The sequence below is a fragment of the Silene latifolia genome, chromosome 9, assembly GCF_048544455.1.
Source record: "Silene latifolia isolate original U9 population chromosome 9, ASM4854445v1, whole genome shotgun sequence".
NCBI classification, from domain to species: domain Eukaryota; kingdom Viridiplantae; phylum Streptophyta; class Magnoliopsida; order Caryophyllales; family Caryophyllaceae; genus Silene; species Silene latifolia.
The window spans coordinates 75325185-75397273 of NC_133534.1; the positions used below are offsets into that span (position 1 = coordinate 75325185).

The window sequence follows — 72089 nt, forward strand, 5'->3', positions numbered from 1 at the left end:
GCTTGGTGTTGCTACCACCATTGCCAAAGCTTTCTTTGTTTGGAGAGCTTTTTGTCTTTGAGAGAGAGCCTTTGCCTTTGGTGCCTTTGTTGCCTTTGTTGCTCCCTTTGTTCTTGCCATTTGATGAACCAAGTAAAGAGTCAAAAATCTTCAATTTGTAGAATGCCCAAATCGATTTGAAGGTGAAAGGCTTTGCCTTTATGAAATCAAAAATCGACTCAAAGGTTGAAAATTTTGTTCTTGGTTTTGATTGTTATTGAAGATGGAGTGATTGATTTGTTGTTTGAAGGATGGTTTGATTTGATTTTGGTGAGTTTTGTTGAGGGTTTTTGTTTTTGAGATGGAGAGGATGAGGGTTTTGATGTTATGGGTAGTGTTTATGAATGAATGAATGAATGAATGAATGAAGGTGGGATGGGTATTTAAAGAACTCGGCATTTTCAAAACGCAGGGACAATCCGTGCGGATTGGGCGCAATCCGTGCGGATTCTACAGCTTCAAAATTTTCAAAATCCCGCCTAGAGACGGGCGGATTCTGGGGAATCCGCTCGGATTCTTTTTGAGGGACGGGCGGATTTCGTGCAGGACGGACGGATTCTAGTCCAGAGATTTTTCTTTGTTTTTCTCAGCTGCAAGACGGGCGTCTTGTTCACAAGACGGACGGATTCTGTGAGACGGGCGTCTTTCCAGAAATCCGCTCGGATTCTTTGACAGTCAAGAATTTTGCAATTTCAGCTCAGCCCAAGACAGGCGTCTTCTCAGCAGGACGCTCGGATCTTCTTCAGACGGGCGGATTCTCAGGAATCCGCTCGGATTGATCCTTGTGTACACGGATTCAGTTCCATCCGTGCACAAACGCATTCCCTTATCATTCTTTATTTCTTTCTTTCAAATCTTGTGTTCTTCATTGTGGGGGCACTACTAAGGCATGAATAGCCTAGGCAATTGCCATCCCCACACTAAGGTAAAGCACTACACATCAATTAAAATTGTTAATCCCTCCCTCACTTCTCTCTTTTCATGACAATTATTTTGATCAAAGTAAATAAAATCCAAAAATGACAAAAATGCAATACAAAAATTGAAAAGTAAGTGAGGGAGTTAGAAATATTTACAAGTGGTGGTTTAGGGAGGACTCCACCAAACTCTCATTCTTGATGAGATGTCAAGGGGGCATGTTCAAGGTGTTGTTGATGTTGCTCAACACCTTGAAGAAGTAATCAAAAGCTTGTTCATTGTTATGGTAGAGGTCCTCAATAGACCGTGGCCCTTGTTGTTGATCATGATCGTTAGCATGCCCAATGTAGGGATTAAAGATCCCTTCAAATTCGTCGTCCCAAAGACCACAAACTTCATTGAGTTGATCATTGAAAATCTCTTGCTTAGATGGAGACAACTCTCCCAATTTCTTCTCTTGGCCAATGAGGCCATCATCTTCTTCCTTGGTTGATTTTGATGAGCTTTGCAAGCTCTCCTTGTCACAATTCACTTGCTCTTTGAATGGAGCATCTTCAATTTTCTTCCTCCATTGGAGTTCCGATTTCTTCTTTTCATCTTTTAGGCTATAATGATCAATCATGAAACATGGCTCATGCAAACGAGGAGCTCTCATGGTCTTGTCAAGATTAAAAGTTATGCTTTCATCTCCCACTTCTAGAGTGAGCTCTCCATGTTTCACATCAATCACCGCACCCGCGGTGTGTAGGAAAGGTCTTCCTAAGATGATTGGAATGTTGGAATCTTCCTCCATATCAACAATGACAAAGTCTACCGGGATGAAAAACTTCCCAATTCGCACGGGGACATCTTCCCATATCCCTAATGGTGTCTTCGTCGATCTATCGGCCATTTGAAGAGTGATATTGGTGCATTTAAGCTCTCCCATTCCCAACCTTTTACTCACCGAGTACGGCATGACACTCACACTAGCCCCTAGATCACATAAGGCTTTGTTGATCGTCGTGTCGCCAATGGTACACGGTATTGAGAAGCTTCCCGGATCTTTTAACTTTGGAGGTGAACTCCCTTGAAGTATTGCACTACTCACCTTAGTGAAGGCGATAGTCTCAAGTTTCCGGATCGACTTCTTCTTTGTGAGGATATCTTTCATGTACTTTGCATAGGCCGGAACGTGATTGATTAATTCCGTGAAAGGAATTGAGACTTCTAAATTCTTCAAAATTTCCATGAACTTTCCAAGTTGATCATCAAATTTGGGCTTGGCTTGACGACTTGGAAAAGGAAGTCTAATCACAAGGGCTCCTTCTCTTTGGCTTTGTCTTCATTTTTCTTTGAACTTTCTTCTTTTGATGATTCCCCTTCTTTGGGACTTTGCACAACAACTTCATTCTCACTAGCTTTCACAACTTCATTCTCAACTTGCTCCTTCGGTGCTTCATATCTTGTACCACTTCTCAAGTGAATGGCACTAACCGTTTCATGTCTAGGGGGATTACTTTGTGGTGGTAATTGCCCCTTTTGTCTTTGTGAGCTTGAAGATGCTAGTTGGGTCAATTGTGTTTCCAACATCTTGGTGTGAGCTAGAATTTTGTTGATGGTGGTATCTTTTGCTTGGCTATCTTTTTGCATTTGAGTGAAAAATTCTTGTTGATTCTTTTGCATTTGGAGGACCGCTTTTTGGACATCAAAACCTTGGTCATTTTGGTGATTGTATGGATTTTGATTTTGGTAACCTTGGTTTTGATTGTAAAAGGGTCTTTGATTTTGATTTCTCATGGGTGGTGGAGTGTATGTTGTTTGAGGGTTTTGAACATTTTGGCTTTTGTATGAGAGATTTGGATGGAACTTGGTGTTTTCATTGTAAAAATTTGAATAAGGGGTACCACTTTTGTAAGCTTGGAAAGCATTGACTTGTTCGGTTGTTCCCCTACACTCACTTGAGTCATGACCCAAAGTTCCACAATTCTCACATATCCCACTTGGGATTGATGAGGATGCCGTCATGGCATTGACATGATGTTTTGATGTTTTTGAGTTTTCCTCAAGTCTAGCCATAGCTTGTTCAAACTTCAAGTTGATTGTGTCAATGTGAGCACTAAGTTGAGCACCCAATTGAGTAACGGAGTCCACTTCATACTTTCCTCCTCTAGTAGCCTTGCGAGGTCTACTATATTGTGAATTATGGACCGCCATTTCCTCAATCTTGTTCCATGTTTGATTGTCATCAACTTCGGTGAACATTCCATTTGATCCCATATTGAGAATGTTCCTTGAATCTTCATATAAACCATTCCAAAATTGTTGCACTAAAAACCATTCGCTAAGTCCATGGTGAGGACATGAGCGACAAATACCTTTGAACCGCTCCCAAGCTTCATACAAAGATTCTTCATCCCTTTGCTTAAAACCCGTAATTTGAGCTCTTAGCATGTTAGTCTTTTCCGGTGGGTAGAATTTTTTGTAGAAAGCTAGAGCTAACTTCTTCCAAGAATCTATTCCAAGGGTGGCCTTATCAAGGCCCTTCAACCATTGCTTTGCGGTGCCGATTAACGAAAAAGGAAATAAGACCCATCTTATTTGGTCTTGAGTCACGCCCGTTTGAGAGATAGCTTCACAATAATCGCAAAAGGTTTCCATATGAGAATGAGGGTCCTCACTAGGCATTCCCCCGAATTGGCTCCTCTCAACTAGTTGGATGAAGGCGGACTTGGCAATAAAATTACCGGTGAGATGTTGTGGTGTAGGAGTACCATTTGGTAGATCCTCCTCGGTGGGTATAGAGTGTGACGAGAATTTAGGCATTGTAGGTGGATTTTGTGGGATATTGTTTAATGGGTTTTCTTCTCCTTCTATTGCGAAAGGATTGACAAACTCACTAGTGGGTTGAACAACTTCACCAACACCTCCCAAATTCCTCCTAACAAGTCTCCTATTATTCGTCAAGGTTCTTTCGATTTCACGGTCAAAAGGTAACAAATTTCTTTGTAACCTTCTAGACATGCAAAATATCAAACAACTCGGAAACAATTAGAACAAACCTTGAGGAGTTTTACTTCCCCAAGGTGAAAAAGACACAACTAAAAACAATAAAAGAAATCTTAAATCAATTAAACACCGTCCCCGGCAACGGCGCCATTTTTGATCGAGTCCATTTGGTTTCACAAATTAAGCATATGTGGTCGTTGGTCAATGGTCGATACAAAACACAATTTATACTCCACAAACAACTCTACAATTAGTAAAGAGGCAAGTAAAGGTCGGATCCCAAGGGACGGGTATTGAAATGAGAATTCTATTGTAACTAGTAGTGTCTAAGGGGTGTCACAAATTGGGTTGATGTAGAAGGTTACTAAACTAAAATAACAATGAAAATAAACTAGCAAGATGAATAAAATAAGGGGTGTAAACAATTGATTAAAAGCACTAGGGTGTCATGGGTTCATAGGGGAATCATGGGATATGATCATACAAACATGTTCTCAAATTATAAACAAGCAATTATTGTTGTGATGGATTGAGTTGGGTTATATCTTACAATCCTAGGAAAGTTTGGGTCCCGGAGCCGAATCGATTAGATTGTACAACACCTACAAGTCGACTTAATCTTTCCTACTCAACACATGCATGGTCTAACAAGACTCGAGTTGGGTTATGTCTTACAAGTCAAGTTGAAAGGATAGAAGATGATAGTAAATGCAAGGATTCATAGGCTTAGCATTTCATCAAACATAACATGTGCATGTATTAAGATCAAAACAAGCAAGCAAATAAGATATGAAAGCATATTAATTTAAGCATGAATCATTCCCCATTTTGGTTTCCCCTAATCACCCATTAAACCCTAGCTAAGAGACTACTCACTCATTATCATATTGATCATGCTAGAAAGGTTGTCAATCATACTAACATAATGAAACATGATGAATAAATGAAAGTAATTAACAATAATTAAAAAGGGATTAAGAGATTATACCTACTAATGATTCCAAAATAATGATGCAAAGAATAATAGAAGAACTTGATGATTGATGGAAGGTTGTCAATCTCCCAATAAACCCAATAATCTTCTAATTACCCAAAATAAAGTAAGAACAAGAGAGAGATTAAAGAACTAAAACTTGGATTAAAACTTGATTAATACTTGATTACAATATTGAAGAGAGATTTGATTAATATTAACTACCCTAATTATTGATAAGAAGAACATGCTCCTCTAATTAGACTAATGGGGTATTTATAGTGAAAATTAGGGAGGATGCATTAGGGTTAACTAAGGGCTAAACTAGTAATTACACTTTTTAAGTTGAGCAAGGAGACTCCGGTATTCTCCGAGAGAAGGGCTTCTCTTATCGTGGCTTGAAGAATGAAAACGTCTTTGTCATCAAATCCGTGCGGATGGGAGTCGGGACGGCCGGATCTGGGCTGGAGAATCCGAGCGGATCCTTGGGCAAGACGCTCGGATTGGCGAGGTGGAATCCGAGCGGATTCCCAGGTGGGACGCTCGGATTGGGCTTGGGCGGACGGACGGATTGTGTACAATCCGTTCGGATTGTCTGGCAGCATCTTTTCTTCTTCTTTTCTTCCCTTTTATTCATGAATTCCTTGGGGATTTCCTTGGGGACTCAAGGATCCTTTTCTCAACATTGCTCTTCTACTATAATATGTACAAAGGCCTTCTAGTCTTGTCTCTCCTTGATGCTTGGTCATTGAATATGATCAATTTAGTCTCGTTTTGCCATGAAAATGCAAGATTCTTACTCCTTTCCTACCAAGGGATCAAAATCTCAAAGAATATGCAAAACAAAGAACTAAAGATAAGAAATGACCCAAATAGGCACTAAAAAGCATGGAAACAATGGTAATTCGGGGGCTAAATATACGCCAATTATGGTCACATCACATGTGTGACCCGATTCCCCTAGGCTCTTTTATTATTATTGATTTTAGAGAAAATTGTTGATTACAGCGTTTTATAAACCACTTTTTGTAAATTAGAGCCTTATATACTTTTTTTGTAAATTACATCCAAAATATTACTTCTGATGAGAAATTACAGCCAAAAGATTTACTCCGGTGGAAAATTGATGGAAATTTGAATTTTTGTCACTTAAGTTCATGTTTTTTGATGCAAATACCCTTACCTTCATTTTTTATGTTCATCCCTTATGTTCATCATATTTCACAACTCCATCATCTCTCCTAATTCTTCATTTCTTCAACATTCTTACCTAATCCAATTCGCCCATTTTCTTCAAATTCTACCCTAATCAATTTAATTGAATTCTATTATTTCCATTTTCTCTTAAAAATAATTAGTGTTCTTCATATCTCTTTTCTATACGTTGTAGATCAATTTTCCCCAAATTGAAAATAACTAGGGTTTTTCAATTTTGGTAATATGTCTTTATTTCTTTTCTATATTGATATACTTGGGCTTCTTGATGCTGCAACAATCGTTGATTTTGTTTCTGTTTTTGTTGTTGTTGTTGTAATTTGTGTGATTCATTGATTTGGAAATGTTGGATTGATTTCTGGGTAATTAGATTTTAGGGTTTTAGCAGAGACATTGAGATTAACGTAGTAGTATTGTGTTATGTAATTCTAGGGAGATGGATAGATGGGAGCATATCAATATGGAGAGGTAAGAAATCTATAAGATATTTGTGTTGTGTAATTGTCTGGGAATTTTTTTTGAGAGAGCTGGTAAGGAGAGGTAAAAAAATATGAGTAAGCTTTAAAATAGGACAGCGGTATATCGATCATATTTTTAAAAAATTCATTGAAATCGTCAATTTGGCTCAATTTTAGATGAAAAGTGATATTCTGGATGTAATTTACAAAAAAAATTATATAAGGCTGTAATTTACAAAAAGCGGTTTATAAAAGCCTGTAATCAACTATTTTCTCTTGATTTTACGTTATTTTATCATAGTTTCACCAATCAAACCAAACACCAATCGTAACCGACCTTGATAAAATTCTATCTATAGCATTTCACTACACAACTCCCGTCTCCTTGTGTTCGACCCCTACTTTACTACATTCATTTGTTAGCCAAGTCTAGGGTATTTTTGCTAGGTGTGCGATAGCTTATCAACCCCAGAGGAAGTACAAGAGGGGGTGGTTCAGATAGGGCCATTGCAGCACAGTTAGAGGCTTTGACAGCCCAAATTGTCGAACTGAAGACGTCCCAGTCCTTGGGCAAGCAACAGATGGTTCAGGCCATGATCCAGAAGGAAGTGCCTTGTGAAAGATGTGGAATTGATGGTCATAGTGCAGCAAAGTGTATGAGTACCATAGAGCAAGTTCATGCCTTTCAGTCTCTCAAGCAAGGTACTCCTTATTCTAATTTCTTCCCTGAAATAAGCCAGAATGTGAACAACGCATATGTAATTCCTCAGAATATAGGAAATCAGCCGGGTAACTTTGTTAGATAAAACCAAGGAGGTCAAAATTTTCAATAAATATAATCTCCTCTTCAAGCTCCAAATAATGACATGTTTGAAATTAAGGCAATCCTGCAATAACAGATGATGGCTTCACAAAAGCAAGAAGCTTTGATTACTCAATTGTTGGCTCATAATAAGATCTTGGATAATCAAGTTGCTCAACTTTCAAGCCAAAATTCGAGTAGGCAACCCGACGTTCCTCCTCAAGATAAACAAGCTCATGAGCAAGTTAATGCTATTTCATTGAGGAGTGGTACTACTTATCAAAGTCCGGCAATGCCTGTTGATGAAGGTGATGTGCCTTACATACACCCTAAGGGATTGGGTAATCTAGAGATGAGTGACGATGAAAGTAATAAATCAAGAAAAGAAGTGTCGCGTACTACGAAGAAAAATGTGACAACTGCTGAAAAGTTGGACATGAGTGCCTCAATACTCGATCAAGTGTCGGTTCCAGAGAAAAGATCTGCTAGTGTTTCTAGGTCACTCGGTCGAGTGAACCCATAACTTGATCGAGTGACCCAAGCACCTGATGGCGATGATTTTAGTGCTGAGAAAAAGAAGAAAGAAGCTGAGCCCATTAAAATTACTCTACCTTTTCGACACCGACAACACAAATTCAAGCTAGATCAGCAGTTTGGGAGATTCATGGAGGTAGTGAAGAATCTTCAAGTTAGCGTACCATTTACTGAATTGGTCACTCAAGTGTCGGCTTATTCAAAGTTTTTAAAGGAGATATTAACAAAGAAGAGGCCTTTCAATGAAGTGGAGATAATTACATTTATTGAAGAATGCAGTGCTGTGCTATAATCCCGTTCTCCACCTAAGCTTAAGGATCCAGGGAGTTTTTATATTCCTTGTAATATTGGTCCTTTAGCTATAGACAATGCCTTAGGTGACTTAGGGGTAAGTGTTAGTGTTATGCCATATAAAATCTGCAAACAACTTAACATGAGTAAGCTAAAATGTACTAATATGACCTTGTAAATGACTGACAGATCTGTCAAGTGCCCTTGATTCGGTCCAAAATTAAGTAAAGGTCGGATCCCAAAGGATGGGTATTGAATTAAGTTATCGGTTGTAGAAAGTTATGTCTTAGGGTGTCACAAATTGGGTTGAGTTTTGAGGTAACAAACTACACTACTTAACAATGAAATTTAAAGAAATGAAAGTAAAACAAGAAAGTAAAGTAGGGGTTTGTAAACAATAGATTAAGGCACTAGGGTGTCATGGGTTCATAGGGGATTCATGGTGGTGATCATACGAGATTTGGGTCCCGGAGCCGAGTCGGTCAAGACTGTACAACACCTACAAGTCGACTTAGTTTCTTCCTAGTCACTTTTATGCATGGTCTAACAAGACTCGAGTTAGTTTATATCTTACAAGTCTTGTTGAATAGATAAGAGATGTATGCATGCAAGGTTTTCAATCAAGCAATTTATCAAGCATAATATGTGCATAAGTTGACACTACAACAAGCAAGAAATCTTATGAAAACATATTAGATTAAGTATGAATCTACCCCCATGTTATAGTTACCCTAATCCCCATTAACCCTAGCTAGAAGACTACTCACTCATGACAATGGTAAACATGCTAATAAAGGTGTCAATCATATTAGCAAGGTTAAACATGGTAAATGAGTAAAGTAATAACTAATTAAGCAAGGGAAAAAAAGGATTATACCAACTTTAAGGATGGTCCAATTAATAAGCAAAGAATAATAGAAGAACACAATGATGAAGAGTGGTCAAGTCTTCAATAAACCCCAAATAGTCTTCAAACTACCAAACTAAATCTAAGAACACTTGAATGATTAAAGAGGAATTAAGATATGATTAATATTGAATTGAGTAATACAACTTGATTAATAATGTATAAACTTGATTAATGCTAAATTCTAACTTGGTGATTAATCCCCTAACACAATGGGGTATATATACTAATTAGTACAAGTATTAGGGTAACTAAGGGCTTAAATGACGATTAAGTCTCTAAGAAAAAGATTAGTGCTTTGCAAGTCCTAGAGAGAGCCGTCCGGATTGACATTGAAGCAAACTCGTGCTGCCCAGAGATCCGCTCGACCTGAAGGCGAGACGCCCGGATTGAGTCTTGAGACGCCCAGATCTTTGATCAGCTCTTCTTCTTCTTCTTTGACTGCCTAAGGATCCGTGGGGATCGTTGGAAGGTCGTGGGGGTCTTCACCATTGAACATTATACTTCATTTATTCACTTAGGTCTTTAGTAATGGTCTCCTCTTTGATGCTTGGACATTAGATGCACTCCATTTAGCTCTACTTTGCTCCATAAATGCAAGGCTAGAAATCCTCTCCTACCAAGGACACAAAACCTCAAAGAATATGCAAAGTAGGGAACTAAAGATAAGAAACGACCCTAATAAGCACTAGAAAGCATAGGAACGTGGCTAGTTCAGGGATTAAATGTGCACAAATATGAGTCACATCAAATATCCCCAAACCGAACCTTTGCTCGTCCCGAGTAAAGAGGTGACTAAAATTATGACCCTTATTAATACTACTAGCCGATTTGAGACAATTAGCGGGTCTCACTCCGCCCCTTCAACTCACAACAAGACACCTATGATATAAGATGCTTCTTGCAAGGCAAGGTGGGGCTTGCCAAAATTTCGATACACCCAAGCATTAAGCACACAAAACAAGTAATGGATGCATCTACAAAAGAATAGCCACTTTCCTCATCTAAGTGGCGGAAATCATCTAAAGGGGAAGAAATCTAAGGGTACACACTCCATTGTAGATATCATTTCTCCATGCTACTAAGTCTAAAAGAATACCAACAAATCACCTCCAAGTTGTGTCAAACTACGGTACTTTTATCCTCAATCGCTAAATGCTTTTGTCAAGAGTAGGTTTCCTATGGTGTTAGAAACACTGTAGGATCGCGGAATTCCCCCTCTTGCCTAGACAAGAAGAAGGGTCGTCCCCTCTCCACCATGCAACAAAGAAAGGATCATCAATGGATAAAAGGGATTAATATGCTTTGAGTTTGACAATGGTAGTTTGCTTTTGTTTTGTTTCCCCCCAATTTCTTGTGACATTTGTCTTTTGAGAACATCTCTTTGCCATTTTTGTTGTTTAACAATTTCATACTTGGCAATTTCTTTGAATTTCTTTTTGAATATTTTCAAAGTAACCCCATTTTGTAGCAAGGGTACTTTTATTAAAGCATAGGAGTTTATCTTTGCTTCTCTTTTCATTGATGCAATTTTTGCAAACTTTTTGACTTTCTCTTTGGTACTTGAACTCAAATTGGAGATTTTTGTGCCCATTCCCTTTTGTATTGGCAAAACATGATGATAGAAATGAAAGAACGGTTGCATGACATCAAGGGTCACCTTGGAATAAACGGTAGCCAATGAGTCATCACACCACAAGGTACTCTTGACTAGGCCTTAGTCCATGGGTCAAAAGATACTAGTATGACACATCCTAGGGTGTCTTGAGGGTATTCTAGCAAACAAAGTCTCAAGAAGAAAAATTATCTACAAGGGCCTATATACACTTGCCAAGCTTCCCAACTAGACATTTTCACAAAATTTTACCTAATATGCAACTACATGCCATGATGGAACTAGTATATAAACAACCTAATGCAAATGCTACAATCATTAGTATGCCATATAATCTAAATGGAACTCCTATATCACATTGGTATATACCGTATCAAACAAAAAGGAGCCACATTGTCATTAACATATAAGAAGAAAAAGGAGATTAGGAAAGATCTGCGGTCTTCATATTCTTTATGCCTCGAATGTGGCGTAGTCGGCCCAATGTAATAGAAGTGAACACAAACAAACAAATATATAAAATATATATACATTTCTACACTACAAAGGGAAGAACATGTTTTTGGATTTTAAAATTTTTCGAATTTTTATCATTTTTAAATTTTCGAGTTAGATAGTGTTAGAATTCCCCATCCTCACACTTAGAATGGACATTGTCCCCAATGGACAAAACAATAGGGAATTGCACAAACGCAATAAAATGAATGATGCATGATTCTATACTAGATGCAAACTATATGTGAGATATGTACATGTGATAAATATATACAAGTGATGCAAGCTAAGCTATACTACATGATGCATGCTTTCTATTGTTCGGAGAGCTAATTTGAATTAACTCGGATTCCTTATGAGTGAACTTCCCCAAACCGGACAAAACACTATTGTTAGTGCAAAAAGAAAGGGAAGTTCATTCACAAGGCATGAAATGCAATACATGAATGGAGATTGTCATTTTGGATTCTTGTAGTGGGAGCAAAAAGATAAAACACCTCAATGTGACCGAGGTAGGAGTCCTTTGAGTGGTGCTAGGACTCCAAACTCAAAACTAACAAGAGCCCAAAATGACTCTCAAAGTGATGCAAGTTAAAAGTCATAAAAACATGAGACAAAAACAAAGCAAAAAGAGGGGTAGGAGACTCACAATGGAATAGGCCAATACTAGCATAAGTGATCAACCTCGCATTGTAATGCCCACCTTCAAGCTTTGTCAACCATCAATTGTCACTCATCGTGACATCATCATCATCATCATCATCATATACCTCCATTGAACCGGAGGTTTGTAGATAGGGCCACCCGCGCCGCACGCACCCGCGCGTTGTTGGTTTTGAGGCGGCGGCACTTCTCCCACGGAACCTTGGTTTGTCAAAGCACATCATGGGCGGTTACCGATTTGTGAGGCATTGAAACCGGTGAAAGGTTGAATAAGCCTGCATTTGTGGAGTCGCCACCAATTTATTGTGGAAAATTTGAAACCGTTCGAATACCTCGTTCCATGTCAAGACACAAAGTAATGACATGAATACTAAGAACTCGTTACCCTTAGCATTCTTATCTTGAATGACTATCGAGATGCCAATGGACACGGATGTCCAGAGATAACTGGAGTAAGGGGTGAGGGTACGTATCAGGAAGTTCTTTAGTTCGAACACCTAATCCCGCCCGGCTCGATAGCGGCCTCTACTAATGATTAGGGAAGGTCGTTCGTATTTGATATGTCGTCCATGTAATGCATGCAATGCAACAAACATGGATTAATCTTAGCATGTGAAATTAGACTATGTCGGTTAACACGTGTTTTAGCAAACAATTTGGCCGAAGTAAATGTGAGATTCAATACACGTGAATGCCATACAATTAAATCATACATAATAATAACGATAAATAAATTACAATAATTAAAATTACAAAAATTACAAGCTTTATTTGATCTACGTCAAAAGCACACTCAAAGACGGAATTTTGAAGAAGAGAATAAAAGGAAAAAATAAAATTAGAATTAAAATATGAAATTATGTCAGGTTAGAGGTGATAATATGAATATTAGTTGATTTAAACTGTAATTAGGAGCTACGTCAAAGCGAGAAAGAGTTCAAAGGCAGAAACCAACCCAGAACAGGCGCAGCATCTGCTGCGTCCTTTGGAAGAGGCGCAACACTTCATGCGTATGTTCTCGAGCTGGGTTCTGGCTGTGAAGTCAGAATCGTAACACTGTTATTGTTCGTTGGTAGATTTATGATGGATTAACGATATTAGACTCGAATTGAAGTGTTTTAACCGATCATATGTATCTGGGCAAGTCATAAAACGAATTAAAACGAGAAATTACGGCGGTTTACATGATTATGATTATACGATGAACTCATGTCGGAAATATAAAAAGGCGAAACTTAAGGTTAGATTAAGACGAACTTGGGCAAATAAGATTCGGAAGAAAACTTATGTATCAAATTAGGACTCCTAGAACCTCGACATGAACAAGTCGAAACCCTGAGGAATCGATTTGAATTAAAATGGAGAAAACCCGCAAGTATTGAATTACTCGGGATTAAGGATGAATTAAGCATTGTAATTAAAAGGGAGTTATTGAAATATGATTTATATAATGAAATAACAAAGAGAACGAAGGAAAATGAAAGAATAAGAAAAGGAGGAAATTTGCAGGAAGTCGAGGAAGAAGAAGAGGAGCAGGAGCAACAGGCAGCCTCTGGAAGAGGCGCAGCAAGGCTGCGATCCTTCCTGAAGGCGTAGCTGCTGCTACGTTTCTTCTCGACGTCAGACCTCTGTTGTTTCGTAAAAAAACGGTTTTAAAAGGTGGATTTTAAATCGGTTTTCGAACGTGCTCTTGATATAGATTTACATTAATTGATACAAAATAAAAGTACAATAATAAAACACCCTCAGACTTACATATTTGACAAAAGGAGATTGACTAAAGTTATCGTTTAGTGATTGCTCGACTCGAATATGCATGGAAAGTTCCCTCGTTAGAGGATTTAGTAGATTGATTAGGTTGATTAAAGGTTGAGTTGGTCAAGTTGGTCGGTCTATGCAACGTGACTGGGACTCAGAATGATCTATGCTTACGTGGTCGATTGATCAAGCACGTATGCGTTGAAGGGCAATAGCGTAGTCTAAAATGCAAAGAGAGAGAGAGAGAGAGAAAGGGCGGAACACTCACGTGCCAAATATGGAGGCCGAAGGCCTCTATTTATACTAAATATATGGAAGAGTTTTGGAATGAGACGGATTTTGAAACAAATCTCGAAAATATTCTAAAAAATGCAAAAAGAGGACTGGAGAAGAGGCGCAGCAACTACTGCGTTTCTTCGAAGAAGCGCAGCATTTGCTGCGTCTTTTCTCCAGCGGTTTCCTCCTTGGCAAGAAAGATTTCCGCGTTTTATTATGGAATTTCGGTAGATTTACACTTCCTTATTCCATGAAACACAATATTACGGTAGATATTTACCTAAAATATTAATTTTAATCAGGAATAAATATCTAGAGAATTCTAGAACATTCCGGAATATTCCGACTCAGCATTTTAACAATTTTAGAAAATGAAGCGGTTTTTGACCCGGACTCCAAATGAACTCTAATTACTGTCAAAACGACCGTATCAGCGCGTAGATGACGACCCAGGGGTTGACTCGAGTGTTTGAGCTATCACTTGATGATGAACTTATGGACTGTCATAAATCGTTCCGCGTATCAAACATGCGGCCCAATCATCACTATGTGGTTGGCGGGAGGTGTAGAAATGAGGTATCTACAGAGCCCCCACGTTGACTGAGGCTTGGATAAGGCGAAAGTCAAAGTATAGCCATCAGGTCAATCGAAGATTACAACCTGACGACTATGGCGACGCGAGGCGGCTCAAGGGGCCTGAACCAAGGACATGTCGTTGGGAACATTTTAGAATCTGTCGACTATCGGGGAGGGTCGTTTAAAGTCCATTAGACTACGTAAGGAAGCTCGCCAGCCATAAGAAGAACCCATACCCGAGACATCCCTAGGTGAAGGATTTGAAGGTACAAATACTCTTTGGAGAATTTTATCTTAAACTACGTGGGGAAGAATCATATGTTAAGTCGACAACGGTGTGGCACCGCTGAGGAGAAAATAATAGATCGACAACGACGCATCCTTGACATCGCTGAGGAAAATAAAGGTGTTTGATTGACAACGGTGCGTCCTTGGCACCGCTGAGGAGAAAATCTGCTCGGGTCGTCGCAAGCGAATTTATGATAAAGAGGAGAAGCCCATGAACTGTATTTAGTGATCATGAATTCTCGCTGGGGACCAAATGGTCGTGGTTGTTTGTAGTCAGTTGAAGAGAAAATGCCGATTCGGACGAAGAGATCGCCCAAAAAGGAGCCATATGTTGAAGATAAGATATCAGGGAAGAAGTGCATGAAGCCCGGGCCCACAAATAACGAACTCATAACGAATTTCAACGAATCTCGGCTGGAAACTTGTTGAGGAAGAGGCGCAGCAAAAACTACGACTTAGAAGAGGCGCAGTAAGTGCTGCGTCTTCTCCCGAGTTTACCCCTATCTGGTTAAAACCCGACTTATGCCGTGTTTGGTTTTATTTCAAAAACACAAACCTATTTTGTTTTCTTTACAAAACTCAATCAAATTCCAACCAAATTCCATCAAAACTTGATCAAAACTTGCCATAAATCATGACTAATCGAGGTATGTGTCTTGTACTTGCTTTATTTTGCTTTTTGAGCTTTGATTTGGGTCGAAAAATTAGGGTTTATATACCCATTTCGTTCGAAAATTTGGGGCTTTCGTCCCAAATGAATTTGTCTCATGAAATTGATATTAGAAATAAGTAATTGTTCATGTTAGGAACATAACCATGTATCTCTTTCGAATTTTTGTCAAGTATTAAGGATTTGAGCGCGAAATGTGACGGTTTCTTGCTAAACCGCAAAATCCTTCGAAAATGGCCCTATGCTAGTCCATTTTTGATGAAGCTTGATGTTTTGGAACCCTTGAGTAATGGGTAAACTTGCTGTTATGCCCGATTTTCAATTTGTGACAGCTTCTCCGGGACACTTGTATGGCATAATTGCTATTGTAGCGAAATGCTGCCGAATTTTCGACTCAAACCCGCAACTAGGCTTGAATTTAGACTCATCTTGACTTAACATACCACATGTGTGGTCGGGCTTGGATAATTTGGCCAAAGATGGCTAGAAAGGCCGTTTTTAAATGCTTGAAACGCTTGAAAATGCTTGAAAATATGTTTAACATCGCTTTGTTTACTTCGGTTTTGCAGAGGATATTCCTTCTACGTCGGGGAGAGACCCCATGGACACTGACTTTGACCCTTCCACCGCTCTCATAGGGCATACAGGAGCGACCCAGGAGATGGAGGAGGATATAGAGGAGGAGGCCCCGCAGAGGGCCAATGTAGGACGAGGCGGCCGTCAGCTCGCAGGAGCGCCTGAGTGGGCCGAGAAATGGGATTGTAGACATCTCATTTGGGGGCGGAGAGCCACCCGTTGAAGCAAAACAAGGCACACCTAGTCCCATTGAGCCCGGTTTTGGACCATCACGCAATTTGAGGTCCAAAACCAAACCCATCTAAAGAAAATGTCGAACTTTTGGCCTAGGATCCTCATATCAAGGATTGGAGGATTTTTACATGATATCTTTTGTCTTAAAAGGAATTGGACCATGTGGAACAAGAGAGGTAAAACCGAGTAATGGGGACATCTACACGGTTTAAGAGACTTATCAAGGGGTCGCTTTCAACCTTTCCTCTTTTGAACAAGCAAGTTCTAATACACCTTTGGAAGGCTACCAAAAGCATGAACCGGTTTTTTGAGCTTCTAAAAGGTCTATTGTGATCATAAATAAGTCAATAGAACATGCTAAAGGAAGGTTGTATCCTTATGCTTTATGTCATTGTCTTGTGTAAGTTATGTAAGGTCTAGAGGACCGTTTTTCTTGTTGTTTTTCAGCTCTTATGTGAGCCTTAGATCTTAGTTTGTAATCAAGGGTCAAGATTGTATGGCTTGTAGTATAAAAGCCAAGGTTATACATGAAAGAAAATCAGATTTGATGAATGAAAAACATAAGTTAGAAACATTGATTTCTACTAATCTCCTTTGCTTAGTGCTGGGAAATCCTCTATTGCTTAGTGCTTAGAGTCGGGTATTTTCTTTGCTTAGTGCTTGAAATTATCCTTAGGCTTAGTCTAGTGGCTTAGTGCTTGGATTAAGTCATATCCCAATCACGTCTTTTACTCTATTCGATTGTAGAGTTCTGAAAACCGTGGTTATAAACAGTTCTGTCGACTGTTCGATTGCAGTCCTCGGAGTTTCTGTTTAGTTTTTAGTCGTTTTTATCTCAATTAAACAGTCCCATTCACTGTCCAAATCGAGTCAGTTTCAATCAAAATCCGAGTTTTGAGAGTTTTACTTCAAATTGGTATCAGAGCAAAGGTTTAACACAATTCCATTGTTGTGTTAGTCTTGGGAAGAAGTTTTTCTTGTGAGTTCACCATAAACCTTAACCACATCCAAAAACACAAAAACAACCATGAGTGAAGAAAGACTACTTGGAATCGAAACTCAAGTAACACGACTCTCCAAGAAGTGTGACTATGTGTTGAATGCCCTCAACGACTTCATTCCAACATCAACAAAGAAGGAAAGACCACTCCATGATAAGGAAAGGAGCCATAGCCGGATGGGAAGAGAGCAAGCTTATGGAACACAAGGGCCATACTCGGATCCAAGGGTCCTCGACAAAAACTTAAAGGTACAAAGTCCTAGCCTTCATGATAGTTTAAATCCGAATGTGGGTCTTAACTTAGTAACATGGAGAGTAATTCATACTCAACCCCAACCCTTAGAGATGGATCAAAGACAACAAATATTTTGGTCTAGATGTACCATAAAGGGAAAGGTTTGTAATCTAATCATTGATGGGGGGGAGTTGTACCAATGTAGCATCTAGTACCCTTGTCGAAAAGCTTTCCCTACCCACACAAGACCACCCATGTCCTTATAAATTGAGATGGCTCAACAAAGGGGCCGAGGTGAGGGTTGATAGCAATGTTTGGTATCCTTTTCCATTGGTAAAAACTATGTAGATGAGGCCCTTTGTGATGTTTTACCCATGGATGCTTGTCATCTTTTACTTGGTAGACCTTGGGAATTTGATAGGGATTCGGTACATCATGGGAGGGATAACACATATACTTTCAAATTCGGTCCAAGAAAAATTATCCTTTCACCACTACCCCCACCTATCAAACCAACAACTCTACCATCCATGGTTGAACCGACAAGAGAGGTTTTGTTAATTGATGAGGCCGAGATGTTACAAGAATTGAAAGGGGAAGATGACATCTATGTCCTAGTGGCCAAGGACATGCTTGGGGAAAACGAGATGACCCTCCCTTTAGAAATCCAAGAACTCTTAAATGACTATGAAGATGTGTTTCCTAGTGAGCTCCCAAGTGGCTTGCCTCCCTTTAGGGGAATTGAACATCAAATTGATTTCATTCCGGGTGCTACCCTCCCCAACAAAGCCGCATATCGGAGTGATCCAAAAGCTTCTCAAGAGTTACAACAACAAATTGGGGAACTCATGAGTAAGAGTTTTGTGAGGGAGAGCCTTAGTCCTTGTGCCGTTCCGGCCTTGCTCGTGCCAAATAAAGATGGGTCTTGGAGAATGTGTACCGATAGTAGAGCCATTAACAACATCACCATTAAGTATAGGTTTCCTATACCTAGACTTGACGACATTCTAGATGAACTTAGTGGAGCTCAAGTGTTCTCAAAAATAGATTTGAGGCAAGGATACCATCAAGTGAGGATCAAGGAAGGAGATGAGTGGAAAACGGCTTTTAAGACTAAGTATGGGTTATATGAATGGCTTGTAATGCCATTCGGTCTCTCTAATGCGCCTAGTACGTTCATGAGGCTCATGACCGAGGTACTTAGACCTTACTTGGGCCGATTTGTGGTTGTTTATTTTGACGATATCTTGGTCTATAGCCCTTCCAAGGAGGAGCATTTCAAACACTTGCAAGCACTGTTCAAAACCCTTAGAGAACACAAGTTGTATGGTAAAATCGAGAAGTGTTCATTTTTACAAAGTGAAGTTCAATTCTTGGGTTTCATCATCTCCAACCAAGGCATTCTTGTTGATCAAGAGAAAGTTAAGGCAATCAAGACGTGGCCAACACCAAAGACCATCACGGATGTGAGAAGTTTCCATGGCTTAGCCTCTTTTTATAGGAGGTTCATCAATGATTTTAGCACCATCATGGCTCCCATAACCGAATGTATGAAGAAGGGTGAGTTCAAATGGGGAGGGAAGGCCGAGGAGTCCTTCAACACCATCAAACGGTTACTTTGTGAGTCACCTATTCTTTCCTTACCCAATTTCAATAAGTTATTTGAAGTTGAGTGCGATGCTAACGGAGTTGGGATAAGAGCCGTCTCTTGCAAGAACACAAGCCTATTGCCTACTTTAGTGAGAAGTTGAGTGGTGCCAAGCTCAACTATTCAACATATGACAAGGAATTCTGTGCCATTGTTCGAGCGCTAACCCATTGGAGCCACTACTTGAAGCCACGGCCCTTTGTCCTCCATTCGGACCATGAGGCTCTCAAATTCATAAATGGTCAACATAAGCTCAATCATAGGCACGCCAAGTGGGTAGAATTTCTACAATCCTTTAACTTTTCAAGCAAATATATTGAAGGGAAGGACAATGTGGTGACGGATGCTCTATCTAGGAGGTTCATTATGTTGAGTTTTATGGAGCAAAGAGTCCTTGGATTTGAGCACATGAAGGAGTTATACCAAGAGGATCCGGATTTCAAAGAAGAATGGGAACTACTTCAAGGGGTCCAAATCAAAATCAAGAGCAAGTACTTGACTCAAAACGGGTTCTTGTTTCATGGAAACCGGTTGTGCATACCAAGGGGACCTTATAGAAGTCTCTTAGTAAGGAAGTCCACTCTAATGGTCTTGCCGGTCACTTTGGCATCCAAAAGACTTATGACATCCTACAAGAGCAATTCTATTGGCCCAAGATGCTTGGAGATGCCCAAGATGTGATCAAGAGGTGTGCTCCTTGCCAACAATCAAAGGCCTACTCCCAAACGGGTCCTTATACCCCTCTACCCGTCCCAAATCAAACATGGGAAGATATTAGCATGGATTTCATTGTTGCCTTACCAAGAACTTCAAGGGGTAATGATTCCATCATGGTGGTTGTGGACCGTTTTAGCAAAATGACTCACTTTATTGCTTGTAAGAAAACGGAGGATGCAACTAGTGTAGCCGAGCTCTATTTCAAGGAAGTGGTCAAGCTCCATGGCATTCCCAAGTTTATTGTCTCGGATAGGGACTCAAAATTCATGAGCCACTTTTGGAGGACCTTATGGAAACTACTCAAGACTAGGTTGCTCTTTAGCACCTCCCACCACCCCCAAACCGACGGTCAAACTGAAATCACCAACAAAACATTGGGGCGGATACTAAGGTGCACCATTACTAAGTCTTTGAAATATTGGGATCTCAAGCTAGCTCAAGCCGAATTTGCATTCAACCGAGCTCCCTCTACTACCACGGGCAAGTCACCATTCGAGGTAGTCTATGGTGTCAACCCAATGATGCCCACGGACTTGGCACCCATCAAGAGAAACACTATTGATTATGATGCCAAGAAAAGGGTTGAGCAAATGCTCCATATCCATGAGCAAGTCAAGAAGCAAATTAAGAAGAGTAATGAGGTTCACAAAGCTAAGTCCAAAGGTTCTAGGAGGTCCAAGAATTTCGAGCCCGGAGATCTTGTATGGTTGCATCTAAGAAAGGAGAGATTCCCCGACAAGAGAAAGAATAAACTCATGCCAAGAGCCGATGGTCCTTTTGAAATACTCGAGAAAATTGGACCTAATGCCTACAAGCTCAACCTTCCCGGAGATTATGGAGTTCATGGTACGTTCAACGTTGGGGATTTGAGTCCTTATTATGAAGAGCTTAGTGATGATCATGTCGAGGATTTGAGGGCAAATCCTTTTCAAGAAGGGGAGATTGAAGCAAAACAAGGCACACCTAGTCCCATTGAGCCCGGTTTTGGACCATCACGCAATTTGAGGTCCAAAACCAAACCCGTCTAAAGAAAATGTCGAACTTTTGGCCTAGGATCCTCATATCAAGGATTGGAGGATTTTTACATGATATCTTTTGTCTTAAAAGGAATTGGACCATGTGGAACAAGGGAGGTAAAACAGAGTGATGCGGACATCTACACGGTTTAAGAGACTTATCAAGGGGTCGCTTTCAACCTTTCCTCTTTTGAACAAGCAAGTTCTAATACACCTTTGGAAGGCTGCCAAAAGCATGAACCGATTTTGTGAGCTTCTAAAAGGTCTATTGTGATCATAAATAAGTCAATAGAACATGCCAAAGAAAGGTTGTATCCTTATGCTTTATGTCATTGTCTTGTGTAAGTTTTGTAAGGTCTAGAGGACCGTTTTTCTTGTTGTTTTTCAGCTCTTATGTGAGCCTTAGATCTTAGTTTGTAATCAAGGGTCAAGATTTTATGGCTTGTAGTATAAAAGCCAAGGTTAGACATGAAAGAAAATCAGATTTGATGAATAAAAAATACAAGTTAGAAACATTGATTTCTACTAATCTCCTTTGCTTAGTGCTGGGAAATCCTCTATTGCTTAGTGCTTAGAGTCACGTATTTTCTTTGCTTAGTGATTGAAATTATCCTTAGGCTTAGTCTAGTGGCTTAGTGCTTGGATTAAGTCATATCCCAATCACGTCTTTTACTCTATTCGATTGTAGAGTTCTGGAAACCGTGGTTATAAACAGTTCTGTCGACTGTTCGATGGCAGTCCTCGGAGTTTCTGTTTAGTTTTTAGTCATTTTTATCATAATTAAACAGTCCCATTCACTGTCCAAATCGAGTCAGTTTCAATCAAAATCCGAGTCTTGAGAGTTTTACTTCACCTGTCGTATAGGACGGCGAGGAGCATGGTAAGACTTCGGCTTGTCATTCATGTAGATACCCGTATCCGTCGATATTGAAATTTACAGAAATCCCGCCAAACACCCGATGATGATAGGACGACATGTACTCTTAGTTGGCATTTGTCATTATTTGGGCTCGTTTTACGATGTAGAATTGGCGTTGTCGATGAAGTATTTTATTAATTTAAATGATATTTAAATTAATGTTTTTTAAAATGAATTCACTTTATTTGTTTTAATTTGAATTTATTTTCTTAAGTTTATTTTATTGAAAATAGAATAGATATTTGATTTGAAAAATCATTCTTAAGTTACTTGATTTGAAAAATCAATTTAAATTGTTTTATTAATCGTATATGAAAAAATCGATTTTTACGACGATTTTATACATGATTTTAAGCTTGATTTTAACTCGGTTTTGGGCACGATTTTTGATGCAAATTCGACCAAAACTTTGAGCCATATCCCGATCTTTACCAAGACCCAAGTTCAAGCCCCACACTCACCAATTCACGTCCAAAACAGCCCCCAACACAGCCCAACTCCTTCCCAACCCGTGTTCAACATAGTCCGTTTGTTTTGCTCCGAACTTGGTCCAAACCCGCAACCCATCACCACCAACCCATACTCCACACTACCCACCATGCCCAGGTCCAAATCCACCACGAAACCCCTCCACAAAAGCCGTGTCTAACCCATCCAAAACAGGCCCTAAACAACACGACACAAACAGCCCCTGTTTTCGTTAAGCTCAAATCCGAGTCCAAAACCCGCTCCCAACACCTACTAAACCCGTGCCCATTAACCCTAAATCATACCCTAGTATCCTACCCATATTAATCTAGCTTAACCACCAAGAAAACCCCTCATACAAACCCTAAAACCCCACGAAAAGCTGCTGGACAGCAGCTATGCAAACGGAGACCCGTATGCTTCTCCTCTCTTAAACCCTACTCTAACTCCTTATAAATACCTCCCCTCTACCATACATTCGATTCTCTAAGCTCTCCACATATTTTACTGCCATTAACAATCCTCAACCTCCATAAACGAACCCTAGTTGCCTCTCAAAACCCTCGACAAAACCGACCTACAAAACTGAGAATCAGTTTGTGTGTCCTCCTTTCAACCCTTCGTTCAACCATCAAACTTCCATTAGAACTCGAGTTTCTTGCTCATAATTAACCATATATCATCAATCTACACCTTAGAAAAACATTCACGAGCCAAATTGATCGTGAGAGCACACGAATCCCCTCGAAAAACAGAGTGTCATACACTCTGTTTTCACGGCTTTTCCTGTCTGTCCAGTTCTGTTTGTGCTCGTTTTTTGTGACCAATACCTCAGAACGAGCTTGTTTTGTTTTAAGTTATCTGTTCTACTCTATTTCTAGTTTTCAAAACATCTTTCAAATCTAATTTTCATCGAGAAACGAGTGAGAAATTGCAGTTTGAAAGTTGCTGTCCAGGTTTACCAAAAAACGTGTTGTTGCTTTGTTGCTTCGTCGACGACGGCCCCTCGAGATAAAATCTACGATCGATTATGACCCAAGACGGTGTCAACGATACAGTAGGTTGAGGGTGCATAAAAATCTCTCCTTTCTCCGTTTTAATTCCCTCTTTAATTTATGTTTATTACATCGTATTATTATCATATAAATTGTTAACTATGAAATAATTAGTATAGATACGAGTATGATTTAAAGTGCTAATTTGAATACCCGCGTTGACTTGAGTTGGGGAAAGAAAGCCGCTAGATTGGTCGGTCGTTTCCCCTTCTCGTTTAGATATCCTCGTATTCAGATTCGGACATAACTAAACCAATTAATTTGTTTTAATAAACGATATTTATTGTATCTTGTTGTTGTTGAATGAAGGAGAACGGGATTAGTAGTATGGAACTGCCGATGGATGGAGTTTGTATGTTGGATTTGTCTTATGTTAGGATAAGAATTATTCTATGTTTATCGCATGACGAATTTAACATGTTTGATTGATTTAATTGATTTAATCTTGTTTAAATTAGTTTGATTTGAGCATGATGATTGAATTTATGAACTACACTTGTCTTAATTTGTTAAAGTTTATGTCTTTGATTATTAAAGCATGTTAATTTGATTATTTTATCATGTTTTATTTAATTAATTCACGTGTTTGTTAATCTATCTTATGCTAAAGAGTAAGAATATCTCTTTCCTTCCTCTCTTTGTTTGTTTCTTGATAGAATAGCTAAATGAACTTCATATGCTAAAATAACTTGACGAGTTAAATGCATTAAATCGACATAGAATGAAATTCACATGTTAAGGTTTAAAACAATAATTGCATACTCGCATGAGAAACGTATCCAAAATAGCCATCATTTTATTTAGTAGAGACCGTTATATTTACGGGCGGGGTTGGATGTTAATTAATGAAATTAAAATAGACTTTCCAACACGTAATCTCACAAAAACTTAAAATCTCTACAATTTGGTTTCTAAATTCCATTTAAAAATTTAGTGGCGACTCTTTAAAAATCAAAAGTGTTTAATATGAAATAATAAACATAAAGTGGATGAAAATTCCCTTGTCCACACTTATTTATTTATTTCTTACACATTTTATGCTAAAGTAAGCTTTCTTTTGAATTGACGCAGGAGGCTGGGAATATGAGGTCCTTCTCTGGTTATACGACGATGATAGACGCCTTCGGGAGACTGTCGGAGGAGGAGAAGGCTATCATCGAGCGAAGAGCCTTTGGTGCCTTGGTACGAGGTTGGAGGGAGATCAAGGAGAGGAAGATTCGGGCTAACCTCAGCCTGATTCGAGCCTTTCTTGATCGGTTCTGGGACACGACCTCGACTTTTCATATGCCTTTTGGAGAGATCGCGGTCACCTTGGAGGACTACGGCATGATCTCGGGTCTGTCGTGTGGAGATAAGCCGTTGGTATGGCCGTCGGCGGCCATGAGAGTAGACTCGGCGGAGGCGAGGAGTCTGGTTGGCTGGAACCTGGCTACGAGTGCGGCCCAGGTTCCTGGTTTGGTGCCGAGTACCTACGTCAGAGACTATTTCGGTGATAGGGTTTCGGCGAAAGTGAGGATGGATGGACGCATGGTGCCTCCACCACCTTGTACTGCTGAGCAGCGGGTCCATTTGTGGTTGTGGTGGTTCTTGTCTTCGATTTACTTTGGAGACAAGGGGGAGAGGCTATCGACGAAGCTTCTTCCATTTCTTTCTGACTTGAGTAGCTAGGTCGCTGGGACTGGGCTACTCCTAGTTTTGCGGTCCTCACGCGCTATATGAGGGCCATGGTTCGTCCGGAGCTGATGGAGAAGGGGACGTCTCCTTCCACTGTCGGTCCTGGTCTCCTCTTGGAGGTATGAACCTTTCTTGAAAATATGAAAGATCATTTTGTATAAAATGACTCGTAATCATTATTATTTTGCCTGCAGGCGTGGGTGTACTCTTACTTCCCTGGCTTTGCGCCCACGAGGGCGGAGGACGTACCGAGAGCGTACCCCGTCCTGAGGGACTGGGTAGTGTGTCATCAGATGAGCCATCGGTCTTCTTATGATGTTTGTCGGAGGGACGTGAATGCCCTGAAGTTAGACAGCGTAAGTGTCTTTGATCTTCATTTTATTTTTCCTTTATTTAGAGAAGATCATAGGAATGACCCCTCGTTTTCTTGCTTTAGTGGGTGCCCAGGCCCTGGGAGAGCTACTCTGGGGCTCCAGCCTTTGTGGCCGAGGTTCTCCGTCCCCGGAGTTCGAGTAGGTTGCTGTTGACAACACCCATGGGGCATGTGTGGTACTTGGTGTAGGCACGAAAAATTTATTAATGTGCCGAATAAATAAAATAAATTAATTATTTTGAGTTAATATTAAATTTTAACTTAATTTAATTATTTTGTCCCGATTAAATGAAATATGGGTCGATTCGGATTACAAAAGAAGCTATTCGGATCACTAAACCCAGAAAGAAGCAAACTTGGGCCAAGTTCACAAATAAACCCATAAATGGGCCTGTGACCACCAAAGTCCACCAAGGAGAATCAAAATTCTATAAATAAAGCTCTCCTCATTCATTCAAAGGGTTAAAAATTCATAATTGCAAAGGATCTAGAGAGAACAAGGTACAAATTCCTACAAATCCTCTCTGTCAAAATCATTGCAAGCAGTCAACAAGCACATCAAATCGTGCCGCCTGCGTTGAAGATTCAATCAAAAATTCAAACCTTCAAGAGAGATTCAAGTCATCGTGACCCTCTCAAGAAATCAAATCTACATCGCATGTAGAGCAATTAAAGTTGTCTACACGCGCACCCCTTACGTGTACCCCGTACACATACCCCTTACGGCATATTAGAATCAGAGGATACATTAGATATTGTACACGTAACTTTTGATATTTATTAATAAATTTATTTGTTTTCTTGTTTTGTATTTCAGTCATCGCAATACAAAATTTGCTTTTACAAATTTTGGTGAACCCGACGTGAAAATGTCTACCTCTCATCTCTATTGCCGTTTTAATCAAGTCTACCACAACAAGAAGATGTCTACCAATCAAAGCATCTCCTCCAGTGCATCCAAGAAGACCTACACAGATATCTTGTAGGGTACTCCCATTGCTCCTACCTCCTCAGTTGCGCAGTCAGTTGGCATCTGCACAAGAGGAATGGTGAAGAAGGCTAATGTCAATGCTGATGCTGCCAGTCTACGCTCTGCACACGTCCCTACTAGGCCGCGCAAGATCTCTATCGCCTCCATAGCTGCTGCCGCTACAACACTCATGGCTGCCTCTACTCCTTCACGCGAGGAGGTTAGAAGTGTTAAGGTTGAAAAAAAGGCTCCCCCTTTTAAATCCAAGGTGTCGCCAAAGAAGAAAGAAACATCAAATCTTAACGTCGCTTCAGTCATGGTGATAAGTGGCGATACTCTTGAGAATCGAATGCAGAAAATGAATGAACTCCTTGAAAAGATGATAAAGGAGAATGAAGAAAAGAACAAGAAAATTGATGAGCTCCAAAAAGAGGTGGTGGCACTCCGTGACAGGAAGGCCGACAGCGAGCATAGTGACACCGACATGGAGGTTGGCAGTGATAAAGAAGTTGTCGAGGAAGACATTGGAAAGCCAAACAATGAGATCAGTGCCTTCACTGAAGAGAAGCTGCACGAGTTAAAAGCCAAGACAATCAAGTGTCAGTTAGATGATAGCTCGACAAGTAGTGGATGCTACATCAAGCCTTACATTAAGAGAATTGACAGTCTGCGCATGCCATCTTGCTATCAGCCTCCAAAATTTCAATAGTTCGACGGAAAGGGGAACCCAAAGTAACACATTGCCTACTTCGTCGAGACATGCAACAATGCTGGGAGAGAAGGTGATCGTTTGGTGAAGTAGTTTGTGCATTCGCTCAAAGGGATCGCGTTCGACTGGTACACAAATCTGGACTCTGAGTCAATTGACAGCTGGGGTCGCATGGAAGATGAATTCCTCAACATATTTTAAAGCACCAGGCGCGTAGTTAACATGAGCGAGTTGACAAAAACAACTCAATGGCAAGATGAGTCTGTCGTCGATTACATCAACAGGTGGCGTGCGCTGAGTCTGGAATGCAAGGATCGCTTAAGTGAAGCGTCAGCAGTTGAAATGTGCTCAACGGGATGAAATGGGACATTCTTTATATCCTGAAAGGGATCATGCCGAAGAGCTTCAAAGACCTAGCTACCGGCGCCCATGACATGGAGATCACAATCAAAGAACATGGCAGTGCTCGACCAACTTCTTTTAAGGCGCCAAGTGAAAACAAGAAGTTCAAGAAAATTGACAAGGGCTCCAAGAAGGAGACAATGGTCGTTGAAACCAGCAACGCGCCTGTGAAAATCTCATCCAAGCCTAAGTATGAAAAGAAGAAGGAGAAGTTTGCTTACAACTATCAACGAGAAAAGCCTACTTTGAAGGAGTTGCAAGCAAAGAAGTATCCATTCTCAGATTATGACTTGTGCGGAATGCTTGATGACCTCTTAGAGAAGAAGGTTATACAATTGCCAGAGTCCAAGCGCCCTGAGCAAGCAAACAAGACAAACGATCCCAATTACTGTCGTTATCACAGGCTGGTGAGTCATCCTATTGAAAAGTGTATAACACTCAAGGAGAAGATCATGCAGCTCTCTAAGGAAGGGAAGATCATTCTTGACTTGGATGACACAGTAACCACAAATCAAACTACTGTAGTACTGGAGCAACCTGTCGAGCAACCTATACAGCAAGGACGGTGTGTGTATATGTTGCAGTTCGGAAGTCTTGAGCCTGTGGCATTACGGATCCAAAGGTCATGGCCTTCGCTGTCTCCAACATCACTAGAAAGAAAGCTGATTCCTCAAGAGAAGAATGAGGATAAGAAAGATGAAGATGATGATGAAGGCTGGACTTTGGTGACGCGCAAGAAGTCAAAGAAACAAACAAGGCAGGCAGCGCAACCTGTTAACCGTTGAAGAAAACAATCAAAGAGGGAAAAGCCTTGCCGGTCCAAAGGGAAGAAGTCCAAAATAGTGGTCAAACCACATGTCTTGACTATTGATTTGCTGGAGCAAGAACCACTATGTCCCGTCACCTTAGAAGAATTCTTCCCGCGAGATTTCATGAACAAGGTTACTGTGTGCACCATCTCAGCTACTGAAGGTGGTGATGATAAAGAGAAGATAAAGGAAGGAGGCATAGATGATGCGGTATCACCACAACAGTCCCATTCTGAAAAAGAGAACGAAATAGTGGCTGCTCTCGATGCCCTTCCTACAAATATGAGGTGGAAGCAAATCTTTCATGTACCTAAATAGAAGCGTCAGGTGATAATTCAAGGACTTGAGAAGCCAGAGTTGTACACAGGCAAGATGAAAGACAAAATCGAGCCTCCTGAGCAATCAACTGGATGTGTCTCCTGCAATGCAGCCTTGAGTTTTTAAGATGAGGATTTACTTCTTGGATCCAAGCCTCACAACATGCCACTTTATATGTCTGGGTACATCCGAGGGCAAAAGGTCAAGCGCATCTTAATAGATGGAGGCTCAGGTGTCAATCTCATGCCAAAAGCTACCATGAACGAATTAGGGATCACGATGGATAAACTCTCCAGTAGTCGAACAATGATTCATGGTTTCAACTTGAATGGGGAGCGCGCAGTTGGCATGATCCGCGTGCACCTTACTATGGGTGATCTTTCTTTCGACACATTGTTCCATGTCATGGATGGCAAGACATCGTTCAAACTATTGTTGGAACGACCTTGGAAGCACGAGAACGGAGTTGTCGCCTCGACCCTCCATCAATGCTTGAAATATTATCGTGGTGGCGAAAGGAAAATAGACGAAGACGCCAAATCCTTCTCCAAGGCCGACTCTTTCTTCGCTGATGCAAAATTCTTTGAAGAGAATGGTACTTCTAGTGAATTCATGCCAACCACTATCTCTTAAACAGGAAAAGGAGGTAAGCGGGAAAAGAACATCATCAAAGAAGATATAGCCGCAAGTCCTGCTAAAGAAAATGATGTTAAGAAAGATGTAGACAAGGCTAGTAAAATAGCTACTCCTGTTGCATCACCCAAGAAGAAATAGACGACGCAGAAAACTACACCGCCAGTACTACGCTACATCCCAAAGTCTCGCCGCAAAGATGGAGAGAGTCCTTTTGCAGAGTGTCTAACGCTAAAGACAGAGCCTAAGGACAAAAAGTCAAGTCAGGTGATCAAGCAGGAATGGTTGGCCAAAATCATTGCACCTCTGCCAAGTTTATCTCAAACGAAGATTGTGAAACCTCCTCCAACTGCTTTCGTCTGTTCATCTTGTCAATCGTCAAGTGAGGAAAACAAAGGACTATTTGATTCCAATGATTACAAGCTACTGGCAAAGGCTAGATATGACTTTACAAATCCGACTCCTCTCGGAAAGGTTATAGAAGTCGAGCCTTACGGTTTTAGTAAAGCACAACATGAACTGTTCAAGCAAGATGGGAGCTTCATGGTGACCAAGGCCGGGCTCGGATATGAGTCTCCTGCACCTGTGAAGATTGGTGCTCGTATAAAAGGGGCTACTACATCTTCTCAACACATCACAGTGGAAGAGGTCGAAAAAAATGAAGAAGAAGAAGAAGAAAATAGGCATTCATCTTCAGTCTTTGATCGAATAAGTCCACCTGTAGGAAAGTCTCGTCCTTCTATATTTACAAGGCTGGGAAGGCCAAGTGCTCCAATCCAACACACTTCTGTTTTCGCTAGGCTTGGCAATCAAGGTGACAGTGAAGTCGAAAAATCAACGTCCTCGTTGCGTATAAGCAAGAAATGCACAATCCATGATCGGCGGTTCATCAAAAACAGTCTTCAGTCGACTAGGGGCTTCCAAGAATAATAGTGGTGAGGGTCGTCCTCTCTCAGCTTCTGCAACACAAAATGAAGAAGAAGTAAGAGTAAACGATGACTTGAGAAGCGCAATACCATCTCAAATGAAGCGAATGCAAGTAGTGGATATCATCCAGCATGAGCCACTCAAAGCAAGAAGACGCGTACTAGTCCTCACTGGTCATCCACAAAATGTTGAAGAGCCTATGCCTTCATCTTCACACCCCTGTGAGGCGAAGAAACCAAAAGACTTAGACGGTGCAACGTCGTCGTATCACATCACAGTAGAAGAGATACTTGACGAGAACAAAGAAGTTGAGGCCGACGAGGCCCCTGAAACACTTGAAGATGGGGGGCAATCGACTGTAGATGAACTTAAGGAACTCAACTTGGGAACTAATGAAGATCCTCGCCCCATTTATGTTGGTGCTCTGCTGACTAAGGAAGAAGAAGAGGAGTACTATAAGTTGTTGGTCGAGTACAAAGATGTCTTCGCTTGGAGCTATAAAGAGATGTCTGGACTCAACCTAAAAATTGCAGTTCATCGTCTAGCAATCAAGAAGGGCATTAGTCCCAAAAAGCAGCCTCAACGTCGTTTTAGGCCGGAACTTGTACCTGAAATAGAAAAGGAAGTCAACAAACTCATAGAAGCAGATTTCATTCGCGAAGTCAAATATTCTACCTGGATAGCAAACATTGTCCCAGTGACAAAGAAGAATGGACAATTGCGCATATGTGTCGACTTCAGAGACCTTAATGATGCATGCCCTAAGGATGACTTCCCTTTGCCAGTCACAGAGTTGATAATTGACGCAACCACTGGTCACGAAACACTCTCCTTCATGGATTGTACTGCTGGATATAATCAAATACATATGGCACCTAAAGATAAAAAAGCAACAGGTTTTCGAACCCCAAAAGGGATCTTCTGTTACACGGTCTTGCCGTTTGGATTGATGAATGCTGGCGCTACGTACCAACGCGCAATGCAAAAAATCTTCGATGACATGCTGCATAAAATAATATAATGTTATGTTGATGACGTGGTTGTCAAATCAAAGAAAAGAGAAGACCATATAAAAGACCTTTGAACCGTCTTTATGACTTTCGAACCGTCTTTGAGAGACTTAGAAAATGTCAACTCAAGATGAATCCACTCAAGTGTGCATTTGGTGTCACATCTGTAAAGTTCTCAGGGTTTGTGGTCAGACACATATGTATTGAAATTGACCAAACAAAAATCAAAGCCATCAACGAAATGACAAAACCAAAGACGCTGAAAGAGCTGCACGGATTACAAGGACGTTTGTCATACATTCGAAGGTTCATATCTAACCTAGCAGGACATTGCCAACCATTCAGCCATCTCATGAAAAAGGATGCTCCATTCCAATGGGATGAAAAATGCAAAAATGCTTTTGATAGCATCAAGAAGTATTTGGTCAGTGTACTAGTGCTGGGGGCACCAATTCCAGGAAAGCCACTTGTCCTCTACATCGCAGCACAAGAACGCTCACTGGGGGCAATGTGTGCTCAAGAAATTGAAGACCGCAAGGAAAGAGCACTCTACTACTTGAGTCGTACCTTTGTGGGAGCTGAATTAAATTACTCTCCCATAGAGAAGATATGTCTTGCATTGGTGTTTGCCATCCAAAAGTTGAGGCATTACATGCAGGCATATACTATACATGTGGTCTCGAAGGCTGAACCAATCAAGTACATACTCTCAAGACCAGTGTTATCTGGAAGACTTGCGAAATGGGCAGTGTTACTTAAGCAGTACGACTTGGTGTTCGTGTCTCAAAAGGCTGTGAAAGGTCAAACTATCGCCGACTTCTTTGCTGATCATCCAGTACCAGCAGAGTGGGAAATTTCAGATGACCTTCCAGGAGAAGAAATGTTCTACGTGGACGTTCTACATCCATGGCAGATGTACTTTGACGGTGCTACAAGAAAAGACGGAGCTGGAGCCGGAGTCATATTTGTAACTCCACAAAATCATCTCATGCCATACTCCTTTTCGCCCACTCAGTTGTGCTCAAATAATATGGTAGAATACCAAGCTCTCATACTCGGCCTGCAAATGGCGATCGAAATAGGCGTCAGGGATATGGACATCTACGGAGACTCAGAGTTGGTGGTCAACCAAGTCCTTGGTGAATATGAAGTGAAAAAGGAAGACTTGATCCCTTACCATCAACAGGCATTACAACTGCCAAACCAATTTGATGACATCCACGTTGGTCATGTACCGAGGAGTGCCAATATGTTGGCTGACGCGCTTGCTAATCTTGCAGCCACTTTGGCACTGGGGGCAGAAGAGTCTATGCAGGTCCCAGTCTGCAACCGTTGGGCAGTATCAGTGCCTGAAGAAGAAGAAAACGTAGATGCAACTAATATGATCTGTGTCAACACAGCTGATGAAGATGACTGGCGTCAACCTATCATTGATTTCTTGGACCACAAAAAACTACCTGATGATCCTCGACACAAGGTAGAGATACGTCGACGTGCTCCAAAGTTCATTCACTATAAAGGGACATTCTACAGACGTTCTTTCTCAGGCCAATGGTTGAGGTGTCTAAGCAAAGACGAAGCTGCTGAAGCAATGCATGAAGCTCACTCTGGCATTTGTGGTGCTCGTCAATCTGGGCCTAAACTACATGATCGTGTAAAAAGAATGGGATATTATTGGCCGACCATGGTGCAAGATTGCATGGACTTCGCAAAAAAGTGTGAACCTTGCCAGTTCTACGTAAACTTCATACACCAACCGCCAGAGCCATTGCACCCCACTGTTTTTTAATGGCCCTTTGAAGCTTGGGGACTTGATGTTGTGGGATCGTTTACTCCAAAGGCCTCAAATGGACACGAGTATATCCTCGCCGCCACTGACTAATTCTTAAAATGGGCAGAAGCCATCACACTACGGGAAGTGAAGAAAGAAAATGTTGTGGACTTCATTCAAACCCAAAACATCTACAGATATGGTGTACCTCAGCGTATCACAACTGACAATGGGAAACAATTCTTCAACCATCTGATGAGAATTCTGAGAGAAAAATTCAAGTTCAAATAATACAAGTCATCCATGTACAGTGCTTCTGCAAATAGTTTTGCTGAAGCCTTCAATAAAACCCTTTGCAACTTGTTGAGAAAAGTAGTAGCAAAGTCAAAGCGAGATTGGCATGAAAGGATTGGTGACGCATTGTGGGCGTATCGTACCACATACAAAACACCTACTCAGGCAACTCCGTATTCGTTGGTGTATGGAGTAGAGGCCGTGTTGTCATTAGAGCTACAGATCCCTTCCTTGCGCATCGCTATTCAAGAAGGACTCACAGATGACGAAAATGACAAATTGCGATTAGCAGAGTTGGAGGCTCTCGATAAAATACGATTAGAGGCTCAACAAAAGCTCTAGTGTTATCAAGCAAGGTTGTCACGCACATTCAACAAAAAGGTGCGCCTTCGGTCTTTCCAAGTAGGAGACCTCGTTCTTGCGGTACGAAGGCCAATCATCACCTCTCACAAGCCAGTTGGCAAATTCACCTCTAAGTGGGATGGTCCATACGTGGTACAGGAGGCCTACACAAATGGTGCTTACAAAATCGTGGATGAAGACGGTGTTCGGGTAGGCCCAATCAATGGGAAGTTTTTGAAGCGCTACTATTCTTAAACCCCAACAGTGAAGGCTTCTAAGCAAGAGCGTAAACTGCAAGTCAAAGCTCCTAAGCAAGAGGTTAAACTGCATACCAAAAAAAAAAAAAACTCACAAAAAAAAAAGTCGTTCCATCTTTTATGAACTACGTCGGCTTGATCTTGTGAAATACGCTTTGTGCTTCACAGGTACTTAGGCAGCTTGCGTGAACATGTAGCTCAAGTGCAGCCACACCTCCAAACAAAAAAAAAACCAAAATCCCTCTTTTGAACTACGTTGGCTTGATCTTACAAATTGTCACCCCTGGTAGCTTTATGAGTACTTAGGCAGTTTGAGCAAACACTTTGTTCAAGTGGAGCCACACCAAAAAAAAAAATCCCACACCAAAAAAAAAACACACACACCAAAAAATAAAAACAACACACACCCAAAAAAAAAAAAAACCAAAAAATTGCTCCTGGCCCGCAATAGCTTAAACTGTGTACGGCTAAAATTACAATTAACCGTCAGCCAAGTTTGTAAATTCCAAGACCGTGTTGATTGATGACGAATTCTGCTTCAGCCGAATTTCACACCCTTTGCTTCACGGTTAGTCTTGCGAAGATCACAAAAGTTGAAGGACCTTAAAAAAAAAAGCCATCGTTTGACATGATAAAGTACTCCGTAGCATTGTGCCTTGACACTTGGTAGCTCAAACTCTCTAATGGTCGACGGGTGTGTTCATTGCATGGTTCTTCAAAAGTGTGTCGCGATGACCCGAACGGGTTCACCCTGACACAGCCTATCGCGATGACCCAAAAATGTGTTTACCCTGACAAGTAATAAGTCTTCATCCTGTCGCGATGACTTAAAACGGGTTCACCCTGACAAATAATAAGTTTTCACGCCGCCTGTCGCAATGACCCAAATGGGTTCACCCTGACAACTCGGTTGAAAATTGTAAGTTGTCTCAAATATGAATTAATTGCTGATTGAAATAATGACTTGTACTCCGTAATTCTTATTAATAATCCAAACGGTAGTCGGTACGTGCTTGGCTAAAAATAAAACATCATTCCTGCAAATTGCCAACAAGCAAGCATACAACCAAAGAGGTGGGAGCAATATACACACATACAACACAAAATACTATGTATAAAAAAAAAGTTATTATTACCTTCAGAAGACGACAAATAGATTCTTAGTTAATTTATTGCTGAGTTGCCGACGACGAAAGATAGGCTCAACCTTATGGTAAATATGCTGCAAATTTCAGAGAAAAAAAAGGCATTGTAAGGCACATTTAAAGTGATGACGAGTGATATCATAATGGCCAATTCGTAGTTCAAGGATTTAGCCGAAGCAAACTTCTCTACATCAACAAGCTAGATCAGTTTATCAATGGTGTAAACTTTGGACGTCATGTAAAGCAGAATTCTGGGTAATAATATCTAGGATCAAATATAAGTCAAGCGCTCCGGGGTTTAAAATCTCGGCCGAGTTGTATCGGATTTTCACTCTATCGATACGAGATATCGGCCGAGAAATCACCGAGATTCACCGTGATCTGTCCGTCACAACCGATTAAGGACCGATTATACTGATACCGCGACTACGACCGATACCGAGATTTAAAACCATGCTTCGGAGTAAAGTTACGGTTAGATTGCCAAAGTTTTGATGAGTATCCATCGAAATCGGGTCAGTATTTCAAGATTATACCAAAGCATTCATGGCGGAAACAAGTAAACGTACGAGGCCAGAATGGCAAAACCAAGGCTAGAATCCGAATTCGGCATGGCATGATGTCGAGAATTGAAGAAAACATAGGAAAGTTATATATCTCAAATTTTGATTTTAGGTTGGCTGTAAAGTTCGGGAGTGCACTGTTTGGTTAAATTACAGTAAGTTTGGAATAAAAAAATCGAGACGGCGATTATTGGGTCAGGTAGTCAATATGAACTTGATCGAAGTTGTACTCAAATTTACCTAAAGCCGAGTTCTGGTGGAGAATTTCTCGATGATACTAAAGTGAATCAATGTCGATCGATAACGAAGTTTTGTCAGGTTTCAATATTTAAAATTCGGTCGGGTTTTAGAGTCCTGTAAACTGTTTTGGGATCAACGAAGAAGGCCAGCCGTATAAATGAAGGATTTCATTTGAAACAAAGTGTGAAACACACATATGGAATATCATTGTTTCTCCATTGTTATACACACATGCCGTTCATTCATATAAACAAAAAAAGGTCCAGCAACACAGGGCAAATTCAGTAGGAAACCTAGACAAAGTTCGGGTCAATACGAGACAAAATTCAAGCATTAGTGTGATTCGAACTCCGACAAGTTTCGGTTTGGGCAGAACTCTAAGTTAAGTCAAGAGTACGCCAAGTTTACAAAGAAAACATGGTCTAAATTCGGGTCGAGGATAAGCAAAGCATTGGTAGCACAGGCCCCGGTTTATCATGTTAAAGGCTTATAAGCCACCATGAATATGTTTAGTTGAAAAAAAAAGGCATAATGGAGAGTTATACACAAGAAAACTATCACAAGACTATACATCAAAACCAAGGGCAAGGAAGGAGAAAGTGGATAAAGAAATTACCTGTCTCAGTCAGGTATGTTGCACGATCAAGACGAGCACGAAAAATCGAAGTTGAAAGATTTTCGGTAACGGTGACGCTCTGATTGCATACGTTAAAATAAGAAAGGGGGTCAATATGTTGTGTGCTTGAAAGACACGGCCAGATAAGAAAGCAATGCAAGCAAGACTTTGCAGAAGAAGAACATACCGTCAAAGATAATGCTGCTGATGAGTGCATAGGACGACGGAACATAGCATGTATATATATGTTGTGGGTTTCCTTAAACCCTACCAGGTGGAAGGAGTTTAAAGTATTAAAAAATTTCCTAAAGATTAAAATATTGGCTTAAGTTTGTTATCATAATACCGTCTAACTTCAACCCTTATTGAAAGGTCAATGATATAAAAAAAAAAGCAAAAAAGCAATTTGACTAAAGAGGTGTCTGTCAATATGTCACGCGTTGAGTTGGATACTACTAACGAAGACGTTAAGAAATGGGTCATCCTTACGATAAGTTCTTGTACCTAAAGACTTTCAAGTCAAACACAAAAAATGTGTCAGCCGCCAAGTCCAAAAAAAAAAAATGACAGGGTGACGTAAAAAAAAAGAGGCTACTACCCTTACGACAAGTTCGGGTACGCTACTCGACTTCCAAGTCAAAGAAAAAAAAAGGTCGCTTGCCAAATCAAATAATGATAGTGTGACATTACAAGAAAAATGGATTGTCTCAACGACAAGTTGAGGTGCCCTTGACTTCCAACTCAAACACAAATTCACCCGCCAAGTTAGATAATGACAGGGTGACAAAAAAATGGATGTTGGAGGCAATATTCCGAGAATATTGCACATAGGCACAAAATCAGCACATAGGCTAAGAATATTGCACATAGGCACAAAATCAGCACATAGGCTTATTCTTAGCATGTAATACCTGTAATTTAGGAATAGCTATACGGAAACAATTAGATTTGATTCCCCGCAATAATCTCGTTTAGGTTATATATATTGACAACTAATTTGTGCAATAGAAGACACAGAAAAACACATTCAATATTATTCTTTGTCAAAATTCTATATGGTATCAGTTGGGTTTCGAATTCTCGAATCCTAAACTATGTCAGGCGATTTAATCATACCGAATTCTTCAACGCCGCATATCACCAAACCCGTCTACGCTCCTTCCAATTCCGATGGGGTCTCAACCAAAATTACTCACGTAGTGCTGAAAGACTCTAATTATGCGGAATGGTCCAAGGGTTTTCGCAATGGTTTGGGGGCAAAAAGGAGGATCTACATGATTGGTCTACGGCCAATTACACGGTGATCGCATGGATTTTCAATACAATAGATCCCACGACATTCGTACTCGCTTTTCTCGTGGTAATGGCATTAAGGTCTATCACTTGGAGTCGGAGATTGCAGACTGTAAGCAAAAAGACGAAGAGACCGTGATGGATTTTTATGGCCGTTTAAAGAAGCTTTGGGTTGACGTTAACGATTATGACGCCCTTCCTACCTGTGATTGCTCCGGTTGCCGGTGCAATATTTCTGTGAAACTGCGGTAGCGTCGTGAGACTCCGCAGACCCGTCAATTCTTAATGGGTCTTATTTCGTTCTATGCTACTGCGCGTTCTAGCATTTTGGGTACTGATCCTTTACCCTCTTTAGATTCCGTGTATTCCCGCATTGTCCAGGAGGAGGAGGTGCGTAATCTTACCCAGGAGTGTACCACGGCCATGGCTCTTGCTGTTCAAGGCGGTGGGCAGGGGTCCGGTGCTAAGCAGGGGAGGCCACGTCTCAAGTGCTTTCATTGCAAAAAGCCTGGTCACAGTGAGCCACACTGCTGGGAGAAACACAGGTATCCTGAAGGACCTGAGCCTCAGTCTGGTGGAGCCTCCGGTGCAGCAGGCAGTTCCTCATCTGTTAACACTAATGCGGTGTTCGGTGAGCCTTCAATCGATGTAAATCATATCCGACTCCATGGTAAGCACGCTGTCTCTTGGATCATTGATGCAGGTGCCTCCACACTTGTTTGTGTTAATATTCAATTGTTATAAGAGTGTGTTTCCATTACACCACTGGCAGTGGGTCTCCTTAACGGTGCTCGTCTCAAAGCCACACATCGAGGCAAAGCGAGAATCAACGCTGGCCTCGTGTTGCTCGATGTGCTTTACGTCCCAGATTTCACTTGCAATTTATTATCGGTTTCACAATTGCTAATTTCACAAAAAATGTGTATTCAATTCACTAATTCAAATTGTGTTATTCAGGACCCTACTTTGAAGAGGAGGATTGGTGAGGGTGCACTCGCGGATGGACTCTACCATTTGCTTATGGATACTCCGAGACGTGTTAATGCAATCGAAGATGCTGGGAATGTCGATCTTTGGCATAAACGGTTAGGTCATCCATCTTTAAAGGCAATGGAGTGTCTTTCGTCTATTAGAAATTTTAAGCATTATTTGGCCAATAATAAACATTGTGATATTTGTTTTCGGGCGAAACAAACTCGGTCCGTTTTTCCGTTAAGTACTAATAAAGCAGCACATTTGTTTGAGCTTTTGCATTGTGATGTTTGGGGTCCCTATGATCCGAATCAGGCTTTGTGGGTCGCGTTATTTTCTTTCACTTGTTGACGATTTTTTTTCGCAATGTGTGGGTTTTCTTAATGAAATCAAAGGATGAAGTAACTCGACTTATGAAAGAATTTTTCGCGTTAATTAAGCGACAATTTAATTCCACTTTTAAACGAGTAAGGAGTGATAATGGGACAGAATTTAAACCCCTAATTCCTTATTTCTGTGAGCAAGGTATGATTTTTTGAAACGTCTATGGTCAAAACCCCTCAACAAAATGCTCGGGTTGAACGCAAGCACCGTCACATACTCAACATGGCTCGTGCTTTAAGATTTCAGAGTTCTTTACCGACTGATATTTGGGGTGAGTGCGTCTTAACAGCTGCACATTTGATAAATAAGACACCAACTCGAGTTTTACTGGGAAAAACACCGTCTGAGTTGCTCTTTGGTAAACCGGCTGATCTCAATTTGCTTCATATTTTCGGGTGTTTAGCCTATGCTAAGAATTTATACCCAGTCGATAAATTTGATAGTCGTAGTCGGAGGTGTGTTTTTCTCGGATATCCTTTTGGTAAAAAGGGTTGGAATTTATTTGATCTTGAGTCGGGTACTTATTTTCAGACACGTGATGTGAGCTTCGTTGATAACATTTTTCCTTTTGCGCAAAAACTAGAGGAGGGTTCAAATGATGCTGTAAGTAGTGATGGGGAGCCTTCTGTTCCCGACGACGACGACCCCATTCCCGCTGCTGTCAGTTCCCGTGTAGTAGACAGTGGGGAAAGTTTGTCTGATTCTGGTAATGTCGAGGAAGAAGTTGACAGTGGTCCTGGTTCTGAAAATATTGAGCACGAAAATGGGTCAGAAATAATTACTGAGGAAGGTGGGGAAATTGCGACAGAAGGAGCTCTTGGGCGTGGGAAGCGAGATAAAATTCCGAATAAAAATCACAAAGACTATGTTCGTTGGGATTGCATTAACACGTCCTTGGATGAGTCACCCTCCGCCAATTCCATCTCAGGTAGTTCTTATCCTTTAACTCATTTTGTGAATTACGATAATTTTTCGCATCCGCATCGTCATTTTCTTGCAGCTCTCACTCGAAATATTGAGCCCACATCCTTTAAGGAAGCAATGGGTGATGTTCGCTGGCGAAAAGCCATGGCCGAGGAAATCGTTGCACTTGAAACAAATAATACTTGGACAGTGAGTTATTTACTATCCGGGAACGTCGCAATTGGGTGTATGTGGGTGTTCAAAATCAAACACAAATCCGACGGTACTGTGGAACGGTTTAAAGCACGTCTCGTGGTACTCGGTAATCACCAAGAAGCGGGTGTTGACTTCACTGAAACGTTTGCTCCGACGGTTAAGATGGTCACCGTGCGCACTTTTTTAGCCGTCACAACTATTAAGAAGTGGGAATTACATCAAATGGATGTGCATAATGCTTTTCTTCACGGCGACTTGTCGGAAGAAGTATATATGCGCATGCCGCCTGGCTTTAGTAAAGGGTTCAAGGGTAAAGTTTGTCGCCTTCGCAAGTCACTATACGGCCTCCGTCAAGCTCCGAGGTGCTGGTATGCTAAACATGCTACGACTTTATCTTCTTATGGTTTTATTATGAGCGCTTCCGATAATTCTTTATTTACTTTCCGCAAAAATGGAGTTGAGATGCACATTCTTGTTTATGTCGATGATTTAGTTATTGCTGGAAATGATACACATTCTATTTCTCAATTTAAGTCATACTTAAGTAAGTGCTTTTATATGAAGGATTTGGGGAAATTGAAGTATTTTTTGGGTCTTGAAGTTGCCCATAGCTCGAAGGGACTATTTGTTTGTCAACGAAAATACACCACCGACTTATTATCTGAAACGGGTCTTCTTGGTTGTAAACCCGTTAGTGTTCCCATGGAAGAAAAACACCAACTTGGTCTTGCTAAAGATGCTCCTCTTGAAGATGGCGCAAAGTATAGACGGCTGGTTGGTAAACTTATTTACTTGACTTTCACCCGATCCGATATATGCTACTCGGTTCATATTTTGGCACAGTTCATGCAAAAACCGACACCTACTCAATGGGAAGCGGCATTACGGGTTGTTCGTTATTTGAAAAATAATCCGGGTCAAGGTATTATCTTTCGTGCTGATTCGGTTTTAAAGCTTGAAGCCTATTGTGGTGCGGCCTACGGCAGTTGTCCGATTACTCGTCGATCCATTACCGCTTACTTCGTTTGTTTGGGTGGCTCTCCTATCTCCTGGAAAACGAAAAAGCAAGCCACGGTCTCCTTGTCCTCTACCGAAGCTGAATACCGGGCCATGACAGCCGCCACATGCGAAATTTTATGGTTGAAGGGTTTGCTTGACGGGATTGGTATTCCTACTCATGAGCTCGTTCGGTTACATTGCGATAATCAGAGTGCCAATAATCCGGTATCTCAGAAAAGGTGGCCCTCCTTCATTTACATGAGATTCAAAAGAAAGTCCATGCTGCTCCCACAAATGTTGGTTGATTTACAGGCTACTGAGAAAGTGGCTGCCTCTGCTTATAGGTATTTGGATGCTGCTTGGAGAAGTTTCCTTAGTAAAAACGCTAAGGTCCATTGGATGAGTGATGGGGATGATAACTCTAGTTACTTTCATAGTGTGATGAAAGCTAGAAGACTTCAGAACAGAATCCTGTGCATTCAGGATAGACATGGGGCTACACACACCACTGTTAACAATAAAGAGGAGGCTTTCCATGATTATTATAAACAGCTGCTGGAGTCCAGCAAAGCAGTTGGGGATGTGTACTTTCCTACTATTAGGCAAGGGAAGGTTGTTATTGTGGATCAAGCTAACTGTATAATTAGAGATGTTACTAATGATGAGATTCATGAAGCTCCTTTCTCCATTCCTGCTAATAAAGCTCCTGGCCCAGATGGATACTCATCTCAATTTTTTAAAGATGCTTATAGTATTGTGGGGAAGGACATTGTTAAGGCTGTCAAGGAGTTTTTTGGTTTAGGTAAACTTTTGAAGCAGATTAATTCCACAACTTTGACCCTTATCCCTAAAAAAGAAAGACCTATTAATGTGGCAGATTTCAGACCCATTGCTTGTTGTAATGTCATCTACAAAACCATTTCTAAGGTGATTTGCAATAGGATTGTTGTTGTGCTACCTGAGATAATAAGTGCAAATCAAAGTGCATTTATTAAAGGAAGGGAAATTGTGGATTATATTCTTATTTGTCAGGACTTAGTACGGCTGTATAATAGGAAATCTTGCTCTCCTAGATGCATAATGAAAATAGACCTAAAAAAAGCCTATGATTCAATTGAGTGGCATTTTATTTTGCAAATGCTGACTGCCCTAAGGTTTCCCTCCCAGATGATCAGATTGATTATGGTGTGTGTTTTCTCTCCCTTGTTTACCTTATCCCTTAATGGGTCAAGTTTTGGATACTTTCAAGGGAGGAGAGGTATTAGACAAGGTGACCCCATGTCCCCCTTATTATTTACCATTCGCATGGAGTATTTGAGTAGAGTCCTTTCTGTAGTGACTGATAAGATGGATTTCAATTTCCACCCTCTCTGCAGAGCTATGAAGTTAAGTCATCTTTGTTTTGCAGACGACTTACGCATGTTTTGTAGGGGAGACGGAGAATTTATCAAAGTGATTTTAAAAGCATTTGCTACTTTCTCTAATGCTACTGGACTGGAGATGACCTATGATAAGTCCAATATTTATTTCAATGGGATCTGTCAAGCTGAGGTGGAATATGTGTTGAGGGTCTCTGGGTTCAAGGAAGGACAATTTCCTTTTAAATATCTTGGGATACCTATATCTTATAAACGTATCGGCATTGGGGACTATACTAGACTGGTTGAAAAGGTGGTTGCTAGACTTAGAGGATGGGGTGCTAAGAAACTTAGCTACACTAGCAGACTTGTCTTAGTTCAAAGTGTGCTGTCACAGCTTCATGTGTACGGGTCTAGGATCTTTGTTATACTAGTAACAGTTATTGATAGAATAACTACTATCTGTAGGAATTATTTATGGTCAGCTTCTGAGCAATATGGGAGAGCACCTGCAGTCTCCTGGGAGTCTGTTTGCACTGATAAAAGAGAGGGGGGCTGGGCATTGTTAATAGCAGGCAATGGAACTTGGCAATGATTGGGTACCAGTGGCTACAGTGTTAAATCTGGGTACCAGTGGCTATAAGGGCCCCAGACTAAGGTTGATTGGCACCCTCTGGTTTGGAACAAGTTCAATGTTCCTAAACACTATTTCATTACGTGGCTATGTGTTAAACATAGACTTTTAACCAAGGATAGACTACTGGCTTTTGGAGTCCAAAATGATGGGCTGTGTGAGATCTGTAAGGGTTGTGCTGAGACTCATATACATTTATTCTTTCAATGTCCGTTCGGTGTCAACTGCTGGAGGTTGTTGCAGACTTGGCTTGATGTTCCCCTACCTGGGCAGGACATTATTAACTGGTGTGTGGAATGGAGATGCAAATCCCTTTTGAAGAAGCACATTGTGTTTGCTGCTGTGGCTGCTGTTCTTTACTCAATTTGGCAGTGCAGAAATAATTGCAGGATTGAATAGTGAGTGAGAACCCCTAGAGCTGTAATTCATGAGGTTCAACTGAGCATCAAACAAAGATACCTATCCAGACGATGGCCCTCTAGATTTCAGCAGTTATATGTGTTTTAGAACGCCTTATATGTACTAGTCCATTTGTGTGCGTAGGTGGTATCATTCATCTCAAAACCATGTAAACTGTATGTTGGTGCACTTATGTTTATTAATATATTTCACATTCCACCAAAAACAATTGTTGATTTAAACCGTAACATCTACTGTGTCCTTTGGAAAAGGCGCAATACTTCATGCGTCTGTTCTCGAGCTGGGTTCTGACTGTGAAGTCAGAATCACAACACGGTTATTGTTCGTTGGTAGATTTAAGATGGAATATCGATATTAGACTCGAATTAATGTATTTTAACTGATCATATGTATCTGGGCAAGTCATAAAATGAATTAAAACGAGAAATTACGGCAGTTTACATGATTATGATTATACGATGAACTCGTGTCGGAAATACAAAAAGGCAAAACTTGAGGTTAGATTAAGACGAAACTGGGCAAATAAGATTCGGAAGAAAACTTATGTATCAAATTGGGACTCCCAGAACCTCGACGTGAACAAGTCGAAACCCCGAGGAATCGATTTGAATTAAAACGGCGAAAACCCGCAAGTATTGAATTACTCGGGATTAAGGACGAATTAAGCATTGTAATTAAAAGGGAGTTGTTGAAATATGATTTATATACTGAAATAACAAAGAGAACGAAGGAAATTGAAAGAATAAGAAAAGGAGGAAATTTGCAGGAAGTCGAGGAAGAAGAAGAAGGGCAGGAGCAACAGGCAGGCTCTGGAAGAGGCGCAGCAAGGCTGCGATCCTTCCTGAAGGCGCAGCTGCTGCTGCGTTTCTTTTTGACGTCTGACCTCTGCTGTTTCGTAAAAAACGGTTTTAAAAGGTGGATTTTAAATCGGTTTTCGAACGTGCTCTTAATATAGATTTACATTAATTGATACAAAATAAAAGTACAATAATAAAATGGGATTTACACCCTCAGACTTACATGTTTGACGAAACAAGATTGACTAAAGTTATCGTTTAGTGATTGCTCGACTCGAATATGCGTGGAAAGTGCCCTCGTTAGAGGATTTAGTAGATTGATTAGGTTGATTAAAGGTGGAGTTGGTCAAGTTGGCCGGTCTATGCAACGTGACTGGGACTCAGAATGATCTGAGCTTACGTGGTCGTTTGATTAAGCACGTAGGCGTCAAAAGGCAATAGCGTAGTCTAGAATGCAAAGAGAGAGAGAGAAAGGGCGGAACACTCGCGTGCCAAAAATGGAGGCCGAAGGCCTCTATTTATTCTAAACATATGAAAGACTTTTGGAATGACTCGGATTTGGAAACAAATATCGAAAATATTCTAAAATGCGAAAAGAGGACTGGAGAAGAGCCGCAACAACTACTGCGTTTCTTCGAAGAAGCGCAACATTTGCTGCGTCTTTTCTCCAGCGGTTTCCTCCTTGGCAAGAAAGATTTTCGCGTTTTATTATGGAATTTCGGTATATTTACACTTCCTTACTCCATGAAACACAATATTACTGTAGATATTTACTTAAAATATTAATTTTAATTAGGAATAAATATCTACAGAATTCTAGAACATTAGGAGTCAAGGTAAACAAAGTCTAATTCCGTCAAGTGATTGGCTTCCTATGTAGCAATCAAAGTGTTAGCCACGCACTTGTGCCAATAACTTATACTCGGATGGTGAATGTACAAGGTATGACACTCCTTGAAAGTAGAGAACTCACGACTGGAGATAGCTTGCTAAAGTGTTCGGCATCAAATTCAAAGGTTTCTTTTTGAATCGGTCATGGTTCTTAAGCCCAAATACTTTACCAAAATCACTTTTATGCATTGTTCTAGTCTTGTTTTCGAGACGGAATTCGACACAATCTCGAGTCTCAATTTTATACTCCTTAAAGGAACTAAGGAATTCCAATGTCAAAGAGGGTATGTCAATTCATTCATTTCAAAGAGGGTTGATAAACCCATAGACTCGAAGAATGTCTTTATTTGCTCAAGGACACACAATTTACTCAAGGCATCTTGACATACAAATTTTGTAGCTAGAATCTTTTTCTTGGCTAGGGATTCGAATGCAAGCCTATGCTTATCGGATATGAAAGTTACCTCCGGATAATTCTTCAATTGTTCCACCTACGGGATTGAAGTAGTAGCTTCCTCGATAGCATTGACGGTTGATGGGGCTTGCTCCCTTTGTTGAACCAACACCATTGCTTTGGATGCTAGAGCTTGTTGTCTTTTGGACAATGTTGGTGTTTTTCTTGCCTTGATGCCTCCCTTGGTTCTTGCCATTGCTATTCTCCTTTCAAATTAAGTATCAACAAACCAAGTAAATGCTTGAATGCCCCTTTCTTCTTCAAGTTTCAATTGAATGCCCAATCAATTTGTGGATTTTCGAATTTTCACAACCCTAGAGAAATTGATTGATTTTGTGAAGAAATTGTTGTTTGAATGGTCTTATGTTGATGAAGGAGTGATTTGTTTTTTATTTGAGAAAGTTTTGATTTGATTCTGGTGAATTTGGATGAGAAATTGTTGTTTTTGGATGAGGGTTTGAAGGTTGAAGTGAGGAAAAAATATTGTGTTTGTGTTTGAATGAAATGAAATGAAATGAATAAGAGGTGTTGGTCCCGTGTTTTGGTGATATAGCAGGTCGGGACGGGCGACTTAAGGTGGAGTCGGGCGGATTTTCATCCAGTGGAAAATCAACTATCTGCAGGGCTTTGGAGACGGGCGTCTTGAAGTCAAGTCGGGTGGATTGTTGCTTTGCTCGCTCGACTTGTGCCTGAGACGGGTAAATTATCTTCCAGTGAAAAATATAACAATTGAGAGCTCCTCCAGTCTCCACGACTTGAGCTGAGGTCGGGCGACTTTAGCAGTGGCTCGCTCGACTTGAGGTCGGCTCGGGCAGATTTCTTTTCAGAGCAAATTTCCACTTTGTACTTCTTTCTCAGTCCTCACGAGCTCAGGTCTGCTCGTGGGGATTTTTGTCCCGCATCAATCGTTCTTCTTTTCTTCGTCATTTTTTCTTGGGTAGCATTACAAAGGCTTGATTAGCCTAGGCTTGTGCTTCCCCACACTTGATCACCAAACACTACACATTTAAAGCACATTAAAAATTCCTCCCTCATTTGCTCTCATGTTATACAAATTCGTCAAACAAAGCATGTAAAATGCAATGCAAAAATTGAGTAATGTACTAGTTAAATGAAATGCAAGTTAAGAGGTTAGAATATTTACAAATGGTGGTTTAGCGAGGACTCCACCAAACTCTCCTTCTTTTGAGAGCTGTCAAGGGGGCAAAGCCAAGGTGTTGTTGATGTTGCTCAACACCTTGTAGAAGTAGTCAAAAGCTTGTTCATTTTCATGGTAAAGGTCTTGCATAGACTATTGCACATTGTTGCCTCATTGTTGTAATCCGAGTTAAACGGTTGACAAGGATCCATCAAGCCTTGGTCTAGAGTCATAGCATTCCCAATGTAGGGACTAACCAATCCTTCAAATTCATTGTCCCGTAGACCATATACTTCATTCGCTTTCTCCCCTATGTTTGGTGGATTATGAGTTGGCAAGAGCAACTCTCCTTCCTTGTTACCATAGCCAATGAGGCCTTCATCTATACTTGTCATGAGTGAGCTTTGCAAGCTCTCATTCTTGTTGTGAAAAATTCCATGCTCTCCGAATAAAGCCATTTCAACACCATCAATATCTTTCTTCCAATTGGGCGGTGTGTCTTTGCCCTTCTCTTTGAGATTCCCATCTTTGCCTTGTTATTTGAGTGGAGATTCCATCTTCGTCTTGTGACCCTTCCGAGTATAGTGATCAACCATAAAGCATGGCTCAAACAAGTTGGGAGCTCTCATAGTCTTATCAAGGTTGAAGGTGATTGTTTCATCACCTACTTCAAGTGTGAGCTCTCCATGTTTCACATCGATCACCGCTCCGGCGGTGTGTAGGAATAGTCTTCCTAGAATGATTGGAATGTTAGAATCTTCCTCCATATCAACAATGACAAAGTCCACCGGTATGAAAAATTTTCCAACTCTCACAGGTACATCTTCCTATACCCCTAGTGGTTTCTTTGTTGAATGATCCGCCATTTGTAAGGTCATGTTGGTGCACTTGAGCTCTCCCACTCCTAGTGTTTCACATACCAAATATGGCATGACACTCAGACGTGCACCTAGATCACATAGTGCCTTGTTGATTGTGGTATCACCAATGGTACATGGAATGGAGAAGCTTCCTGGATCTTTGAGCTTTGGAGGGGAATTCCCTTGAAGAATTTTACTACTCACTTTTGTGAAGGCAATGGTTTCCAATCTTCGGATGGACTTCTTCTTGGTAAGGATATCTTTCATGTATTTTGCATAGGCCGGAACATGATGGATTAGCTCCGTGAATGGTATAGAAACCTCTAAGTTCTTCACAAACTCCATGAACTTTCCAAGTTGCTCATCAAACTTGGGCTTAGCTTGGCGACTTGGGAATGGAAATCTAATCACAATAGGCTCTTTCTCAATTTTTTTTACCTTCTCTTCATTTCTCTTCTTGGATGAGTCATTGGTAGTTGTCTCTACCACCTTAGTATTTCTTCTTAGTGGTTCAATCACATCACTTTGCTTGTCATTCTCCTCAATAATACCTTCTTTACTTGGCAACTTTGGTCCCTCAAATCTTGTACCACTCCTCAAGTGGATGGCATTGATGGTCTCATGTCTTGTGGGAGGATTATCTTGAGGAGGTAATTGTCCCTTTTGTCTTTGGGAGCTAGAAGAGGTCAATTGAGACAATTGAGTCTCCAACATTTTTGTGTGAGCAAAGATATTGTTGATGGTGGTGTCTTTGGCTTGGCTATCCCTTTGCATTTGAGCAAAGAAATCTTGTTGGCTCTTTTGCATTTGGAGGACTACTTTTTGGACATCAAAAGCTTGGTCATTGGGTTGATTGTAGTATGGTCTTTGAGTAGGATTTCTCATTGGAGGTGGTGTGTATGTGGTTAAGGGTTTTGGACATTTTGGCTTTTGTATGAAAAGTTTGGATGGAATTTGGTATTCTCATTGTAGTAGTTGGAATAAGGGGTGCCATTCTTGTAGGCTTGGAAAGCATTCACTTGTTCATTCGTTCCCCTACATACATGTTGATCATGTCCCAAGGTTCCACAACTCTCACATATTCCATTTGGGATTGAGGATGCCGCCATCATAGCATTGACATGTTGTTTGGGTGATTGGGAAGCTTCATCAAGCTTCGCCATGTACTTCTCAAACTTTAAGTTTATGGTGTAGATATGAGCACTTAGTTGAACACCCAATTGTGTGATAGAGTCCACCTCATGCTTCCCTCCTCTAGTGGCTTTTCTCGGCCTACTATATTGGGAATTATAAACCGTCATTTCTTCGATTTTCGCCCATGTTTGGTTGTCATCAACCTCGGTGAACCTCCCATTAGAGCCCAAATTAAGCATATTTCGTGAGTCTTCATATAAGCCATTACAAAATAGTTGAACAAGGAACCACTCGCTTAGTCCATGGTGAGGACAAGAGCGACAAGTATCCTTGAATCTCTCCCAAGCTTTATATAATGATTCCTCATCCCTTTGCTTGAACCCAGTGATTTGGGCTCTCAACATGTTAGTCTTCTCTGGAGGATAAAACTTCTTATAGAAAGCAAGTTCTAAATTCTTCCATGAATTAATTCCAAGGGTAGCCTTGTCTAGGCTCTTTAATCATTGTTTTACGGCTCCGATCAAGGAAAAAGAAAACAACACCCATCAAATTTGGTCTTGAGTCACTCCGGTTTGAGAGATTACATCACAATAGTCACAAAAAGTTTCCATGTGTAGATGAGGATCTTCATTAGGCATCCCTCCAAATTCACTTCTCTCAAATAATTATATGAATGCGGATTTAATAATGAAATTACCGGTTAGATGTGGTGGTGTAGGAGTACCATTTGGTAGGTTCTCCTCGGTTGGTACGGAATGAGATGAAAATTTAGGCATTGTGGGTTGATTTTGTGGTTGGTTTTGAATTGGGTTATTCTGTCCTTCTCTTGCAAAAGGGTTGGTAAACTCAATACTATCCGATTGGACAACACCGATGTTCACAAGTTCTCCAATACCCAAACTTGTTGAAGCCTTCTAACGGTTCTTCTAATGTTGGTCAAGGTTCTTTCAATTTCGGGATCAAAAGGTAAAGGTCTACCTTGTGATCTCCTTGACATGCAAAAATCAAACAACTAGAAAACAATTAAATCTACCTTGAGGAGTTTGACTTCCCCAAGGTTAAGAAAGACACAACTAAAAACAACAAATGATAACAACTCAATTGAACACCGTCCCCGGCAACGGCGCCATTTTTTATTCGGTCCAAACTATATCGTCTAAGCTAACCAATAAAAAAATATTTATAATCTAAACAAACTACTCTTAGTATAGTGTTAAGTAAAGGTCGGATCCCAAAGGACGGGTATTGAGTTAAGTTATCGGTTGTAGAAAGCTATGTCATAGGGTGTCATAAATTGGGTTGAGTTTTGAGGTAACAAACTACACTACTTAACAATGAAATTTAAAGAAATGAAAGTAAAACAAGCAAGAAAAGTAGGGGTTTGTAAACAATAGATTAAGGCACTAGGGTGTCATGGGTTCATAGGGGATTCATGGTGGTGATCATACGAACATGATTACATAGTTGCAAGCAAATTATTGTTGTAGTGGAATCGAGTTAGTTTATGTCTTACAATTCCTAGGAAGATTTGGGTCCCGGAGCCGAGTCGGCCAAGCCTGTACAACACCTACAAGTCGACTTAGTTTCTTCCTAGTCACTTTTATACATGGTCTAACATGACTCGAGTCAGTTTATATCTTACAAGTCTTGTTGAATAGATAAGAGATGTATGCATTCAAGGCTTTCAATCAAGCTATTTATCAAGCATAACATGTCCATAAGTTGACACTACAACAAGCAAGCAATCTTATAAAACATATTAGATTAAGTATGAATCTTGTTGGAATAAGTGTCCTCCGACAATAATGCGATCACAACTGTCGATCATGATGATCACATGTTTAAATCTCATTTTAAGAATACATGTGGGATGTAATATTTTACAGTCAACTGGTCCACACATATCGGTAATGATTGGCTGACTAGAGTTTGACATTACTGTCGTGCGACGGTGGTGATCAGTTGATCCCCTTAGGTCTACCTATAGGGAAATACTCTTAATTGATTATTTAATTAATCGTATGCCGATACGAGTTAATTAAATTGCTTAAAATTGACGGATGATTTTGTGAGTAAAGTTAACGTGTCTTATTGTAATTTGATTAAATGAGATATGGTCTAAGTAATCGAATTGTTGTATTACTTTGATAAAATTATTGTTTACGAAACAATTGAAATTGAATGAATAATTTATTATAAATACAAGACGTTGTAATTTATAATTTGATAAACCATTTTGGTACAAGTGATTACAAATTACTAGTGGATTTTGTATATGACATATTTTATGAGTATGTTGATTTTTAATATGTTAAAAATACATTACAAATTCACATGTCAAGTAACATGTCATATATGTCACAATTGACAAATGACAAAATAAAATGGTTCTTCCATTTTATTTTGTATGTACCGAAATATTGGAGGGAGTATTAGTGGATAAATTGTGTTGATTATTTTAATAAGAGAAAACACAATGATTAAAGCCTAATAGTAGCCATGCAAACCTATTTTTCTTGGGAAGAAAATGAGCATGATGCATTGGCTCCCCTCCACCCAAGCCAACCGGTTTTCTAAGAGAAAGGTTAGAGGGTTTTTCCTCTATTATTCATTCACAACTTAATAGATGTTTTTCTAGTGTAAGAAAATCAAATTCTCTCAACAATTTGTGGAAATACTTAGAGAAATAAAATCTCAAAAATCTCTTCTCTCTTGACCGAAATAAGAGAGAACAAATTAATATTTTGTGTCATTTTTAAGTAAGACTAATATTGTTACTAGATCATAATAATATTGGTTATTAAGGGTATTCCTTGGGTATATGCTTTTGGGAGAGGTTCTAATTTGAACCTTGTTCATCCATTGTTGGAAAGCTCAAGAACTAACAAAAAGGAGATCTTATTGGTGCCCAAATGGCCGAAAATATGATGGTGAGAAATTGATTTTTCCATCTCCTTTGATTAAGTTTGCATGCATAAGATCTTGTATTTATTTTATGACCAAATAAATTGATTCATATATAAATTTTGAAACTAATGTGATTAATATATCCTAACAAATCTACCCCCATGTTATAGTTCTTCTAATTACCCATTAACCCTATCTAGAAGACTACTCACTCATGAAACTGGTAAACATGCTAATAAAGGTGTCAATCATATTAGCAAGGTTAAACATGGTAAATGAATAAAGTAATAACTAATTAATCAAGGGAAAAAAGAATTATACCAACTTTAAGGACGGTCCAATTAATAAGCAAAGAATAATAGAAGAACACTTGATGAATGATGAAGAGTTGTCAAGTCTTCAATAAACCCCAAATAGTTATCAAATTACCCAACTAAATCTAAGAACACTTGAATGATTAAAGAGGAATTAAGATTTGATTAATATTGAATTGAGTAATACAACTTGATTAATAATGTATAAACTTGATTAATGCTAAATTCTAACTTGGTGATTAATTCCCTAACACAATGGGGTATTTATACTAAGTACAAATATTAGGGTAACTAAGGGCTTAAATGACGATTAAGTCCCTAAGAAGAAGATTAGTGCTTTGCAAGTCCTAGAGAGAGCCGTCCGGATTGACATTGAAGCAAACTCGTGCTGCCCAGGGATCCGCTCGACTTGAAGGTGAGACACCCGGATTGAGGCTTGAGATGCCTGACCTGGGCTCAGGATGCCCGGATTGAGGCTTGAGACGCCCAGATCTTTGATCAGCTCTTCTTCTTCTTCTTTGACTGACAAAGGATCCGTGGGGATCGTTGGGAGGTCACGGGGGTCTTCATCATTGCCTATTATACTTCATTTATTCACTAAGGTCTTTAGTAATGGTCTCCTGTTTGATGCTTGGGCATTAGATACACTCCATTTAGCTCTACTTTGCTCCATAAATGCAAGGCTAGCAATCCTCTCCTACCAAGGACACAAAACCTCAAAGAATATGCAAAGTAGGGAACTAAAGATAAGAAACGACCCTAATAAGCACTAGAAAGCATAGGAACGAGGCTAGTTCGGGGACTAAATGTGCACAAATATGAGTCACATCAGCCCTATGGGTATCTTAGAAGATATGCCAGTTAGAGTCGGTAAATTCTTTATTCCAGTTGACATTATAGTGATAGATATGGTTGGGAATTCTCGAGTTCCTATTATTCTAGGGCGACCATTCTTGCACACAGCTGGGGCGGTCATAGATGTTAGGCATGAGAGTCATACATTCAATGTTGGGGACGACACTATCACATTTAGTCTTGATAAAGCATCACGCCCTCCTGACTTAGAATCTTCTTGTAACATGATTAATGTTATTGATCCTACTTTTGATGAATGTCTTGCTTTATGTTTAAAAAAGGATCCTTTGGACACTGATTTGGTGTCAGGCACGGCTTAATATGGGTCACCAACATGGAATGAAGATGAGCTAGAACGCTTGCTATGTGGAGATGAGCCTCACCCTGAGATGGTATGCAGCTTCGTTAAAAGTGTCGATTGGGAAGCTGAATTAGATGTTCTGGAAGCTGAAATATTTAAGAAGGCTTCCGTCAGCATGAGTACAAAATAAGTATCTGGGTTAATGACTTCTCCTAGTATGGGTGACGTGATTTATTCGTTTCCCATTGATGCTGAATTTGAAGACAGTGAACAATCATGTCTACCCTTTATTTTGAATTTCGAGTTTGATGAGCATGAACAATGTTTTCTATTGATTTTTTATGCTTGCATTATCTATTGGCGTTACTTATGCCTTTGTGTAGCACATGCGCATATTTTTGATCTATTATTGAGGGTGCTTAGTGATGTGACCATTATTTGCGCACATTTAGTCCCCTAATTGAGCCTATTTTGCATACTATTATAACATTCTTTGGCCATTTTATCCGTCAAAACCTTCCTATTTGCTTTTCTATCGCATTTCATATGTTTTGTAGAAAAGGAGATAATAAGGCGGAAATTCCCGTCTTTCGTGCATATTTGGAAGCTATTTGACGATACTAGATGGACTAGTATGAAGAGGAAGCAAGGACTAAAGACCAATCCCACAAGAATAAAATGGAAGTGAAGAAAAGGGAAGAAAAGAAGAAGGATTATTGCTGAGGAACAATCCGAGCGGATTGTCCACTATCCGCCCGTCTCCTCACAGCAGAATCCGAGCGGTTTCCTCCAAAGACGCTCGGATTGCACCACCGGAATCCGCCCGGATTCTCTTGAATCCGCTCATCTTCTACCGACAGAATCCGCCCGTCCTCATTCCAATACGCCCGGATTCCTTCGCAGCATAATTTCGTCTTCTCCAAGCTACAAAGAAAGAAGCCCTTCCTTCAAGAAATACCGGAGTCTCCCTGCTCAAATCTCAAAAGTGTAATTACTAGTTTAGCCCTTAGTTAACCCTAATGCATCCACCTAATTTCCACTATAAATACCCCATTTGTAATAACCCTTTTTATCAAGTTTTCATTAGAGAATCACATATTTTTAGCTAGAAAAATCCTTCTTTAGATTAGATTAGGAGTAGATTAGAATAGATTAATCTTTAATCTTTCCACAAATTACACATTAATCTCTCCTTAATTATTGTTCAAGTTTATCATTCAAGTTTATTATTGGGTAGTTGAAGATTATTGGGTTATTATTGGGAGATTGACAACCTTCCATCAATCAATCAAGTTTCTTCTATTATTCTTTGCTTTATTATTTGGATCATCTCAAGTTTGGTATAATTCCTTTACTCTTTAATCTTTATTGTTCATTTCTTCATTCTATTATCATGTTTATACTTGTTGTGATGATTGACACCATTAATGACATGTTTCCCATGATAATGAGTGAGTAGTTTCTCTAGCTAGGATTAATGGGTAATTAGGGAAAACCAACATGGGATTGATTCATGCTTAATGTAATATGTTCACATGATTAAATTTCTTGCTTGTTGTGATGTCAACTTTATGCACATGTTATGTTTGATGAAATGCTAAGCCTATGAATCCTTGCATTTTTACCATCTCTCATCTACTCAACTTGACTTGTAAGATATAAACCAACTCGAGTCTTGTTAGACCATGCATAGAAGTTGAACAGGAGGAAAGTAAGTCGACTTGTAGGTGTTGTACAATCTAATCGATTCGGCTCCGGGACCCAACCCTTCCTATGAACCGTAAGACATAAACCAACTCGGTTCCTCCACAACATTAACTGCTTGCAACTTTGTAAACATGTTTGTATGATCAAAACCATGAATCCCCTATGACCCCATAATATCCTAGCACTTTAAATCTTTTGTTTACATCCTTCCTTTTATTGTTTGCTTTACTTTATTGCTTGCATTAGTATAGAACACAACTAAAAACCCAACCAAACCGTGACACTAGCATAAATTGAGATAGATAGACTTAGAACCCAAAGCACACCGTCCCATGGATCGACCTCGACTTACCGCTAACTAATTGTATGTTGAGTATTATAAATGTGTTTTGATTGGATGTGACCCGACGACATCACGCCCACATCACTTAGTTGCCTTGATTATGCCGTTGTGCAGTATTGATTTACAAAAAGAAGTGCCTGTCTTATGAACACTCGATCGAGTTTTGTCTGACTCGATCGAGTGCCAAGTTTTTGGTCTTGATTCTCGTGCTAATTATGATGGACATCTGCAGTATATGGTCACTTTTTCTCCCATTGTTGCAACTGGTTTGGGGGATCTCCTATGCTTACACTTGGTACTCTACTTCCTTGTATTTACCTTTTATTGTATTATCTCTAGGTTATTAGTCTTTCCTTATCCCTTGTGTTAGTTGTGTCCTTTAGGTTGCTGGTGATATATTATGTGTGATTGCTATGCTGTTAGAGTCACAATGAGGACACTGTGATATTTAGGTTTGGGGGGGAGGAGTCTTTATATTCCGTTGTGTGCTTTATTTCATGTTGTGTGCATTTAAACAAAAAAAAAATCCATAAAATTAAAAAATGTATAGAATCCAAAAATATGTTTTTCCTTTGTTTTAGGTGGAGTCTTAGTGAATTGTCTAGCAATGATGATAATTTGGATTATTTTTGCATTTGAATCCCAATTTAGTTATCCATGTACATTGTTTTGGCATGTTACTTTGGAAAACAAAGCTCATTACCCAAGTCTTGACCGTATTTGACATGCCTTATGCTGATTAGATTTGACAAAATTATTGACACCCCCACATGCCAAGGTGCCTTACCAGGGCCACCCTAGTATGAGAGACCGTCACCATCTCGGTTGCCCGAGGTCAGTATATCAAAGTTAACAATCCAAACACAATTATTAAATTATAAATGATTAAAGTTTACATGTTCTCAAAAACCAAAACCAAAGTCCAACTGTGAAGGTGTAACAACTAAAAGAATGCAAGCTAAGTCTCTTGACGGCGGAAGCTAGACTCGAGTGATGACTCCCCATAACTGTCCCATAGCTAAAGAACTGCATCACCTGTCACAATCTGCTCACCATCCCCGAATGGATCACCACAGATTTTATAAAACAACGGGGCCAGTTACTGAATAATCAAAGTAAGACAAGTACAAAAGGCAACCAGCTGATTTTCATCCACCTCTGGTCTCCCGATCTCACACAGTAATCGACTACACACCGAAGTGTGCAGCCTTGCCAGATTACCCATCGCAACAGGTAATCCTCGCCGCTAGTGGGGGACTGCAGCCAATCCCCACCTAAGCCCCGCTCATCAACGAGCGATATCCCTGTCTCTTAATGTGCACATCCCCTCCCGTGGCGGGTTCTACGGAGGGCGAACTAGGGTGTGAAGCCACTCCCGCAAGTGACTCCACCACAATCATCACAACACAAACACCAACGCCACACCAACACTCCAATAATTATCAGCGGATAAACAATCTTACACAATACAACATAATCTCAAATCAATTAAACAGGAAATGAGTAGGGAAACCCTACCTTAGCACAACTGCAAGAGACACAAGCAAGGCAATCTATAACGGCTCCTCTACGAAGTCCTCACCTAACAACAATCATATAAACAACAATCACCCTATGCAAAACCCCTTTTCCCCAATTCACAATGCAAGCCAAACCCTAAAAGATTAAACAAAGAACTAAGGAAATCAAGGACTGAGTATGCTAGGACCCCTACTGTAGCCTGGTCAAAACTTTGCACTAATCAGAAGGAGGGGGGACTTGGACTGAGAAATGAATACAGTTGGAATAAAGCAGCAGTTGGGAAACTGGTCTGGTGGATTCAGGCTCACCCATCTAAACTGTGGGTGCAATGGGTGCATAGTGTTTATCTGAAGGGATAACATTGGGAGGATTATAACCCTCCCCAGGATGCCAGTTGGACTTGGAAAAAGGTTTGTAAATTGAAGCAGGACTTTCAGCCAGCATATCACCAGAATGAATGGGCAATGGTACCAGGTAAGGAGTATACTATCAAAAAGGGATATAGCTGGTTAAAGCAAAACAGCCAGGATGTAAGCTGGTATCATATTGTTTGGATCAAATGGTCAATTCCCAAACACAGCTTTATAGCTTGGTTGTATTATCAGCAAGGGTTTAATACCAAAGACAAGCTTTTCGGACTTGGTATTAGCCCCGACAAAGAAATTTTTGTATTTGTGCTCAAGAGGAAGAGTCACCCCATCACCTCTTCTTCCAGTGCTAGTACAGCAGGAGAGTTATTCAGAGAATAAAGGAATGAACGGGAGTGACTATGTCTACTACCAATACTCATAATTGGTGGCAACATAGGAGATTCACTAGACTGAAGAATGGGGTTCTGAATAGTATACTCAATGCTGCCATGTATTATATCTCGAATCAAAGGAATGCGAGTAGGCATGAGGGTGCTATTATCAGTCCTGGCAGGTGTGTGGTAATGATACAAGCAGATATTAGGAACAGGATTAAGCAACGATTGCAGGGTACGATTATGTACGGAAGGATAAGCATTGGATTGAGAAATTACTGCACTAGCTAATATGATCTTCTATATGGTCTTCTATGTAGTATGGTAGATGAGCTAGCTGAGTTTGTGATAGGAATATGGATTGTGAACAATGTATACTGTATATGGTTTTTTGAGCATCAATATAATTTTTACATTTTACCAAAGGAAATTAAGGACTTACCGACGATAGAATGAAAGTTGAAGAAACTTGCTAACAATCACACACACTAGGGAGGGATTTGGAGAGGATTAGAGCGTCGTTGAAGTGTTTAGGATTTGTAAAATGTAATTAGAAACTGATTAACGCGTTTTATATAACTATAATCATCTCTAAATCAAACCGCGAAAATAACACTCGTCAGACCGGATACTCGGTCGAGTATAGAGTATACTCGGCGGAGTACCCTTTACTCGGTCGAATATTCCACATACTCGGCCGAGTATTCCTGGGCAGTAAACTTCCCAGGATACACGACACCCCTTACTCGGTTGAGTATGCCATACTCGGCCGAGTACCAGCTTAGGAAAACCGTAGTATTACAGTCTTCCCTCCTTAAAAAGAACGTCCCCGAAGTTCACACTCGACACACAAAACAAGACTAACAAACTCCCAACACAGCCCACCAAACGACCTAAACATAGCTAAATTAACATAAAACTGTGGGATATATCTGTATGTATCCCTTTAATTTTAAGGACTATAGCGAATTATAATGATGAAACTAGTCATAAAATTAAATTGCATAAACAAAAATGTAAAGGATTAAGAAATAACCTTCGGTCCTAGCAAATAAGGCCTAAGAACAATATCAAAGTAGATATTCGCCTATCAGTTGCACCCAAGACGATATGAGAAATGCCCTTTGATTATGCTAGAATCGATCCAAAAATTAACTAAATAATTTTAGGTTTTTTTGTGTTTTTCGTAGAGATGAGAGGCAAGAGAATGAGTGAAAAAATTAGGTTAAGAAAAATTCACTCCCCTTCCCCTTTAACCGTGTATGAGGAGGAGATTAGGGTAGAATTTTTCTTCCTAATATTCTCGGCCCATTTACCGAAATTAGGAGAGTTAATTTCTCTTTTTTTCGGTTATTCCAAAAATGTATAAAATGTGTACATTGTCATCTAGTGAGGATCGAACCCATGACCTCTTGGTTTGAGTACCCTCACTATTACCATTATGACACATTCATCTTGTTGATATTAAATATAGTCGATTACATTTAATTAAGAAATAACAGATTAATTCGTCCAAGCTAACATTACATACATTTAATTAAATATAACTTATTATATTCAATTTACGAATTGACAGTTAATTCGTCTCAACTAATATTATTTAATCTTCATTAAATAATTGTCTCATCAACACATTGACTAACTGTTTAGTCATATAAGGCATCAATGTGATTATATTTCTATAACCACATCTCTCAAACACATCCTATAGGTGTGACCTTTAGGGAGCAGTTGATCACCGCCATCTGTATGATAATAACGTCAAACTTTCTAGCAAGCCAACCGTTATTAGGTAATCGTTAATCAACTGATTAAAATACGGAGTATACCCTTGTGAACCTGTAAGAGATTTACAAATATTATCACACTAATTTGTGGAGGACACAAGCTCCAACAAAAACATCACAAAACATTACTAAACCGACTCAGACTAACTCAAAAACAAACATGCGACCATCTCCAACCCTCCTAAAAAGACAACGGTTACGTCCCCGTAACCAAACATACCTGATCAAAAAGGGTGGGAAAATGTTCTCGCGTAGCCTCTTCGGGTTCCCATGTGGCCTCTTCCACATTATGATTAGACCAAAGCACCTTGAGTAAGACGGTCTCACCATTCCTTGTCTTCCGTACTTTGCGGTCTAAGATCTCTTTAGGAAACTTGGCATAAGATAAGGACTCATCAAGTTCGATGTTCTCAACCTCAAGCACATGTGACGGGTCACTCACATACTTTCAGTGCTATGAAACATAAAAGACGTTATGGACTCGATCCAAAACTGGTGGTAAAGCTAACCTGTAGGCCACCTCACCTACACGAACCAAAATCTCATATGGGCCGATAAACTTTTGTCTCAACTTACCCTTCTTTCTAAACCTCATCACTCCTCGCATTGGTGACACTTTCAAAAGGACTTTGTCACCCACTGCGAACTCGATGTCCCTGCGGTGCTAGTCGGCATAACTCTTCTGACGATCCTGGGCTGCTTTCATCTTTTGATGAATTAGCCGAACTTGTTCAACCATATCCTGCACCACCTGTGGCCCTAAAACCACTGCTTCTGAACTGTCATCCCAACAAACTGGACTACGGCACTTCCTGCCATATAAAGCCTCGAAAGGTGACATCCCGATACTAGTATGGTAGCTGTTGTTATTCGAAAACTCGATCAAATCCAGCATGTCCTCCCAACTTCCCCCGAACTCCATGGCACAAGCTCTCAACATGTCCTCCAAGGTCTTGATAGGCCTCTTAGTCTGACCATCTGTTGCAGGATAAAAAGCTGTACTCATCTTTAAGGTCGTACCCATCAATTCCTGCAACTCTTGCCAAAACTTAGATATAAACCTCGCATCTCGATCTGACACTATATCCTTAGGTATACCAAGTAACCGAACCACATATTTCCTGTAACTCAAAGCTAGCTGTATCTTAGTCTAGGTATCCTTCATTAGAACGAAGTGAGCTGACTTTATTAACAGATCGACGATCACCCAAATAATATTGTTACCTTGCTGTGTCCTTGGTAACCCCACGATGAAGTCCATGGAGATCGACTCCCACTTCCACTCAGGTACCTTAAGAGATTGGATCTTACCCTGTGGTCTCCGCTGTTCACCCTTAACCCTCTTGCAGGTCAAATATCTAGTTACGAACTCAGCCACATCTCTCTTCATATTAGGCCACAAAAAAAGTCTTCTTGAGGTCTTTATAAAGATTGTCACCTCCTGGGTGAACTGAATAAGGAGTGAAATGAGCCTCTGTCATGATAACTCTCCTCAAGTCTGCATCATCAGGAACACACCATCTCCCATCAAAATGAACACTTCCATCTGCATGGATAGAAAACCTGGAAACTGTGCCACTCTCCACCCTAGACTTCCTTGTTACCATAGCCAATGAGGCCTTCATCTATACTTGTCATGAGTGAGCTTTGCAAGCTCTCATTCTTGTTGTGAAAAATTTCATGCTCTCCGAATAAAGCCATTTCAACACCATCAATATCTTTCTTCCAATTAGGTGGTGTGTCTTTGCCATTCTCTTTGAGATTCCCATCTTTCCCTTGTTATTTGAGTGGAGATTCCATCTTCGTCTTGTGACCCTTCCGAGTATAGTGATCAACCATAAAGCATGGCTCAAACAAGTTGGGAGCTCTCATAGTCTTATCAAGGTTGAAGGTGATTGTTTCATCACCTACTTCAAGTGTGAGCTCTCCATGTTTCACATCGATCACCGCTCCGGCGGTGTGTAGGAATGGTCTTCCTAGAATGATTGGAATGTTAGAATCTTCCTCCATATCAACAATGACAAAGTCCACCGGTATGAAAATTTTTCCAACTCTTACGGGTACATCTTCCTATACCCCTAGTGGTTTCTTTGTTGAATGATCCGCCATTTGTAAGGTCATGTTGGTGCACTTGAGCTCTCCCACTCCTAGTGTTTCACATACCAAATATGGCATGACACTCAGACTTGCACCTAGATCACATAGTGCCTTGTTGATTGTGGTATCACCAATGGTACATGGAATGGAGAAGCTTCCTGGATCTTTGAGCTTTGGAGGGGAATTCCCTTGAAGAATTTTACTACTCACTTTAGTGAAGGCAATGGTTTCCAATCTTCGGATGGACTTCTTCTTGGTAAGGATATCTTTCATGTATTTTGCATAGGCCGGAACATGATGGATTAGCTCCTTGAATGGTATAGAAACCTCTAAGTTCTTCACAAACTCCATGAACTTTCCAAGTTGCTCATCAAACTTGGGCTTAGCTTGGCGACTTGGGAATGGAGATCTAATCACAATAGGCTCTTTCTCAATTTTTTTAACCTTCTCTTAATTTCTCTTCTTGGATGAGTCATTGGTAGTTGTCTCTACCACCTTAGTATTTCTTCTTAGTGGTTCAATCACATCACTTTGCTTGTTATTCTCCTCAATAATACCTTCTTTACTTGGCAACTTTGGTCCCTCATATCTTGTACCACTCCTCAAGTGGATGGCATTGATGGTCTCATGTCTTGTGGGAGGATTATCTTGAGGAGGTAATTGTCCCTTTTGTCTTTGGGATCTAGAAGAGGTCAATTGAGACAATTGAGTCTCCAACATTTTTGTGTGAGAAAAGATATTGTTGATAGTGGTGTCTTTGGCTTGGCTATCCCTTTGCATTTGAGCAAAGAAATCTTGTTGGCTCTTTTGCATTTGGAGGACTGCTTTTTGGACATCAAAAGCTTGGTCATTGGGTTGATTGTAGTATGGTATTTGAGTAGGATTTCTCATTGGAGGTGGTGTGTATGTGGGTTAAGGGTTTTGGACATTTTGGCTTTTGTATGAAAAGTTTGGATGGAATTTGGTATTCTCATTGTAGTAGTTGGAATAAGGTGTGCCATTCTTGTAGGCTTGGAAAGCATTCACTTGTTCATTCGTTCCCCTACATACATGTTGATCATGTCCCAAGGTTCCACAACTCTCACACATTCCATTTGGGATTGAGGATGTCGCCATCATAGCATTGACATGTTGTTTGGGTGATTGGGAAGCTTCATCAAGCTTCGCCATGGCCTTCTCAAACTTTAAGTTTATGGTGTAGATATGAGCACTTAGTTGAGCACCCAATTGTGTGATAGAGTCCACCTCATGCTTCCCTCCTCTAGTGGCTTTTCTCGGCCTACTATATTGGGAATTATAAACCGCCATTTCTTCGATTTTCGCCCATGTTTGGTTGTCATCAACCTCGGTGAACCTCCCATTAGAGCCCAAATTAAGCATATTTAGTGAGTCTTCATATAAGCCATTGCAAAATAGTTGAACAAGGAACCACTCGCTTAGTCCATGGTGAGGAGAAGAGCGACAAGTATCCTTGAATCTCTCCCAAGCTTTATATAATGATTCCTCATCCCTTTACTTGAACCCAGTGATTTGGGCTCTCAACATCTTAGTCTTCTCTGGAGGATAAAACTTCTTATAGAAAGCAAGTTCTAACTTCTTCCATGAATCAATTCCAAGGGTAGCCTTGTCTAGGCTCTTTAACCATTGTTTTGCGGCTCCGATCAAGGAAAAAGAAAAAAACACCCATCAAATTTGGTCTTGAGTCACTCCGGTTTGAGAGATTACATCACAATAGTCACAAAAAGTTTCCATGTGTAGATGAGGATCTTCATTAGGCATCCCTCCAAATTCACTTCTCTCAAATAATTATATGAATGCGGATTTAATAATGAAATTACCGGTTAGATGTGGTGGTGTAGGAGTACCATTTGGTAGGTTCTCCTTGGTTGGTACGGAATGAGATGAAAATTTAGGCATTGTGGGTTGATTTTGTGGTTGGTTTTGAATTGGGTTATTCTCTCCTTCTCTTGCAAAAGGGTTGGTAAACTCAATACTATCCGATTGGATAACACCGATGTTCACAAGTTCTCCAATACCCAAACTTGTTGAAGCCTTCTAACGGTTCTTCTAATGTTGGTCAAGGTTCTTTCAATTTCGGGATCAAAAGGTAAAGGTCTACCTTGTGATCTCCTTGACTGCAAAAAGCAAACAACTAGAAAACAGTTAAATCTACCTTGAGGAGTTTGACTTCCCCAAGGTTAAGAAAGACACAACTAAAAACAACAAATGATAACAACTCAATTGAACACCGTCCCCGGCAACGGCGCCATTTTTTTTTCGGTCCAAACTATATCGTCTAAGCTAACCAATAAAAAAATATTTATAATCTAAACAAACTACTCTTAGTAGAGTGTTAAGTAAAGATCGGATCCCAAAGGACGGGTATTGAGTTAAGTTATCGGTTGTAGAAAGCTATGTCATAGGGTGTCATAAATTGGGTTGAGTTTTGAGGTAACAAACTACACTACTTAACAATGAAATTTAATGAAATGAAAGTAAAACAAGCAAGAAAAGTAGGGGTTTGTAAACAATAGATTAAGGCACTAGGGTGTCATGGGTTCATAGGGGATTCATGGTGGTGATCATACGAACATGATTACATAGTTGCAAGCAAATTATTGTTGTAGTGGAATCGAGTTAGTTTATGTCTTACAATTCCTAGGAAGATTTGGGTCCCGGAGCCGAGTCCGCCAAGCCTGTACAACACCTACAAGTCGACTTAGTTTCTTCCTAGTCACTTTTATGCATGGTCTAACATGACTCGAGTTAGTTTATATCTTACAAGTCTTGTTGAATAGATAAGAGATGTATGCATTCAAGGCTTTCAATCAAGCTATTTATCAAGCATAACATGTGCATAAGTTGACACTACAACAAGGAAGCAATCTTATAAAAACATATTAGATTAAGTATGAATCTTGTTGGAATAAGTGTCCTCCGACAATAATGCGATCACAACTGTCGATGATGATGATCACATGTTTAAATCTCATTTTAAGAATACATGTGGGATGTAATATTTTACAGTCAACTGGTCCACACATATCGGTAATGATTGGCTGACTAGAGTTTGAAATTACTGTCGTGCGACGGTGGTGATCAGTTGATCCCCTTAGGTCATACCTATAGGGAAATACTCTTAATTGATTATTTAATTAATCGTATGCCGTTACGAGTTAATTAAATTGCTTAAAATTGACGGATGATTTTGTGAGTAAAGTTAACGTGTCTTATTGTAATTTGATTAAATGAGATACGGTCTAAGTAATCGAATTGTTGTATTACTTTGATAAAATTATTGTTTACGAAACAATTGAAATTGAATGAATAATTTATTATAAATACAAGACGTTGTAATTTATAATTTGATAAACCATTTTGGTACAAGTGATTACGAATTACTAGTGGATTTTGTATATGACATATTTTATGAGTATGTTGATTTTTAATATGTTAAAAATACATTACAAATTCACATGTCAAGTAACATGTCATATATGTCACAATTGATAAATGACAAAATAAAATGGTTCTTCCATTTTATTTTGTATGTACCGAAATATTGGAGGGAGTATTAGTGGATAAATTGTGTTGATTATTTTAATAAGAGAAAACACAATGATTAAAGCCTAATAGTAGCCATGCAAACCTATTTTTCTTGGGAAGAAAATGAGCATCATGCATTGGCTCCCCTCCACCCAAGCCAACCGGTTTTCTATGAGAAAGGTTAGAGGGTTTTTCCTCTATTATTCATTCACAACTTAATAGATGTTTTTTTAGTGTAAGAAAATCAAATTCTCTCAACAATTTGTGGAAATACTTAGAGAAATAAAATCTCAAAAATCTCTTCTCTCTTGACCGAAATAAGAGAGAACAAATTAATATTTTGTGTCATTTTTAAGTAAGACTAATATTGTTACTAGATCATAATAATATTGGTTATTAAGGGTATTCCTTGGGTATATGCTTTTGGGAGAGGTTCTAATTTGAACCTTGTTCATCCATTGTTGGAAAGCTCAAGAACTAACAAAAAGGAGATCTTGTTGGTGCCCAAATGGCCGAAAATATGATGGTGAGAAATTGATTTTTCCATCTCCTTTGATTAAGTTTGCATGCATAAGATCTTGTATTTATTTTATGACCAAATAAATTGATTCATATATAAATTTTGAAACTAATGTGATTAATATATCCTAACAAATCTACCCCCATGTTATAGTTCTTCTAATTACCCATTAACCCTATCTAGAAGACTACTCACTCATGAAACTGGTAAACATGCTAATAAAGGTGTCAATCATATTAGCAAGGGTAAACATGGTAAATGAATAAAGTAATAACTAATTAATCAAGGGAAAAAAGAATTATACCAACTTTAAGGATGGTCCAATTAATAAGCAAAGAATAATAGAAGAACACTTGATGAATGATGAAGAGTTGTCAAGTCTTCAATAAACCCCAAATAGTTATCAAATTACCCAACTAAATCTAAGAACACTTGAATGATTAAAGAGGAATTAAGATTTGATTAATATTGAATTGAGTAATACAACTTGATTAATAATGTATAAACTTGATTAATGCTAAATTCTAACTTGGTGATTAATTCCCTAACACAATGGGGTATTTATACTAAGTACAAATATTAGGGTAACTAAGGGCTTAAATGACGATTAAGTCCCTAAGAAGAAGATTAGTGCTTTGCAAGTCCTAGAGAGAGCCGTCCGGATTGACATTGAAGCAAACTCGTGCTGCCCAGGGATCCGCTCGACTTGAAGGTGAGACACCCGGATTGAGGCTTGAGATGCCTGACCTGGGCTCAGGATGCCCGGATTGAGGCTTGAGACGCCTAGATCTTTGATCAGCTCTTCTTCTTCTTCTTTGACTGACTAAGGATCCGTGGGGATCGTTGGGATGTCACAGGGGTCTTCATCATTGCCCATCATACTTCATTTATTCACTAAGGTCTTTAGTAATGGTCTCCTCTTTGATGCTTGGGCATTAGATACACTCCATTTAGCTCTACTTTGCTCCATAAATGCAAGGCTAGCAATCCTCTCCTACCAAGGACACAAAACCTCAAAGAATATGCAAAGTAGGGAACTAAATATAAGAAACGACCCTAATAAGCACTAGAAAGCATAGGAACGAGGCTAGTTCGGGGACTAAATGTGCACAAATATGAGTCACATCAGCCCTATGGGTGTCTTAGAAGATATGCCAGTTAGAGTCGGGAAATTCTTTATTCCAGTTGACATTGTAGTGATAGATATGGCTGGAAATTCTCGAGTTCCTATTATTCTAGGGCGACCATTCTTGCACACAGCTGGGGCGGTCATAGATGTTAGGCATGAGAGTCATACATTCAATGTTGGGGACGACACTATCACATTTAGTCTTGATAAAGCATCACGCCCTTCTGACTTAGAATCTTCTTGTAACATGATTAATGTTATTGATCCTACTTTTGATGAATGTCTTGCTTTATGTTTAAAAAAGGATCCTTTGGAGACTGATTTGGTGTCAGGCACGGCTTAATATGGGTCACCAACATGGAATGAAGAAGTTGATGAGCTATAACGCTTGCTATACGGAGATGAGCCTCACCCTGAGATGGTATGCAGCTTCGTTAAAATTGTCGATTGGGAAGCTGAATTAGATGTTCTGGAAGCTGAAATATTTAGGAAGGCTCCCGTCAGCATGGGTACAGGATAAGTATCTGGGTTAATGACTTCTCCTAGTATGGGTGATGTGATTTATAAGTTTCCCATTGATGCTGAATTTGAAGACAGTGAACAATCATGTCTACCCTTTATTTTGAATTTCGAGTTTGATGAGCATGAACAATGTTTTCTATTGATTTATTATGCTTGCATTATCTATTGGCGCTACTTATGCCTTTGTGTAGCACATGCGCATATTTTTGATCTATTATTGAGGGTGCTTAGTTGCCTTGATTATGCCGTTGTGCAGTATTGATTTACAAAAAGAAGTGCCTGTCTTATGAACACTCGATCGAGTTTTGTGTGACTCGATCGAGTGCCAAGTTTTTGGTCTTGATTCTCGTGCTAATTATGATGGACATCTGCAGTATATGGTCACTTTTTCTCCCATTGTTGCTGTTGGGAAATGTGTCCTCAACAATAGTGCGATCATATGATTTAAATATCATTATTAAATCTCATTTTAAGAATACAATTGGGAAGTAATATTGTTCTCACAACTCGGTCAACATATATCGGTAATGATTGGTCGACTAGAGTTTGACATTACTTGTCGGTGTGACGGTCTTGATCGTTGACCCCTAGGTCATACCTATAGGGCAATACTCTTAATTGATCATTTAATTAATCGTATAATGTTACGAGTTAATTAAATTACTTGAAAAATTGACGGACGATTTTGGAAGTAAAATTTACGTATCAAATTGAAATATGATTAAATGAGATACGGTCTGAGTAATCGAATTGTTTCATTACTCGGATGAAATTATTGTTTAAAGAAACAATCGGAATTGAATGAATTATTATAAATATGATTTATAAATTGGTAAAATATTTTGGTATAAGTAATTATGAATTACTAAGTCGATTTTTGTATATGACGTATTTTTATTAATACGTTGATTTTTAATATGATAAAAATACATTGCATTGTAACATGTCATGTAACATGTGACAAAATTGACAAATGACAAAATATAAAATGGACTTTCCATTTTATAAGTACCGAAATATTAAGAGGGTTTTAGTGGAAAAATTGTGTTAATTATTTTAATAAGAGAAAACACAATGATGATCTACCTATATGTAGCCATGCAAGCCTACATTTCTTGGGTAGAAAAATTAGCCCATGCATTGGGCTCTCCTTCCCTCCCAATCGGTTCTACATAGAAAAGAACAAGAGTTCTTTTACTTAAAATAATTATCATTCACCAGATGTATGTGTGGGTGATTATTATTATTCATTCAACCATGTAAAATTATTTTTAGAGAGATAAAAATAACACTCTTCCTCTCCACATCTCCTACCCGGTTTTAGGAGCCTAAACCAAACAATTTTTGGTTCATTTTTCATGAGATTAATATTATACTAGCTCAAATAATATTAATTAGATTGAGAGTTAGCTTTGGGTATTATTCCTAAGGAGAGATCCTACACTTGGATCTTGTTCTTCCATTAAAGGAAAGCTCAAGAACAAAAGAAAAGGAGATTTCTTTTGTGCCCATTGAACCGAAATACCATTGTAAGAATAATGATTTCTTCTCTATTTTATTATATTGTTTGCATGCATAAAATCCACATTTAATTTTATGACAAATTAATTTTAACATATATGAGTATGTTAGTATGTATATAGATCTACATTTCCTTCAATCGGTATCAAGAGCCACGGTTGTTTGCATGCAAATTGGTTAAAAGTTTTTCCAAGTTTTAAGAATAACAAATAAAACTTGTAAAATTTGTGTTATTATGAGATATCACTAAATTAATCCATGCATATTAATATTTCTGGTCCTAAAATGTTTTAGGATATTTTGGTTAATTTTACGGATTTTTATTGTTCATATTTCTCTATAATGACATTTAAATGTGATTTTATGAGTAAAAATGTCATTTTTGGTCGAAAATTAGCTATACTTCGAATTTTAAGTTGGTTTTTGGATATGTTGTTACATATATTATTTTGAGATAACCTGTAAATTTTCATAATTTTTGGACTTGTTATGCTCGAAAAATGAATTTTTCATTATTAAATACGGATTTAAGAGAAAAATAGGTTAATATGAGTTAAATTTCGAATCTGGTCATATAAAATTAATATGTTGTCACATGCAATTTTACAAGATGTGTGTAAAATAATTGGCTATAAAGAAGTCTTTTAGCATGATTTATGAATTTTTGAAGAAAAATAGCATAAATAGTGACATTATTAGTGAAAATTAATAAAACATAATCTATGACTTAGGAAAAACGTCTAATGTTGCATTTTATTATCTTTTTCAGATCTAAAATTTAAAAGTTAGTGAAAATAATTTTTCCATGTTTTTATGATTATTTTATTATAAATCGATAAACCGCAACATTGTTTTTTCCCGAAAAATTTCGAAATTTTTAACCTAAGATTTTGAACATTATGAGTGTCATGGAATTTTTCCAGAATGTTCATGAGTTTAAATTTCAAATTTTGAATTTATTTGAAATTTTTTGATTTATTTGAAGTTTAATAGCTTATTTTTGTAATTTTTGGTCCATTTATGAACAATTTTGTAAATAAAGGTTAATTATGGTCAAATTATTAGTGAAGAATATATTTTGAGTCCTAAGAGGTTAGGGTAATTAAATTATGCATAAATATGAGTTTATGTATTTTTGTGATTATAAAATGTTGAAATCACGCAAATCCGTAAAAACCGAGTAATATACGATATTGGCTAATTAAAGGCGATTTGGCATAAAATGAAGCATGTTCATACATATTATAATGCTGCATTTTTAATTTATGATTGTCATAATTTTAATTTATGTAATTTTTGAATTATGTAATTTTACTTAGTATGGCCTTAGATTTTAATTGGTATTTCCCGAAATGTATGGGAATATCGATTCGGTTGTAATTTTTTTTTTTTGTGATCTCGTATCACCGTTTTGTAATTTAATAGATTTATTTTATTTTAGTTACAAATGTATAATAGGAATTATGTAATTTATTATGTAATTTTATTCATTCCGGAGTTCCCAAGATGGATTTCTTCAAGAATGGCGATACATAAAGACGGTGTTACATCGAGATGCGTGCCACAACCGAAGTTCAAGGGACCAATGGATTGGTTTCCGAATATGTAATAGTTAAAGAGTTTTTCTATTTTAGGAAAGGCCATACTAGGATTTATTTATCTTTATGCTTGCATTTTATTTTATGTCGCATGCATCGCTAAATCGCCATAACTAAACATGCATTGTCATTTTATCGAGTTCATCGACCGTGTCAATTAGAATTATCGTAGTTCACCGCTTTAGTTCACTTAAAACGTGATAGATAATAAATTGACATGACCTCTCGCTAAAACAATCAATTGAGACTAGCCTTACCAAATAGTAGAAACCATGAAAACCTATTTCGCGAGGGAGTGCACTCGGCTACCCCGGGGTACAAACCTTGTTACGTAGGGGAAGTGGGTGATAAATGTCTAATCCACCGAATTCATGTTGATGAGGGTTTCATCGGCTACCCCGTGCCTAAGTTAATGTGGGTTTGGATAATGGACACATTTATTCGAAATTTGGATTGAACTCAACAAAAGTAATTGATGAGGGTTTCATCGGCTACCCCGTGCCCTTGTTGATGTGTTTTGGGCTATAGATAAATATTAGAGTAATTTTATCGACCAAGAGTTCTAAAAGTAGAATCGATTAAAAGGTTAATCCACCGAGTTATATTGATGAAGGTTTCATCGGCTACCCCGTGCCTAAGTCGATATGAATTTGGGTCTTGGAATCATTTATCATAGTTGGGTAGAGGTCACTATGTAAGTGCTTTACTTGTTTTTCAAGTATTAATAAAACGATAAATGTTAAGTTTTCCACTATTCCGTTGTTATATTGTTCTATTTCTTTACCACAATTCATATACGATATCATTTCGTTTTTGATTCAAATCTCCATTAAAACATCGTAACTAAAGACAAAATTTGAATTTGCTTCTAAAACCTCAAACGAACCATTGCTAAGGATCTCTTGTTAAGAGTATAGATTAAAGTTATTCATTATCAAACAGGTTTTTGATTCTTGACTAACACATCTACTTACAATGGATTATTTTTCATGTACTTAAATGAATTAAGTACCTTTAAGCGATAAATTGTTTTGGTAATTAGTTTTGTCAGAATTCGTAATTGACCAAAATAAAGCAACCACTTCAATGAAAGTTTTAAGACTAAAACGAACAAATGAAGAGTGAATCTTCATAAATTCAATTTTGCTTCTCAAAGCAAAGACTCATTGAATTAAGTGGGAGCATTCTCTTAAACCGTTAAGATGAGGACGAGGTTCAAGAAGTAAAGATTATAATGGAATTGATACAAGGTAATGTTAAAGGTAAAGTTGTTGAGAATGACGATACTAAACCTATCAATCCCGACCGATAAAGTTTCCATTGTCTTAAATGTTAGACACGAGAAAGGAAACTACCCCAAATTATTGAAGAATCAACAAGTTAGTTGTGGGACATCTAATTGAACCTTCTTCTTTAAATGTTTATTTGATTAAACATAAATTTTGCTCCGTCAATATTAGAAACCGGTGGTGGTTTTCATCATTATGTTTGATACATAGGATGATTAGAATATGACGACTAGCAACAATGAAGTCGAGAGATAGAGTAATTGTGTACTCAATCTAGTTTTTGGATTTAAAGTTGTACTTAATTATGACTATTAAGTACATTAACTCTAAATAAGAATATAAACTTGTTAAGATACAAAAGAGGTTTTCACTTTTGTGACCCTATACACCATGATTTGATGTATGGCTAGCCCATCATCAAGGTGATTATATTCTAAACCAAACTAGAATGATATATCATGAAGATGATGTAAGACTCAAATTGGTAACCCAAGATTAAACCTTAAATTTTGGAATGATGAACGCAAAGAGTTATCGAGTACTCTTG

The 72089-nt window shown here is 39.3% G+C and overlaps 4 protein-coding genes and 3 non-coding genes across 7 annotated transcripts; all 7 read left to right on the top strand.

Moving 5' to 3' along the window:
* Positions 1-3283: 3283 nt before the first annotated feature.
* LOC141602786 (small nucleolar RNA R71) lies at positions 3284-3390 on the top strand. The gene has a single exon (XR_012524695.1). It is a non-coding gene; the product is annotated as a small nucleolar RNA R71 (small nucleolar RNA).
* A 25361-nt stretch (positions 3391-28751) lies between these two features.
* LOC141601220 (uncharacterized) lies at positions 28752-32948 on the top strand. Its single transcript, XM_074421485.1, has 6 exons — positions 28752-29184; positions 29227-29318; positions 29409-30036; positions 30122-30568; positions 30683-31045; positions 31618-32948. The coding sequence occupies exons 1-6, from the start codon at positions 28752-28754 to the stop codon at positions 32946-32948; spliced, it is 3294 nt and encodes a 1097-aa protein (XP_074277586.1).
* A 285-nt stretch (positions 32949-33233) lies between these two features.
* On the top strand, positions 33234-33566 carry LOC141601221 (uncharacterized). Its single transcript, XM_074421486.1, has one exon. It carries the CDS (start codon positions 33234-33236, stop codon positions 33564-33566), a length of 333 nt encoding a protein of 110 aa, XP_074277587.1.
* Positions 33567-49137: 15571 nt separating this feature from the next.
* LOC141603529 (small nucleolar RNA R71) lies at positions 49138-49244 on the top strand. Its single transcript, XR_012525399.1, has one exon. It is a non-coding gene; the product is annotated as a small nucleolar RNA R71 (small nucleolar RNA).
* A 3635-nt stretch (positions 49245-52879) lies between these two features.
* Positions 52880-53236, top strand: LOC141601222 (uncharacterized). Its single transcript, XM_074421487.1, has one exon. It carries the CDS (start codon positions 52880-52882, stop codon positions 53234-53236), a length of 357 nt encoding a protein of 118 aa, XP_074277588.1.
* A 9619-nt stretch (positions 53237-62855) lies between these two features.
* Positions 62856-62962, top strand: LOC141603923 (small nucleolar RNA R71). The gene has a single exon (XR_012525758.1). It is a non-coding gene; the product is annotated as a small nucleolar RNA R71 (small nucleolar RNA).
* Positions 62963-66598: 3636 nt separating this feature from the next.
* Positions 66599-66955, top strand: LOC141601224 (uncharacterized). Its single transcript, XM_074421488.1, has one exon. The coding sequence runs from the start codon at positions 66599-66601 to the stop codon at positions 66953-66955; it is 357 nt and encodes a 118-aa protein (XP_074277589.1).
* The last annotated feature ends 5134 nt before the right edge of the window (positions 66956-72089 follow it).

Coding starts and splice junctions, on each gene's coding strand:
- LOC141601220 (XM_074421485.1), top strand. CDS start 28,752: ATGCCACTTTATATGTCTGGGTACATCCGAGGGCAAAAGGTCAAGCGC. Junction 30,037..30,121: donor CGCTAGGCTTGGCAATCAAG/GTGACAGTGAAG, acceptor CATCAAAAACAG/TCTTCAGTCGACTAGGGGCT. Junction 31,046..31,617: donor TAAAGATAAAAAAGCAACAG/GTTTTCGAACCC, acceptor CACCAATTCCAG/GAAAGCCACTTGTCCTCTAC.
- LOC141601222 (XM_074421487.1), top strand. CDS start 52,880: ATGAGTCACATCAGCCCTATGGGTATCTTAGAAGATATGCCAGTTAGA.
- LOC141601224 (XM_074421488.1), top strand. CDS start 66,599: ATGAGTCACATCAGCCCTATGGGTGTCTTAGAAGATATGCCAGTTAGA.
- LOC141601221 (XM_074421486.1), top strand. CDS start 33,234: ATGTACAGTGCTTCTGCAAATAGTTTTGCTGAAGCCTTCAATAAAACC.